General features: G+C 32.5%; 3 protein-coding genes across 4 annotated transcripts; 2 read left to right on the forward strand and 1 right to left on the reverse strand.

The window, feature by feature from the left end:
• The first annotated feature begins 8,959 nt into the window (after positions 1-8,959).
• Positions 8,960-11,758, forward strand: LOC107899922 (UV-stimulated scaffold protein A homolog). The gene is made up of 2 exons (XM_016825658.2): positions 8,960-9,341; positions 9,610-11,758. Exons 1-2 carry the CDS (start codon positions 9,144-9,146, stop codon positions 11,410-11,412), a joined length of 2,001 nt encoding a protein of 666 aa, XP_016681147.2. The 5' UTR covers positions 8,960-9,143; the 3' UTR covers positions 11,413-11,758.
• A 20,873-nt stretch (positions 11,759-32,631) lies between these two features.
• LOC107900949 (protein PRY1) lies at positions 32,632-33,608 on the forward strand. The gene has a single exon (XM_016826753.2). The coding sequence runs from the start codon at positions 32,632-32,634 to the stop codon at positions 33,535-33,537; it is 906 nt and encodes a 301-aa protein (XP_016682242.2). The 3' UTR covers positions 33,538-33,608.
• On the reverse strand, positions 33,355-53,888 carry LOC107900948 (protein TSS). Of its 2 annotated transcripts, XM_041098246.1 has the most exons (26): positions 53,329-53,888; positions 52,957-53,100; positions 52,787-52,848; positions 52,156-52,248; positions 51,582-51,654; positions 51,088-51,405; positions 50,910-50,977; positions 50,685-50,816; positions 48,573-48,614; positions 47,908-48,432; positions 47,647-47,801; positions 42,758-43,265; positions 42,617-42,679; positions 42,423-42,524; positions 41,750-42,067; positions 41,259-41,351; positions 41,050-41,151; positions 40,849-40,953; positions 40,579-40,712; positions 40,085-40,268; positions 39,568-39,699; positions 39,160-39,272; positions 38,145-38,235; positions 35,148-37,511; positions 34,978-35,051; positions 33,355-33,490 (listed from the first exon to the last, which is right to left on the reverse strand). In XM_041098246.1, the coding sequence occupies exons 2-24, from the start codon at positions 53,015-53,017 to the stop codon at positions 35,361-35,363; spliced, it is 5,625 nt and encodes a 1,874-aa protein (XP_040954180.1). In that variant the 5' UTR covers positions 53,018-53,100; positions 53,329-53,888; the 3' UTR covers positions 33,355-33,490; positions 34,978-35,051; positions 35,148-35,360. The 2 variants fall into 2 exon arrangements, with proteins under 2 accessions (XP_040954180.1, XP_016682241.2); XM_016826752.2 differs by lacking the exon at positions 33,355-33,490 and having other exon boundaries at positions 34,653-35,051.
• Positions 53,889-72,089: the final 18,201 nt, after the last annotated feature.

Below are 72,089 nucleotides of genomic sequence, written 5' to 3' on the forward strand. Positions count from 1 at the left end.
TGTAATATAGGAATTAACTATTACTGTTTAGACTTAGTATTGTAAAAAGTATTTTCATTATTTGTTCCATCCTCTTTTGGTTAAGATCCTTGGAATACTTCTGGCATTTTATTGTACAACTATATTACAATTTGACTCATGCACTTACAGACACTGTCGTTCTCAATTATTATATTTTTGGTGTTATATTTGCTTTATAAATGATAACTCGTTTATATGCGGTCAGATGCTGACAAAATCACGAACACACCAAGAGCCTAAGTCAAGCCTACGAATGGAAACAAACAAAACCATACATTATGTAACGAATACGTAGTGGTATTAACATAATTTGAATTTAAACATAAGAATCATGAAAATACTAAGCATTTACTAGTACATTGAATCAAATCAATGATAATCTCAGGAATATAATTTCATTTTATCACTTGCAGTATCCAGAATATTCAAATTCATTTTCAGAATTATCATTATCAATATCATTTTGAAAATAACATTTCATTATTAGAGTCAAAATAACTTATCAATATCAAAATCAGAGTAACTTATCTTAATTCACTTATAGAACCTAATTACTAGATGCAAACACGAGTATGAATATGCGGATTAATCCCTCAACACTCTACAATAAGCATTGAAGTGTTGATCAGGCATAAATGCGCTGATCCCCCTAACACTCCATAGAATGAATTGCACTGAAGTGCTAGAATGAGTTGCACAGTAGTGGCAAAATGAATTGCACCGTAATGCCAAAATGCTTCCACCAGTAACATATGTCTAACATTGTTTGTAACACCACTAACCCGTGACCATCACCGAATTGGGGTTACGAGGCATTACCGAACTAAAAGCTTAATTCTAATTTTAATTAATAAATGGTAAAACCAAAAAAAAAACGAGTCATGCACTATGTCTTTATATATATATTTAGCTTAGCAAAATCAAATATAACAATTCAAATAAACCAAATTTGCATGCTTAACAATCAAATTGAATACATAGACTAACCATTCAAATATAATAAAGGTGTACATTTTATCAATTTGAATAAATTAAAATTTCACTATTCTTATTCAAATATATAATCTTACCATTTCCAAGAAACATTATATATATTCATTAATATAATATAACACTCAATCAAATTTCATAGTCAACCACACTTTTTGAATTAAACATGAAACAAACATAATCTATTTGAAAATACAATATTTCCTTATACCTATTTATTAAATCTCAAAATTCTTTTTCAACCTATACATAAATTAATCAAATATAAATACAACTTGAATAAAAAATTATATTCTTATACTAATAAATATAATAACTAACATGAATTTAACCTATGACCTAATATGCATAAGCTAAAACACCATTTTAATCAAATTTAGCAAAAGCTTCAAAACTAAGCATAACTATTAATGAATAAATCATTGTTAAATAAACCGAATGCAAACCCGGGCATAGAAATTTTCTTTACTAAATAATCAAATTGAAGTGGCTAAACTAATACCAATTCGTCTATTGCATTATATGCCTAAAATAAATCTAACATCAAACTAACCAAATTGATCATCCAATAATAATGCATATACGACATATCATTTACCTGTTTAAATACATATAATCGAACTATCTATTTAAATGCATGCGCACAAACGCTCATATTTAAACCACTTCCAAAGTCTATATTTCATTACATTACCATACAAACTAAGCATTTCATTTCCGGTTTTATATATATATATCACATAATCCATACCATATTATTACATACTATAAAATAATTATCAAATTTATAACCATCGGCAATCACATTAATTTATCAAACATATACACATATACTATCATTTAAAATCAACCCCACGAATTAAACATACCATTTGAAATTTCATATCCAAACCACAAATCCAAATCAATACACAATTGAATATGCAAACATTCATTTACTTTATCAATAATACTAAAGTAATTCACCTCTGACATCTACAAGTACACTTCCATTTATAAATCATATCATATATTCACTTTACTACTAATTCAAACAAGTCACACATAACATTCACATATATAATACCATCCATAAAATGCTTAATCATAATCAAAATATGCTTAAACCATAATTCACCCAAAATCGAACACAACAAGCTAATTAAGCCATTTTCGCATGGCTTTAGTATATACACATTCGAATTAAGCAAACTTTAAATCTAGTCTATACATGCCATAGCCCCAAAATAAATTTCAGCTTATAAGATACCGTAATTAGTCGATAGTGTGATAGGCTTTACTGACGATCCCTGAGCTCATAACAAATTCAAAATCTATAAATCAAAGATAAACAAACACAAACACATACAGTAAGCTATTTAAAACTTAGTAAGTTGTAAGCATAAATAATATTTAACTAGTAAGAACTAAAGGCACATAGTTTATTATACAAAAATATTATATATTACATATCACACTTTAACCACATATATATAATTTAATAACTGATTATGTCCTTGTATAAATGCATATAAAACTTTTACATTTAACAGTATAGTTATCAACCAAAATCTGAATTATACATATATATACAACCATAATAATTAGAAACTTGTACAAACATACTATATATAATTCCAAATGATTAACTTACCTTATTTCCATATATTTATTTAACTAATACATACCTGCACATATATTTCAATTATATAACAGTCTTCATTTAACATTTCCTGTTGAACCGATTGAAATTAAATAGGATACGAGAATAGTCGTAAGATTCGTACAACGCCAACGTCCCAGACGTGGTCTTACATGTAATCACGGATCGACGCCGCTGTCCCTGACAAGGTCTTACACGAAAACACAAGTCGATGACAACGTCCCAGACATGGTCTTACAGGAAAACACTTATCAGAAAATCCCATGCATTTCTAGAGTTCGTACGGGCTTACAGACATTAATTATCAATTGAATCGAACTCAAATAACTTACCTATTTTAATAAATAAAATCAGCCAGGACGTCTAATACATTCAATAATTCCATTTATCACCTATCTACTATATACCAATGAATTTAACAAAATTTAAATGCTCATCGACTTACCTCGAATTTCGACGAACACAGTCGACTACTCGATTACTTTCAACTTCCCTCGATCCAATTCCGTTTTCTTCGGTTCTTGATCTAAACATATTCAAATTTAACCCTTTTATTCATCAAAGCATTCAATTTAATCCAAAAACACATAAATAGGCAAATTACCAATTTGCCCTTAACATTTTACACTTTTTGCAATTTAGTCTCTATAGCATAAAACACAAAATACACAAAATTTACACATACTATGCTTAGGCCAAATATCACCCTAGTCCATACAAATCCATATATTTCATTTATTTTGCATTTTAGACCCTTAAAATTTTATTTTCACAATTTAGCCCTAACTACTCAAATTCACCAAAAATTCAAAGACAAAACATGTTAATCTTTCACATATCTTTAATATTTCATCAACTAACATCATAAAGCTCAAACATTCATCAATGGTACATTTAAAAATCATCAAAAATTCACAAAATTAAAACATGGGTTTTGAAGTATTCGAAGCAACGATCTCAAAAACGTAAAAATTATCAAAAATCGAAACAAAACTAACCTTGAATCAAGCTTTTACAATGGCCGAACCTTGCTTGAGTTTTTATTTATTTTTTCTTTTCTTTAGTTTCGGCCTTAGGAAGATGATGACTAATGAATTATAATTTGATATTAGTTAACATATATTAACATATTATTAATTTACCTTATTAACCTTTATTTCTAAATATTTATACTTTATAATACAAGGTCATTCTTGACCATTATCACCCACTCACTTAATAGTGGACTTATTACCTATTAAGGACTCCATATTAAAAAGACATTAGCAATTTAACACTTTACACATTAACTAGTCAATTTTTCATTTTACGCGATTAAGCCCTTTTTCTTTAATCAGTCACTCAAACGATAAAATTAGAACACGAAAATTTCACACAATCAAATTCACACATAATAAACACACAAAATAATATTAAAATATTTTTCTGACTCGGACTTGTGGTCCCAAAACTACTATGTCCGATTAGGGTCGAAATTGGGCTGTTACATTGTTTAATAAGGCAATTTCATAATTTTACGATATCAGCCCATGAAGTAATCATAGTTACCAACTTATAATATCAAAGCTTGCATATAGCACATTCATAAATCATTATCTATTATATACTCATCAAGCACATATATTATACTACACGTACTATTCATCACATTAACATAACGAATTTCGTATATATGTACCTAACAACTTACCAACTACACCAAAATTTAATATGATATAATCAAACACGAATTAGAATTATCTATCACTAATTAATCAACAATCTTAGTTGCTTAATTAAGTTCACAAAAAGGTAAACAAATTATAAAAGTACAAATCAATATCATTAATCCTCAAGGGCTTTCGTCTTCCCTTTATCTTTCGATGGGTCCGTTTAGTCTTTAGCTACGTTCAATAAATTAAATACGAGTACAACATCAAAACTTCATATTCAAATAAGTAAACATTCAAATTAAACATGTTAAACATTTATTCAATTTAGTCCCATAAACAGTAATATTTGAAATGCTAGTATTTAACAATCTACCTGATCAATTCATGACCAACTTTGTAATTATACTACAAAAGCTACCAACTATCATTCCATACCATAATATTCAAAATGCTCATCCTTTCTTTCTACTTAATGTTGGGGATTGACCCGATTAAGTAATGAACAAGTAAAAAATAGCGGAAGAAATTGAGAAGTTAAACACACAAATTTAACGTGGAAAAAACCCTCCGAAAAGGATAAAAAAATCACGAGTAAAGATAATTTTACTATAATGGCAAAAGAACGAAGAGTACAAAAGATGGAGATAAAAACTAAATCCCAAAACTTGAAAAAAAGAACCCTCAAAACGTAAACACAAAATTCTCCAAAAGTGTTATGAGTTCTAATATTTTTAATGTGTGTATTTTCTAAGGTTGTAAAATAGCCTATTTATAGGCTAAATTCGTAGGTCAAATAATAAAATATTCTAGACTAATCAGAGTTTGATTGAAATAAATAAACAAAGTTTAACTGGGAGATTATCTCTCAAATTTTACTGAAATATGAGGCATACTTAACACTTAATATTCAACATAGTTCTCACTTAAAACTTCAACAATTCAACAATTTAATCTCCCAACACTTGGCTTTAGTAATCTAATATAAAAGGTTAAAATTAAATAAAAATAAGTGAAAAATCTCACCTTTCTCCTTGTGAAAGCTATGACAATAGAGAAGTAAAAGACCAAACTTTCCTTTTGATAAGCTATAAAAGTAACATATTTTAATCTCATTCTTAATGCATTTTTGGATGATTAATTATGAAAATTAGTGAATTTAATGCTCGTAATCCTTTAAATTCATGTTTCTATACTTAAGAGAGCATTTGGGAGCGAAAGGAGCAAAAAACGAGCCAAAATCGGGCAAATAGAGTTGTTTTCAAGATCCACACGACTTGGGCATTTCCACACGGGCTAGACACATTCCTATGTGCTAGCTCGTGTCAATTTTGTACCCTACTTCCCAAATACACGGAAAAATCCAATTTTTAGGCTTTCTAAGCATTCTAAAGTCTATAAATACCCATTAGAAGAAGACATAATGGGGCAATCAGAGAAGATCAAGGAAAACACTCGAAGAACGCCATCGGAACCAACTCGAAAGCGGATCCCCATCAAGATTGAAGATCTCCCTTTTAATTTCTTTCAAAGTTTTATTGAGTTTCTTTATATCTTGTGGTTATTCTGACTTTGAGATGTTTCTATTCAGCATTATGAACTAAATTCCCTAGATACTTAAGGAAGATGAAAACTATATTGAATCTTATTATTTGATTTCTAATTTACATGATAAATACTTGATTCTTGCTCTCAATTATGTGTGCTAATTTCTTGTTTTAATATTTTTGATATATTAATTCATGTTTAATGTGCTTAATTCAGTGGAGCAAAATTTCATATTTAAGAGTAGATCTAGCATAATTGAGTGGAGTTGCATGTAATCCTAGAAATAGGACAACATAAATCTACCGGATTAGTGTCAAATCTAATAGGGGAATCCATATATCGAGTTAATGCGACAATAGGGGTTTTAATTAGAAAGAGATTTCAATTAATCAACATAGAGTCAGTTGTTCTTACTCTCAAAAGATATATTAACATAATTTAGGGATTTCTATGGATCAAGACACAAGTGAATAAATTGTTTAATTTAGATTCATAATAATAGGTGAAGTCTAGGTGGATTCTGTCCTGGGTATTGTCTATCTCATTGGTTATTATTCGATTATTTGTTTGATTTATTCTCTGTTGCGTTCTTAGATAAATTAGTTTAGTAATTTTAGATTAAAACACATCACCCCAATTTTTCGGCTAGATAATAAGAAGACGGTAATTACTAGTACTTTTAGTCCTCATGGATACGATATTCTCTACTCACCATAGTTATACTATTGTTCGATAAATGCGCTTGCCTTTGTCGTATTTATAGTTAGTTTAGTGATTATCACCTTTAATGGCTCAATTACTATTTAAGGTCCGGTTCAATGTTTTATTAAATCCTATTAGTTTGTGACCTTGCAATTTGATTACTATACTATGTTGGTTAATTATTCACTTAATTCCTTTTCTTTATACAACTATCTAACTTCGTATTCATCCCACCAATTCCTCAATTTAAAGTTTTAAATGGCTAGTCTTAGAAAGTTCAACTTTAAATCGAGTGTTTAGGCACCAATAAAAATCGGGTCCTTACATGGACTAACTTGCTCTTTAACTGATTTAATTATTTGGTTAATAGGTTCATATTTTGTACTAAGGACAATATAGTAAAATTTGCTTTTGGGTAATCTTATATTCCGTCAACCAAATACTTAAAACTTACATTTCAGCCAAATGAACCAAATAAGGTAATCTCACATTATATCTATAACCTTACATTCCCATAATCTTATTACAAAACGTAATCTAATATTTAATGAACCAAACACCTGCTAAAAGCAAATTGCGATTAAGATTAAAAATGATGGATAAAAGAAGTTTCAAATTATTTATTTTTATGAAATTATTAAAAATATGTAAAATTATAATTTTATTTAATTAAATAATAAGCATCATTTATTTTTAATAATTGGGGAGAGGAATAAGGATCCTTGATATCGAATCTAAGCTCTCATACCTATAATATAATACTCGTATCATTAGATTAAAAGGTTGTTGACATTTTAATTAATTGTTTTATAACTATTTTAAATTATTTATTGCAATAAATGATAATATTTTTATTTTTTTATAATAATGCCAAATGTTATTATTTTCACGAATAATAACACTATACCTATCCATTTTAAAGTTTCTAATAGAATATTTTTCTTTTACATTCCTGGAACTTTTTTTTTTTTTGGTGAAAGACTTTGAAAGATTTTAACAAAATTTCCCAATGAATACAAATTTCACACAAAGTATAAACAGAAACATCAATTAGATGGAAAGTCTAGTGTCGACACAATAAAAGAAATATAAAATCTATATGTATATTAAAAGAAAAGAAACTGTAATGTGTACATTCATGGCATGAGGAGTAATAAGGGTGAGCATTCGATTGAATTAAATCAAATCAAATGAAAAAATTTCGAGTTAATCATATTGACGAATCTTATTTTATCAATTTAATTCGATTTAAAATTTTCTCAAATCGAGTTGAGTGAGATAGAATTCGAATCAAATTAAATCAAATATATTTGTTCGAGTTAAATTTAAAAAAATACTTTGGGTCTTTGTAGCCACTATCACCCACTGTAATCAAATTTGTTTTTAACATCCATCCCCTCATAATTAATTTATTAATCTTTTATATACAAATTAGCTTATTTGTTTGCTTAGTTACATTAATTATCTTCTGATTCTTCTCACCATAGATTTTGAAATTAAAAAATATATTAAATGTAAAATATATGTTTTTTTTAATAAAAGATATTTTAAAGATAAAAGTAAAATTGATACCAATAGAAAACTTTAACAAGAATATTTTATAGCATTATCAATAGTTTAATTTTAACAAAAATTGATAAAGATTCATTAAAGAATTTGATAATATAAATAATACAAAATCTGAAATTTAATTTAATAATATAAATAGTAAACATAAATTTGAAAAAAAATTGAGGTTTAAGAGGAAGTAAATTTGAAAAAAAAAATTTGAGGAGAGAGTAAAAGAAAAAAAAATAGAGGTTTTAGGGAAAGTAAATTTTTATTGCGGAAAGTAAAAGGGTTTGAGTGGAGGGGATTGATGAAATGAAAGTAAAAAGATTTAATATTTAATTTATTTGAATTTAAAAATTTAACTCGATTTGAACTCGATTAAAAAGAAATCGAGTTGATTGAATTAATTCGATTCAAATAATTCAAAATTCAATTTTTTATTCAATTTTTTATAATCGAATTGAATTTTACGAGCAGCAACACATTTACTATTCTTCCTCCAAATGCCATGCAGATGCAAAGAAAACAAGTATGATTAACTTTGTCCTTTTTTATATCAATGCGGTGCAACAAGTGAAGGCAAAAATTCTTGTCAGTTGCTTAAACCCAACTCATTGAATTGACTGAAATAATGGTCCAAACGGAGCTCAATCAACAATTTATTTCAACTCACAGATTTAGCTGATTTAATGTAAATATTTTCAAAGTTGAAAATAATATAATTCGTTTGTAAAATGAAAAGAGAAATAATAATGATTTAAAAAAAAGAAAAAAAATAGGGCTAACGCTTAGTGTTTGGGCTAGATTTTGACAGCACACAAAACCTCCAAAAAGGGCCATGCTGAAGGCCTGTAAACCAAATTTTAACCATTCCCTCAGCCTTAGGCCTTAGCTCAGTCCAGTATCCGCCTCTATCCGTGTTGATTGTTGACTTTGCTCGCAACGGAATTTCACGGAGAGGTTATTATAATATGATGTTATATAAATTAGGGATTTTGAAAAATAAATAACAAGAATTGGAAAACTCATAACATCGGGGCATGGCGATGCCGGTGGAGATGGAGATGGAGGAGAGAGGAAAAGTCGGGGCTTTGATAGAAAAAGCCACGAATTCGACCGCTGCCGAGGTTGATCCACGTCTTCTCAAAGCAATCAAATCAGTGGTGCGGTTCTCCGATTCGGAGCTACGACTCGCCGCCCATACCCTCATGGACCTCATGAAACGCGATCATTCCCAGGTCTTCTATCTATCCTTCTCTAACGAGTTAGTAAATAAGTGGATTTTGATTTCGGTTAAATTTCCCATTCTTTCTTCAATTTTAGTTTCCTTGCTTAATGCACGTTCTGCAATTGGATTTCTAGGGCATCCAGTCTTTATTGTTGTAATGAAATTCAGGATCCTTTTAACTATTAATAATTTATTTTCTTTTCTAAATTGAAAAAGGAAAATGCGAAGAGATTGGTGTTTGAAGGAATTTGAGTTTTTGAGACTTGCTATTATTGCAGGTTCGTTATCTCACGCTTCTTATAATTGATGAACTTTTCATGCGGTCTAAGCTTTTTAGAGCCCTTTTGGTTGAGAACTTAGATCAGTTATTGGCCTTAAGTGTTGGGTTTAGAAGAAATATGCCGCTCCCAGCTCCTCCGGCTATTGCATCAACTTTGCGTTCCAAGGCAATTGAGTTCTTAGAGAAGTGGAATGCATCTTTTGGGATTCATTACAGGCAGCTTAGGTTAGGTTTTGATTATCTTAAGAATACTCTCAGGTTTCAGTTTCCTAACCTTCAGGAGACCGCAGCAAGGATAGAACGAGAGAGGAGGGAAAGAGAGAGAAGGACTAGGGAGATTTTACAGAACAAGTTTGAAACGATGAAAACGAATTTTAGTTCTGTTAAGGAAGAAATACAGGCTACAGTTGATGAGATTGGAGAATGTTTAGATATTGTTCGCACTAAAGAGGAAGGCGTGCCACACGTCTTATTGGATGACGAAGATTTTGTAGAGTTTCGATCTTCTGAGTTGAGGCAGATCCGTCTTGATTCATTAAAGGAAGGAGAAAAGGTTCATGAGAACAGCGATAATAAAGTGGTTTTCGATGCATTAAGAGAGCTGTTTAAGCTTTTAGTAACCAAGCATCTGGTTTCAGTACAAGAATGGATATCTCTTCTTGTAAGAGTTGAAGTGGCTGACAACAGGTCACGAGATTCCATGTTGAAGGAGTTGATTGATATCCGAAACAGTCTCATGTCTGTGAAGAAGGATTGTGAAGAATCTGGTTGTACTTTACCCAAAACTGTGAATAAAAATGAAGAAGAGGAGGAAGACTTCTGGGAGGAAGGTAATTTTGGATTGACTGAGAATGGTAGTACTACTGAACCTGAGAAGCGAAGGGAGGTTCACAGTTCCAACATTGAAAAGAAAAGTAAATCTGTTGAGGATAGGAATTCTAAGAAGTCTAATAAACAGAGTGGAAATCTTGCTAAAGTGTCAGCTTCTTGCAAGGTGAAAGGCAAAGATAAAGAATGCAGTAGTTCTAAGGGCAAAGAGTGTTCGGGTAGTGAAAAGTCTGCTAGGAGTGAGCTTTTGGCTGAAGCTCCAGTTCTCAGGTGGGGTTCATTCATGGATAATTGGGGCTTAGTCTCTAACAAGGATACATTATTAAATCAGAAAGGCTTGGAGTTTGACAATCACTGGGGAAGAGTAGATTATGATGCCGTGATTCCAGCCGAGAAAATTGCAGAATTGAATCTTCAGGCGATTGTTTACGAGGAAAACTTAGGAGAGATCCAACCATGTCATGCGCCTTTGAAAAAAGGTGGACTTTGTCAGAGAAGAGACTTGAAGATTTGCCCATTTCATGGGCCCATTATACCTCGTGATGATGCAGGAAACCAAATCAATCAGAGTTCTTCAACAGATGATACAGATCCTGGTTTAGGCTCTGATTTGGCAGAGCAGTTAGCAAAACAAGCTGTGAAGAATGTTAGGGAGCGAGATAAAGAGGATGCAAGGAAGAGAAAACTTGATAAACAGTCATTACAGCGGGAAAAGCTAGCAAGAGTTCGGGAACACAATGATGCTGTTCTTCGTGATGCTGCAATAGCTTCAACGTCAAGATCAACAGTGTTTGGAGAAAACATGGGGGAAACTGTTGGTGAGAATCCAGTGGGGAGAAACAAACAAACTCTAGCATCCATGCTGCGGAAGAAAGTTACAACAAAAGATAGGTTAGCTCAGAGACTTTTGAACACCCGGGCAACAGAGGCAACGCTAAGACAGATGACCCAGGGTGAGGATGCAACTTATTAAGAAACATTTCCCAATCAATGGTAGATGGTTTCCTTATTAAGTTATCGGGCATTTCTCAGAGTGTTACGCCGATAAATCCATAGGGAAGTACTGGGCAAACAAATTCCAGTGGTGTTCCTGTGGCTGTGCTTATATAATGCACAAACCGATCAAATATTAATTGCATTAATCAAGCTATTTCGATCAAATTCCTCTATGAGCTTGAGGAGTCTAGTTGTGTCATTTTCAATCGGTCATGATAGCATTTAAGCAATAGACCTCATATTGTAAGTTTTGTGACATTCACGTGTTTGTTTTGTTAATTCTTGGAATATAAATAAAGAGCTAGAATGTTAGATCGGTTTTCTATGCAATAAAGCAATAGACTTCGTGCTGGTTGATTGGCTATGTTGTACAGTTAAAATTAACAAAATGAAATTGCCTATTAAATTTTCAACTTGTATGCAAGGAATTATATATATCCATGATTTACGTGGTCTATGCCATAGCATGTAGCGCCCTTTAAAAAAAAGTTTAGATAATTTATTTAGGTACAAAGTTCTTCCAAGAGACAATTGCTATAATATCCCACACAACTGGCAAAACCAGGAGGAATCCAGCAAACCAGGTCAGACATGGGACATAGAAGGAAGGTTGGAACTGAATTTTTGCTTTGCTTATATGTTAGATTGGTTGGCAATCAATGTTATTAGTTAATGCAGTAGGGCCATTAGGTGACCCTCTTTAAACCAGTAAACAGAGAATCACTAACTACAGTTTAATTTAAATGATCAAAATTTGAACCCAATTGGTTCATGTATTTACTCTTAAAAGATTGTCGAATCTCAGCATTTGTTATATCCTCGGCCTACAGGATTACAATTTGTCTCTACTAGTAATTAGCCTAATTTCCCTTTCAAGTTGAAGTAACGTTGAACCCAAGTCACCTTCTTTTGCTATTATTATCCCATTATTTCTCTCAATATGTATATTTATACGATGATTACGTATGGGGATGTAGTCCTGATAAGCACATCCTATTTTGTACAATCAGTTGCCAAAAATAGAAACATTTTCAAACAAAAATCTTGGAGTAAAATGTAGGGTTTAATTATAAAATCGAAACTATATTTTCTCTTATCTAAAACAAATTATTCAGTAATGATACTTTTATCACTTATTAATTTGAACCATTTATAAAAAGAACAATATGAATTTTTTTTATCAAATAATCACATTGGACTTGATTAAATTTAAAATCAAACCTTTAAACAAAATTAAAACTCTCTAACTATTATTTTCTTCATTCACAAAACTTAAATTCAAAATCTTATTTGAAAACATGATTCCATCTTATATCCCACTAATTTTCTTAAATCCAACATGGTGGCATTGGCTCCAGCTGAACCATTTCAAGTTTTCTTAAAGTACTTCAAAAGAAAAAAGAAGATAAATATTAAAGAGGTTAAAAAAATCCAATGAACCAACCAAATTCAATCCATAAAATTGGTTAACATTTTGGATAATATATAATTTTTTCTATATATTATTTTTTATAATAAAATAATAATTAAATATTTGGCATTATTTTACGCCCGTTAATTACTCAAATGTTTTTAGTAAAATAAATTTATCAAGAAAAAAACATAAAAGTATTAATTAATTTATTTAAAATTTTATTAATAAGAAAAGCGTTTACCAACCAACCTCATTTAATAAACTTAAGACTTGATCCAAGTCTTGGTAGACATGGTTGAGATAGAAAGAAATTGAATAGTAGCCCTAGGAGTGAATAATATCAAGAAAAGCCAAGAACATGAACATGAACATGGTAATGGAGACAACTCACCGCAAAATCATATTCCAACTTAATAATTTCTCTTATATACATAATGACTTTTTTTTAGTATAGAAAGTCAAAAACTTGAATTCTTTAAGACTACGTAAGTACTAAGTAGGGAGTGGTAGCCTAGTAATCCATCCCTTACAATTATGTGAATCCATCACTCATCTTTCAACTATAAAGTGGAAAAGTAACTTAGATCATTTTCAGCCTTGAGATCAAGACCTTGTTCATTATGTCACGGGACTAGAACTTTAATCTCGCAATCCATGCGTTCTTAGGCAATTTCTTGGTCGTACACTTGATTTAGTGGAGTTGGTTTCAATCAGAAATGTATTTAAGCAGCATTTGACAAAATCTAAGTCCCAATGGTTACAATCCATTTTTTCCTCCACTTAAAGAATTGATCCATCCGTGTTGTCAGCCTTCAAAGCTTGGCCCTATAACTTAGACAGTGAACTGGCACACGTTTTACTAGGGCGTATCAAAGAGCCTCTATTGTACTTTTATACTATCTGTAATCTACGCCCAAGAAATGGGAAAATTATATCTTCAGATCAAGCTAACTCGCCTATTAATGGTGCAGGGTCCTCGTCACATTCCCACCATCAAGAAATTGATATTTCCTCAATTCTTAAGGGAGATCGTGGCAAGGAGAAGACTACTACTGCTCCACCATGTAAAACAACAGCAAAGAACACAAAGAAAAGGGTCAGATCAAATAAGGGTACTTACAATTTTGGGAGCAGCGAATGCCCTCCATTAGCGAGGCATAAATCAAACAAGGAGCCTGTTGCTACAACCATTCACTCATCCTCGGTTCCTGTTTCTCCCGAGATACCTTCAACTCTCGAAGGCTCTGTTCCACAAATAAACTCTCCCAAGCGTATTTTTGATCCTTCATTATCAGAGAACCCCTCAGAGGCAATCCCTTTTGTCTAGTCAACTGCCCTTCTTTCTCAAGCACAAGTTGCAACCTCACTAAATCAGGTAGCAACTTTCCTTGTAGCGATCTGATAGAGCCAGTGCCATCTCCCATGTCTCTTAGTTATATCTTTCAGCAACAACTAAGCTAGTTGCCTCAATAATTAAGAGAACCTTTCTCCTCCTACCTTACGTCCAATTCCTCAGAGGATCCTCTATCTCTTATGGCTTAAGTCTTCGAGATCACATCCCTCGAACACGGTCTTTGGAGTGGGGCTCTCAAAAAAGCTAGTAGGTGTTACCACAACAAGGTAGCAAATTTAGAAAAGTTTGTAAAATCTGATGCTTTGGTTGGGCTTTGCCAGAAATATCAATATTCAAGCAATTTGATCGCAAGGTTGTTTACACAGATCACAACTCTGAAGAGCAAGCATGAGTATGTCCAAACAGAAAATAATCAGTTGAAAGATGAGATCAACCACTTGAAGGATGAAAAATCGGTCTTATAGGAGAAGTTCAAAGACCAAAACGAAAGTCACAATGCGGAGCTGGACAGGCTACGCCAATCCTATGACGAAACCTTTAGAAAGTAACGAGAGGATACTTAAAAGAATCTCATTGAGGCGCTGCCAGAATGGAGATCAAATCTGATTCTACACGCCCAAGTGGCCTCTGGTCCTATTGAGCTTAGCAAGGTAGACTTTGATCACCTAAAGGACATCTCTACGGAGTCACTTAACTTTGACGTTTACCATCTTGAGGGCGAGGAGTGGTATGCCTTTCAAAGAGAGTGGAAATAATTAGTTGTCTTTTCCATTTCCACTACGCTAGGAGCTGAAGATAACGAAGCGAGCTTAGTAGATATAGAGAAAAATTCTAAAGGTCATCCTCAAACATATAAGGTTCCTAATGAGCCCACTGATTAGTCCGCCAAATAAGGAAATTAAAAATTTCTTTTTGTTTTGCCTTGTATTTCCTTTTTACATCACTTCTATAATAATTTCCCAAATCTTTTACTACTGAAGTTATTATTTTTGTTTGTCCATTTTCCTTCTTATCACAATATTACTAACATAACAGAGTATTCTTCACGCTTATTAATGTATTAAGATACCTGAAGAATCTTTACCAGGCTCGGTGTATTATGCCTATAGGGCTTCTTCAACTTCATAATCTGAGAACTGGCTGAATCGGGCTCTGATACCAAACTTGTAACGCCCTTAAACCGATTCGACTAACTAGATCCAAATTTTGGGTATTACCACACGAATGTATACACTAGCTTAATCTACTTATACAAATTACAAATAATTACATGTTTCAAACTAAAATACATAAGTACATAAAGTAAATATAGATACAACACGAGGTAATTAAACTAAAATTATACCCAAATTGAAGCCTTAATTTATAACAAATACCCTGAGTGAATTTCTAAGGAGTATCTTGGTTCTTAAACATACCACCAAACTTGCTCTATATGTATAACAGTCTGGTACGCCACTTATTAGGCGTAGCACTGGCATCATTCCTCCTGGCTCGAACTCATATCAATTCGCCTGTAACAAAACACACACTCATATAAGTTCGTAAGAACTTAGTGAGGAAAACATCATTTACCTGTATCATTTTTGCATGTCTCAATTGATGACTTAATTAGGTGATCATATCGTTCTAAACCTTCAACTTGGTCATTGGCGAATACTTCATCTATTTTTATTCTCATTTACACGTCAGATACCATACCTTGCTCAGAACTCATTTCTTACACATCAACATCTTTGGACGTCACTTGCCTCTTTCAAGAGTCTTTACCCATTTCCTTTATAGAGGTTCATTCGTCTGAGCCACCCTTACCCTTGTATACATTACCTTAGGTCGTCGCTCCACAATCTATGTTTGATCACCTATGCATAGCATGTACATTCCTTCTAATATGCAATGAGAAAGATCCTTATTCAGAATACGCTTTTTTTACGTTTACCCCGCCACTTCTTCTATATCTTATCACCTCATTATTCACAATTAAATCATTGTATTGTATAACACTTTATTGTATCCCATAGAAACATTGTGACTTACTAATCTTTCTAATCACACTTACAAGCCATGCTAAACGCACTAGACAGTTTAATACAAAGTCCGCCAAGAATCATTCTTTTATGTTATGCTATTGTGAGCCTTACTAGGATACATCACAATGGCACTACTTTTAGACTTCACCATATATGTCTTTCGTGCAGGTTTTCATCACAAAGGCTGTCACGTTAGAATTTTCTACACAAGCTATTGATTCATTGTTCGCCGCAATGGTGGTTTTTAAGAGTGCATTACGAGGGTACTTTTTACGGATTTTGCCACAAATACATTCCTTTCACATTTCGCCACAAAGGTTTTCTTTCCTAATACGCCACAAAGGTTATCATTGCAAGGTTCGTCAAAGAGGTTATCCTTTCATGATTCGCCACAAAGGCGTTTCTTTCATATTGTGCCACATATGTGTTCATTTCATATTACGCCACATAGGCATTTCTTTCCTAATGTGTTTACAATATGGATTTGCCTAAAGTCATGTTATGTGAGGTTTTCCCATTATCATACTGGGACACACAAGGAACCCCATTAGGTAATCACCATCCTTTAGTTCCTTTTGGAAGGTGCCATGGCCATGGGCTTTTCCTCTCAAAGATCGTGTTTAAAGTCCCGATGGACCTCTTTAGACTCTACCGCAGTAAACATACATAGATTTACTTTACAAACTCTTCATATACTGACATTGCTTAAGACTCAACACTTAGTCACTAATCATACACTTCATCACATGCATTTCAAGTGTTCCATACAACTAAACTCAAGCTTCACATACTTGTCAATCTCATACGAACTATACATGTAACCTCGGTAAACATTCGAACTATGCATTTCTGGTTTCTATTTCATAGTTCAATCAACTACTATAGAAGTATATTGTATGGATAGTATACATGCAATAGTCTGTACAAAGACTCACCTGACATCCACAATTAGTAGCTTGAACTCCAGATCCAACAAGAAATTGTAGCTACCACTATTTAAGAAACGGAATAGTACCATTAAAACTCATTTTTTAGCCTTTTTTCTATCAACACAAACCCAGATAATCCCTCATATAGAGCCTTACTTCCTCATCTTACTATTCAGACCCTTACGGCCCTAATTTTTCATAGCATAACATGAAAAACCATAAAACTTACCTTGACATGAAGTAACTACTAACAGAGACCTAGATCTACAACTCTAGCTTTAAGGAGAAAGAAACACTGTAAGTTCTTTAAGATTTAGGTAACAATACTTCTTGAGGAAGTAAGAAGAAAAACTCTCTTTTCCAATATAAGAATATTGTATAAAAATATTGTTCCATCCCTAGAGAAAATTGTCTACACCTCTCGCGGACCTCGTCCCCTCGAACTCTTTCGACTTGGGAACATCTATTTTGTGTTTCTTCGATCCAAAAGTCAACATCCCATTACCCAGAGTAATTTTACAGATAGTGAGCTCCTCTTTGAGCTCTAATACATGTTCCTTCAAAACCGTTACCATGGCTTCAAGAGCATCATTCTTGTCTATCAACTTCTCGGTCTGATCATCTATGGCAGCATTGAGGATCTCTCTTATCACATCTCGACTGAAACTGAAAGCCTTGGACACATAGTCCCTAAACTGCATTCACATCAAGTCTAACTCATCGATGCATCCCTTAAGTACCTTGAGTGTTTCCTTCACACCACTCATGGATTCCTCAATATTGATCACACGACCTTCCAGAGCAAACAACATATCATTCGATCTTCTATTTTACCTAGACCTCCCACAAGTCTCCATCAGGATATTCTGTTCGTCTCTTCCTTTCTTCATTTGAACTAGTACCTTTGAATACTAGTTTTGATACCAATTATCACGAGGCTAGAAATTTAATCTTGCAATCTGTGCAGCCTTAGGCAATTTTTCGTTTCAAATCTTCTTAAGTCAACCTAACTCTAGCAAAGTAAGAATTCTCGATAAAAATTCTCCAAGGCTCCAAAATTAAAACAGAAGTAAATTAAAATGAAATAGCAACGAAAGAACAGAAAATGTGACAAGAAAGTAAAACATGATAAATGTTTGAGTAAATGCTCTCAAAGTATTTTTTTACTCTAAAAAGAATACAAATAATGGAATGGTATGGGATAGGATAGGATGATAACAATTGAGGGAAAAGACATCTATTTATAGTTGAGCTCCCCTAAAACCAACGGTACATATTGAGTTACATCAACAGTCGAGATTAAAGTCTATCTACAATCCTTTAATATTACAAAATCAAATATTATCAAATTACATATCTTCTAAAATTACTTTCCATATTTACCAAGTAGTTCTAACTTTCCATAAGTGCTTCGTTGGGCCACCAAGGCTTCAAATAGAAGGGCTTCGTCACTTGTTCTTCGAATCGAGCCAGTTTAAGTGGGTCGAATGAACCCCATTTAATATAATATATATACAATAATTAATAAGTGGTTACAACAACGGTGAAGGGAAACTATTAATCGGGTTGTTTCTAATGTAATATGTTAGAACTTAATTCTCGTGAATCACATGATTTTAGGCAGAAATTTGCTGTAAGTCAATCTAACTCTCGAAAGATGAGAATTTTCAATAGAAATTCTCTAAGGCAACAAAATAAAGTGAAAGCAAACTCTCAAATGAAGAAGCAAAAAGCAATCAGAAAAGTCATAAGAAAACTAAGCACACTGAGTATTCGAGTAAATTCTCTCAAATATGTTATATTACTCAAGAATGGGATGAATACAAATGAGAGAAAGGCTTCTATTTATGGTTGAGCTCCTCCAAATCTAACAGTATAGTTTAAATTACATCAATGATTGAGATCAAAGTCTATCTACAAATTGAGATTCTTAAGGGATTTTCCAAGATCCTCTAATATTACAAAATCTTCTAAGATTACAAAATCTCCTAAGGTTACAAAATATTCACCTGGGTAAAATATAAGTTATTTCCAAATTCACTATGCTAAGTTGATGGGTCTTCTCCACATGTTTTACGTTCCGTGTACATTCGTCATGAGTTTTGATCCGCGGCCCGTAACACCAGTATTTCCTAATAATTAATATTTGATTATAAATTTATTTTCTTTTAACAAAGTTCTTTCTTTATCCCCAAACCTTTTTTATGTTATATAATTTGTCTCTTGAGAAAATTTAGACATTTACACCTACCAAAAAGGAAAATGGTAGTTCTTTTTTTCCCCTTGTATAAAGAAATTATAGATACAATTAATCTTTGCTTGTTCTTCATTTTAACTCAAAATTTGGCTACCCCATTTCATATCTAATGAAAAGACAAGTTTTTTCCTATCCAACCTTCTTTTTTTTTAGAAAAGAATAGTAACCATTGCGGAAAAGCCGATCAAATTTGTTTAGTTTTATCTCACTTACTATGGAATCAAATAGCATAGGTTGTATGACATTGTTAGATGTAGTCGGTGATGATGAGATCAATCATCATAATCAATTGACTTCATTTTTGAAGCCTAATAGCAACAATGGAAACAACAATAGCAACAATAGTACTATGTCAGTAGTGCTTCATCCAAGCACTACTAGTGTTCATGAACTCCTTGAATGTCTTGTTTGTACCAATTCTATGCACACTCTAATCCAGCAGGTGTCCAGATTCTTTGGAGGGTTTTCCTTTCCTTTTTGGAGAAAAATTACTTCTTTTTCGGTGTTTGAATAGTTTACTCTTTTTCTTTGTTTTTTTAACAGTCACATTTTGGCTTTGTGTGATTTCTTGAGGTTTAATCTCATGTGTTGGATATGTGTTTTTTGGAAGTTAAAATTAGTACTCTGATCGTACAAACTTGTTAGCTTGGATACTATTCTATGTTGAATTTGTTTAATAGATTTTTTTATGTGAGGATTCTATTAGAGATGCTAAACATGACAATGACAACAACTTTTAGGAATCTAATTTTTGAAATTTCTATAGTTCTATTTTGATGGTTGGAGTTCCAAGTTTGTTGTTTCTTGTTGTTTTAGGGGATTAAAGACTAAAGGTTGATAAAGTTGTGGTTTCAAGAGGATGAATTCTTTGTTATTTTTTTTCTCATCGGCCTTTTCTATGACTTGCTTACTACCTCAGTTTTAATTGACCAAAGAAGTAGACAAAAATTCTTTGAATATAATGCTTAAATTTAATAGCTTTTCTATGAGTAGTATCAAGAAGGAGCAAATGCAAGAGGACGATAGACCAGTCAAATTGTATTGTGATTAATCAACATTGTAGTTTTTTGTTTCCTCTCTTGCCCCATATTCATAAACATGCCTTTTCAGATCCAACGCAGAGAATTATAGATTGTAAACCAAAGTTATCATCATTTTCTCTCTTTCTAAAAAGGTAAGAAGGTTGAATTACAAAGGAAACTAAACATTACCCGGTTAGGAAACTATAAGAATCCATGTCTATCCCATGGGAGTTTACTAGGATGTTTTATGTAAAGGTACAATTTTCAGTGGTACCGGAGAATACAATTTTGGAACCCTATTTTCGTAAACCGAGTTCAAAAATATAAAATATAAATATTTATGGAGTTAATATAAAAATATATTGAAGAATGTTCAAGTAATTTAGCCGATAAAATAGTTAACTAAGGTTCAATGGCTAAATTATAAAAGTCCAATTGCTATTCAATTTTAAGAAAATACTTGAGGACCTAGATATCAATTAACTAGAGGGCCAAAATAGTTATTAAATCATTTTTAATTAAAGGATAGTCGATGATGATAACATTTTCTATTAAGTATAATTAATAGTTAGGTTATGTTAATAAAATCATTATTAGGTTAATTAAACTAGATTAATTAACAATTAATTAATTAAGGTATAAATATGAAATGTTAGTGGAATTTCATCATCTTCTTCATTATTCCGTTGTCCACTATAGATGAAAACCTAAGAAAAAGCTTTCAACTCCTTTAGCATTCAGCCATAAAATTGAATTGAAAACGGATAAAAATTGAGCTTGTAGAGGAAAAGGTAAAATTGCAGAATAGGTGACTGCCTCCAAATGTGTGAATGTTTGACTGAAAAATACTACACCAAAAATATCTAAAATAAAGAAGTGGTGTTCGCAAGTATATGGGTCAAATTGTAATATAGTAAAGTGTACAACGAAACACTGAGAAATATTCTAAGGACTGTACCCATGGGAGGATGAATTAAATGTATTGGAAACACTTTTACAATAACAGGTCTAAATAGTAATAATTAAATACTATATTACAACAACCAATAAACCTAGATAATATCATAAACTAAAATAAATAACTAAAAATAAAACACAAACAACTAAATCAATTAAACCAATCAAGAAGATTAAGTTGTTTCAGTGGTTGTAATTAACTTCGAATTTAGGTTTTAAGGTGAATTAGCTAACAACTAACCAATTATTACCTCATGGCCTCTATTGATTAATTAATTAGCGAATACTCACTTATCTCCCAACATCACTTTCTCAACCAGGATAAATTACGATTTACTCGAAAAATTTCTCTCCCGACCTCATTTATCCTTGATTACTTTCTCGGGTTGTCAAGCCTAGGGTTTAAAAACGCATAATTTATACCAACTAATTCTATAAGAAACCCTAACTGCTCCGTTAATCACTCCCACATCCACTCATTGATCTTCTCTAAGGGAAGTAGCTACTTATGATATTATTCATAATCTCAATCTCAATTGAAATAAACATGTAAATAAACATAATTAAATCGAAAAAGAAAAGAGATAAAGAAATAATCCTGTGGATGTCGGGTGAGTGTAGAATAGTAAATCTCTTAATTGGGAAAACGATATTGTTTCTTGCAAAGGAAAATAAATTGAAATACTTCGATATTATAAAAGAGATATTGGATCAAAACTAATTCCAAGACAAAAGAACAAAAGAGTTTAGAAAATAAAAGAGAAAACTAAACTAAAATAAATCCTAAACTACTAGGTTTTTTAGAAGTGTCCAAGACAACTTGGTTACATCAAACACTTACGGTTTTATTTATAGAAGTGTTAACAGCATAAATTAGGTCTTCATCATGTCCTAAGTCTTTGTATAAGTTTGTTTGTGTAGACGAAATTAACCTTGAAGGACTTGGGCTCCATGTTAAGCCTATGTCGCACCATAGACATTGCATGGTGTGACACGACACCAATTTCTTAGGATTCTAGGTATGTTTCATGCTTTAGCGGCTCAAGAAGCATGTGCAACACTCATCCCTTGATCCTATGTCTATTGGGCATGAAATTCAACATCCTGTATACTTAAATTAATAGATTACATCTATCTAAGGCCCGTGTAGGCCTAATAGGTCACTAACACTCAAAAATGTATTAAAAACACTTATTTTATTAATATTTACTAACTAACTACTAAGTATAAAAAATTTAATAATTAATATTAAAATGGCTAGAAAAAACTCTTTAAATGCCGAAATGCATCTAAAGTACAACTACAATTAGCGGCAGGTCAATAGGCTTTGAGAAATCTACTCGTTTGTGTTTTGAAAGGTAAGTTCTTGTATATCTTACTACCCTTCCTTGTTTGATAGTTTTGCTTGTGTTTCAATTTCATTTTTTACCTATGCTTGAACTTAAGTTAAGATTTAGGTGGAAATTTGCATACTTGGCTAGAAAATGTAATTGAAATTTGAAATGATTTAAGATAAGTGTTTGATGTTATGCCTCTTAACTATAACTAAAAAAATGACAAAAGATCTTAAAATGTATCATTAAATGTATGTGTGATTCATGTTCAGATTCAATCGATGAAATTCAAAAATTGATGTATGACATTTACAGATTATGTATATGTAAATATGAATTATTAATGCCCATATGAACTTAGTAAAAGGATAGGATACAGTTGGCATGTCGATAGGGTCATATGCACACTTATGTATGAGATAGTTGACGATGTGGAGATTATGATATGCTAATTCGAGATTCAACATTTGTTGCAGATCATCAAGTATTCACTATTTCTACGGAGATCTTTGTGTGGTGGAGGAATTTATTTGAATACATATATATTTGGTGTCTATGGGCTTTTCACTACTGTGCCTTGGTGTGGGTAGTTTACCCGCGTGCCCGAGTCTATTTTATAATGAGTCCATTAGGAAAACATTGAAATTGAATATTGAAATCAGAAAATAAAACGAATCAAATTTGGTAAGCAATTATGATATGTGATTTAAATTGAAATGATATGAACTTGTGTATTGATGATTGTATATGACATGGTGATGATCTTATATGAATTGGTATGAATTGGTGATGCTTTGGACATGTTATAATGCCTAACACATATTGATACCTATGTTTATTATGAAAACTTATTTGTGACATTATGTGTCATGTTCCAGCCAAATGTATGCCTAACCTTTCGGTAGTAACATGCTCACCTATAAGCAAGGTAAGTGTTGTAATATCCATTTGAGCTTACTAAGCATTAAATGCTTTCCTATTTTTGTTTTCCTTACATGTAGATCTCTATATTATGGAACTCAAAAATTCGAATCATTGCGGATATCACACTATCATCAATATGGTAGAAGTATGTTTATTTTGGTACCTAATATTATGGCATGTATGTAGGGTCTTTTATTAAGTAAATGGCCATCCTTAAATATGAATACCAATATTGTAATTGTTGCTAAGGTTAAGTTTGTATGTTAAACTTGATATATGGCCTACTTTATGTCTAATTTAGTCATGTTACTGTCATTTGAATTATTGATTACATAGTCTACATAAGCCATATGTGTTATACATGAAAATGTGGTAACTTGTGTGTTAAGGTTGGTACATGGCTTGGATATGTTTAGATTTTGATCATGAGTTTCATGCCATTTAAATGTTTGGTTTCAACAGTTTATATGCTTTATTTGGTACAGATTGGTATAAAATGATGTATTATTGAATTGAAAGAAACATAATATGTGTATAAATGTTTTTGATAGGAAGCATGAAATGTGTACCAAAGTGATTTTTGGCAAAATAGGAGTAACGCCATGACGACAAGTCATTACCTTATCTCTCCAAACTGTCACGGGCCTCAATGCCCCAAATCACAGCATAGAGGGTGAGTACTCATAAATCCAATGGCATGCCAACTATATCTAATGATCTTAAGAGGTCACAACGCTAAAGTATCCAAAATTATACACATATTTACTTACCTTTTTTGCACAATTTCACTACTCTTTTACATCATACACTCACAACAATGTCACTACCACATAGCATGCTTACCATGCTCTTTAATGTTGCACTTACAAGTGCTAACATATAGCTCAATGATCTATTACCACAACAATTCACATATACATGCATTAAACAGTAGTTCCATGTTACACATTAGCATAATCACATGACCACAATTTTGTAAAATACACAAAAAGAGTAAGAAAGCTTACACCCAGAACTTAGGATAGGTTTTAGACTACTCCTAAGCATTCATTTAACACTATGAATCATGTCTACAAGCAACGATTCCAAAACACTCATCGATCACATTTCCACTCAATAATTGCAAGCTCAAACTAGCTTTTTCTTACCTTTTGCCTTGCTCATAGAGGGTTCCAACGATTCTAAAACTTCACATATTAACCATACAAGACAGTCAAGCAATTAACAACCAATAACACACCTCAAATCAAACAAAAATGCAGGTGTAATAGTAGCTCCTCTTTGAACTAAAAGTTTTGACTAGATTAGTCAAAACTCAAATATCTTAATCCAAACTTATTCTTATCACATAAAATCAATTCTAAACATCCCATTACTCATCTAAGAACAATTTTCAACCTTCAAAACACCCTAAACTCCTCAAGCTTATGGTTCCAAAAATTTCGGCACCCATGGCTATTTTTAATGGAAATTCAACATAACCTTCAAATATTGTAACAAAAGTTTAAAACAATTTTAAAAACCTTCTAATCGCATCAAAGCAAGTTTAAAAACACTTAGAAACAATAATTTCATTTAGAATTCCAAATTTCGCCATTAATAACCCCAATTTCAACTACCATACAAAATCCTTGGCTTGACGAATTAAAACTTGATTTAAATGGCTAGAATTCATTAAAAGCTATTAGAAATACAAAACCTTGATTGAGGAGAAAAATGAAAGGTTGATGAAATCCAAGAAAACCCTAAATATGAATAACAATGACTTCAATGGTGTACTTGATATTTCTCTTTGACTTAAGAAAAGATTTGGTGTTTGGAAGATGGTAAAAATCAAATGGATTAGAGTTTTAAGAATCAAAATCACTGAATTGGATTTTGGAGATTTCAATTGACGACAGGAAGGGGAATGGAGTATTTCTATTCCTTTTTTTCACGTCAATAGTAGGGTGAAAGGGGGGAAAATGGGCTGATTTTTAAAACTTGGTATAATTGTTTTTAAGCTACTCTTAAATTAAACGTTTTTACAAAATAATCTACTTTTTAAAATTTAAAGCCTTTTTCACACTATTTCCATAAATTGGATTAATTTTCAAAAGACATAGAACGAAGATATTTTCAGGTTGCATATTTTGAATTCTTGAACCTAATTTTCATGCCATAATTCTAAAACTACCCTTGAGATTTCTAGACCCAATTTTGGGATGTGACAAGCAAAGAAAGAAAGAGAACATCCTAGGATTTCAAAATTCTGGCTACAAATTGGTCTGTTCAATTTAGTCATTTTCTTATAATTTTTATGTTTTTAAGGTCCTAGGAGCTTGATTTAGCTAACCTGTGTACCAGTTTGCAAAATTGTTAAAGTTTTTAAAAGTTACCATTGATGAGTTCTTAATGAAATTTGTGTTAAATGGTTAGATTTTAAGCTTAGAAATGAAAACAAAAAGGCTAATTTGTAAAGTGAAGATTTTTAATTTTGAATATAGTGACTAAAGTGTAAATATTTTTAAAATTGGCATGAAATTTCTATAATTATAGATGTTAGAGGGCTGTGGAAGGATGAAATTAAGATCGATTTTGAAACCAAAGCTCAAATTTGAAAGTTTTCCTAATTTTGATTTTAGAGACTAAATTGAACAAAATGAAAAACTTTAAGGGCATTTGAATAATGAAATTAAGTTGATAAATGCTTATAATATGATGAAATAAGAAGGCTGCAATTAATAAATTGAATTGAATTATTGAATATATTGGAAATTGAACTAAATCGAAGACAATCGGGGAAATGAAAAATTTTGTTGATTAGTCCTTAAAGAGTTGTTTGTTGATGTTTTGGCTAGGTAAGTTCATATGGTATGATTATACATAAATTGCTATATATATATATATATATTTAAGTTACAAAAGTGTGTATGTTTAATAGTAATTTAAATTGTTTGCAATTTGGTACAAAAGATGAGACATAGACTAAATCATAAAGAAAATGATAAATTAACTGATAAATTGAATATGATGAATTGTAATATGAAATATTAATGAATTAATAGTTGATGATGATTGATCAAATCATAATGGTATGGATTTGACTGATTATCGAGATAGAGTATTAAATTGAATAGAATTGAAAATAGTGTGATTTGATGAAATTATGGAATTGACCTTGAATTAGTTTGAATTAGGATATGCTATGTGATAAATTGATGATTTGATATATGAATTGAATTGTTTAAATGCAAATTGAATAATATGATGATTGAATAAAAGGTTACCCTATTAAATGTTCGGGTAGAGTCAAATATAGTTAGCATGTCATAGGATAGGTCGAGTACGAGTTACTTCAACTACAAGTCGATGAGTGCTAGGCACATTTATACTTCGATTATACTGATGAGGCACTGGGTTCTAAACACATTGGTGAGTGTTGGGCACAAACTATTTACTTCGGCATTATCCGGTGAGGCATTAGGTTCTAAACTAGTGTGATTGGTTGAATTCATGTATCTGTATAGGTCTAAATAAAGTTAATAGGGATATAAAATTTAAATTGGATAAATGATATTTGAATTGAGTTAAAAATGAGCCCCGAAGGCTAATTGAATACAAAGGATGTTTATAGACTCAAAAATTGTTGAAATAAGAATATGGATTTAAGTATATATGTATATAAAATGATATGGATGTGATATTGAATTGATTTAGTGTTGATTGATTAAATAAATGACTTTGAAATGTTGATAATAAATGAATAGGAATATTATATGTTTGACTTACTATATGATCTAATATATGCTTAACTCACCTTTTTTATATGTGGTAGTCATGTTTAGGCAAACCTGACAAGGTAGTAGCTTATCGTATTAGATTGTAAATTGAGGTAAGTTGTTTCTTAAATACTTGTGAACTTTCTAAGCATTTGATATGTTTACCCCGTTGTTTCCCTTTCTTTGTAGATCGCCAACTTGTGGAACGTGTCTAGCGGATCGTCGAGGAGGTCACACTATCCTGTTATTGATTCGATAGTCTTTCTATCATTTAAAGCTCATTTTTTGGCATGTACATAGGTTTTATATTATGTGATATCTTGTGAATGGATGGTTTTGGTCTAAACTTCGGTTAATATTGATTTAGGATGATAATGTCCACATATGCACAATTGTATGACTTTGCTATATGATAAGTCTTATATGTGAATCATTATGAATGGTTCATTTGATTATGTAAATGATATTTTTTGAACATGGAAATGACATAATGAATGATTATTTAAATGGATTGAAGACATGGGAGATTAGCTTGTATTTTAGCAAGTGGTTTGATGTGTTTTAGTGCTAGATTAAGGCATATTGAGTTGATTGAATTTAGTATTGAGTAATTAATGTTACGTATGCATTTTGGCATGATTTTATACAGGGAAATGTTGTGTAAATATGCACCAAAAGTGTATTTGAATTGGTTGGCTTGAAATAGGTACCAAATGGCCTAACTTTACCAACAAAAAAAGTCCTCGTCTCGACGACCACATTTCCTCGTCGCAACGCCGGCTAAACAGTATGTTACGTCATGAAATTGGGTGGCTTGATGTCGTGACGTCACAAAATATTTGGTGACATCACGATCTGGAGGAGGTGACTTCGTGACGTCGGCCCTAAATTCTCAAAAACTTTACAATTTAGTCCTTATTAATGCTCGGGTCTACAAAAGAGCTTTTGTAAGCTCAATTAAGGCTCAAATTTAATTGTGTATCTTAATATATAGGTATTTATTATATGATTGAATATTTGAATGACTTTTTATGGTATACTTGATCATAAATTTTAAAAATATTACAAAAAGGTCCTTATTTGATCTCGGGTTGACTCTAACGCATTTGTGTACTCGTATAAGACCCGAAAAGAATGTTCATGGTATTCAATGTTGTATTATTGATTGATTGCATGATTGATGAAGTGAAATAATGTTTTTACTATGAATTAGTTAGTATTTACTCTGACAACGAATGTGGCTCTCTGTTGTTCGGACCCGACGATCTAGTCGAGTAAGGGGTGTTACACAAAACATGAGCAAGCAATGATCGAGTTGGTCGAACAAAGCCTCGAAGAACCAGTAGAGTTATGTCGAAGGATATAGGAGGAACGTATATTCATATGAAGTCCTTATGATTCATATAAGTATGCAACCGGGAGAGAGCTACAACTGAGGATTGTCTAATAACTATCTAACTTATGATCCACAACCTCAGTATTGCTATCAGGATTGGGGTATGGATCCTAAAAAATATAAGGACTTGTCATTAGATGATCATATGACTACATTTGAGGATGATCTATCTGAGTGTAGGATGATGATGTCGTCCATGAAAAGCCATATGACTTCCTAGCTAAATCAGTTGTCCTCCTTGGAAAGCATGATGAATCAGATGATCGAATTTTTCTAAAAATACTCCAACAGAAAAGGTCGTGCATGATGTTCCCTACTCTTACAATAAAGGTCATTATACAATTGATGACTATGTTGAGTTAAATGGAGAAGTTTAATAAGAGCTTGGAATTGGAGATTACAATGATGATTTGAATAAGGAAGAAAGAGTCTCTAATCCAATTAATGTAATAGTATATGTAGGAGTAGGAGTAAAAGTAGGAGTAACGACTAACACTGAGCTTAAATTGGATCTAAATGAAGGTGTAATAAAGCCTGTACACTTTCTGGTCATAGTTAGAGAGATGCCAACTGAAGAAGTCGATGAGTTTGTTCTATTCTCGTTTGAAAGTGGAGGCAAAGCTTGAGCAACCAAAGCCTCACGCAACATTAGGGTGAGGATGCACGATGTAATAATACCCCAGAACATAATATGAGGTTGGCTCAGATTTGACGTCAATTGGCTCGTAATGTGGATGTCGTGTTGGTCAAAGATAAGGTGGTGCTAATGGATTCAATCGAGGAGGCTGGTTTGCATTTATCAACGGAAGAACAAGCACCAAATCAAAGTGTCGAGTACTAGCTGCAAGTTTTTTTATGGTGGTGATATGAATCATCTCAGTATTTTAAAAAGGACTTTTATGATTTTCTTTACTTTCTGCTTTTTACTTTTTCTTATTTGTTTATTTTATTTTTAATATTAATCCTAGTTGTTTTTATTTGTTTTTCACAATAGGTGTTGATATAGTGGGTGACAGAAACAAAAAAAATTGAAGAAGCCATAAATTGGACTCAATGTCGCGACATGTAAGCATAAAAGTTTCAAATTTGCAACCCGATGCTACGACATTCAAGCCAGAATGCTTCGTCGCAACAAGCTACCTCAATGTCGTGACTACATTTAATGGTTTCATGACAATTACTGAAGTGTCATGTTTTTTTCCCAAAACTCATTATTTCGGCGTTCTTTTATCCATTGTCAACACCTCTTCTTCTATTTTTGTTATTTTACTTTTATAGTATTATGTTCCATGTTATGTGGTCTTAGTGTTTTGTTTTCTGTTAGGTACTTCTCTATCTACTTGGAGCACATAAGATCCCGATGTCGGTACGACAATAAGGATTCACCTTTATCAGGGAAACTTTCTTGTTTGCACTTTAATTTTTTTACATTGAGGACAATGTAGGTTCTAATTGTGAAGGGAGTACATGGATTTTAGTTTATATTTTATTTATCATATTTGTTATTTATTTATGTTATATACCGAAAAAAATTCTTTTTTTTGTTTGAATTGCATGATGCTTGGATGACATTAAATCTGAGAATATTTGTTGAGAATAATAAGTTATGTGTTGATTTTTGTCAAGCATACATTTTTTTTATTGATTGGAGATAATTTGTTTAGTTTTAAGGTAGTTTAATTAGTTTACTTAGTTAAATTGGATAATAGACTAAAGGTAATTATGTAAAAGTGTTTGATTTTGTTTCATAGGATAAATAAGTAATATAGATATTTGTAGATAAATGATGTTAGAATCAATAATTATTTATTAGTGTAATTAAAAGCATGAAAGAAATTGTGTGTGGTGAAATTCTTAGGATGAACTAAGTCATTGTTTGAATATTCGGTGCTTAAATGACACTACCCTTATGCTATGTACCCCTAATTTTTGTATTTTATTACACCGCTTCTGTGACATCATTCACGTTTTATCTCGACCACCGAATGGATTGCTTTATAACGGGGTAACTTTAGTGAAGATTTACGAACGAAATGAAGCAAAATAGTCATGCGAGGAGCCATGGAGTTAACCAACAACCTATTCGAAAAATGCAGCCACCAATGCTGCTCAATAGGATTTCATACTGACGATAGTTGAGCTTGTTCGAGCCATTACCAATGGCTACAGCCACTAAGCCAACCGGTTAATAGGTTTCTCTTCACTCTGTCATCTAGAAGAGCTTCGATCTTTTCTATGACATCTCAGGTGAGCTTGGTTTACTCTTAGATAGTATCTTTCATTTGCAGCATCAATCATTCATCAATGAGTTTCAATACTGTGGTCGGCAGTGACAACCAAGATAGTTCTTTTAAATTTAACATCGGTTTAATTATTTCCATGTCTCCATTTCCACTTTCGTTTTTCCCTCAACTTGCTCCAGTTCCTCTTTTCCTGTTACTTATCCTCACCTTGGCTCTAAATTGTATGATTTTACTATATGTTCATTAATATTCCTTGAAATTTTTGGTCCATTTCTTTATGTGATTAGTCGTTATTCAATTTGGTCAATGGTGTTCTCAATGAGTATAACTAATCTATAAATATTTTGAATTTGGTTCATGAATTAAAAAATAAAATTCATTACCATATCCTTTTTTTCCAAACAAATTCCAGTAAATTCTAATATTTTAGAAGTGTAATTCTCTTAGGTTTGGAATCATAAAAGTTAAAATTTAAATTTAGATGTCCTCTGTTATAAGAATTATGAAAATAATATGTATATAGTATGCATAATCTGCTTCTTAAAAGATGACAGTCAATAAATTTATAATTTTATGCTCTCATTTTCAATATTTTCTACATATAGTACTAATCAAATACAAATTGGATGGTTGGTAGGTTGCTATGAGGTAGATATTTTAGTCAATGTACTTATGTTCATACCATTCATTAATACAATATAACCTTTTTTTGATAAACTTTGAAATTTTAAAAAGACTTAAATTTTTTCGATAAATTTGGAGTGATTACTTAATTTTACTTTTTACATGAAAGGTAAGTAATTTAACCAATAGAATTAAGATTATATGTATATTTTATTAGCTTCTATAATAAAATAACCTGGGTTAATTATATGATTTAATCATTACGGAGACCCCAATGATGGGCGAAGAGGAAGGCCATGAAAGAAAAGAGATAAAATGGTAGCTAATACCGAAAGGATGATGCTTCCTTTTTGCTTATTTTACATCAGTTCATATTGATGAACATCACTATGATTGGGCTTATACAAGTAAGAAGTTGGACACCATTTTAATAATTATTTTCTTTTCTTTCCTCTTAAAGCTTTCCTTTTAGCATGAAACTAATAGACATATGGCTATTCATCATCATATAGAGGAGACAGAGCTATAACTTCACTCCATTTATCAAAGTTTTGATGTGGTCGGAAGCGTTGGTTGATGATAGCATCTTTTTGTGTTTCCGTACAAGTTTTGTTTTTGAAAATTAACTTAATGGGATGACGGTTGAATCATTTCTTTATTTGGTAATTTTCATTAGGGCAAGTAGTCAAAGTACAATTCAATTATGATAATGGTTTCTTTTTGATTTGTTTTAAATATATAGGAAATTCTCCCGGAGCGGAGCCATACTAGTAATAGTAATAGTAATAGTAATAGTATATTGTGAAAAGGCAAAGAAAAATGGATGGTAATCCTAAAATGCCGTTGAATCATACAATCCTTCCTTAACATCTCTTTTGTGTTTGTGTTGGGGTCCTCCCTCCCTCCCCAAACCAAAACCAAATCTGGTTTAGACGAAGACAATACAATTCAATGGGATCCCATATTTTCACACCCTTCTTCATCCTTACCTTTTTCTTTCAACTTTCTCCCCTTGTTTTAACTCTCCTAGATTTGCGCAACATACCTCCACATGAAAATCCAGTCTCTCAACAGCCTCAGTTTTCAAATCCAAATCCAGCTCGAAACCAACCTTTAAATCCCAAGCCTCTCCCCCATCCAAATCCATCCGAATCTATCGAAATCCAAATCCATCCCAAGTTACTAGTGAATCCCTCTAAAGATCCTCAGGGTACATACCAATTTTCAAGCCGTCAACCAATTCGAAAGCCATCTGAAATCCTAATCTCTCAACAATCTCAGAATTCATCTGATAACCCAAACCCTCAGCAACCTTCAAATACAAACCAAGATACAAACTCTCAACAGCTTCAAAACCCAACCCAACAACCTCAAAATCAAAGCACTCAACCATTTCAACCGAAGCCGCTAACCCCCAGTTCTCCTGATTCAGATGCGCAACAATTCCTCGACACCCACAACGCTGCTCGAATTCACGAGAATGAACCATTATACACCTGGGATCAAAAGTTGGCTGACTTTGCTCGATCATGGGGCAATAAGCGCATCAACGATTGCAGAATAGTCCACTCCAATGCGCCCTATGGCGAGAACATCTTCGTGGCGAACAACGACCACTGGACACCTCGAGAGGCTGTCCAAAGGTGGGTGGGTGAAGAGCAATATTATGATAAGAAAACCTTTGCTTGCCAACCGGGGAAACTCTGCGGCCATTATACACAGATTGTATGGAGGGATTCAATAAGAGTAGGATGTGCCCGAGTTAGGTGTGCTAACGGTGGCCTTTTTGTTATGTGCAACTATGAGCCTCCTGGAAATTACAAGAATGAAAATCCATTTGTTCCACACAATCAGTAGACATTCGAGGAATATAGCCCACGCTATATATGTTTTCAAGCTTCACTAATTAATTTATTCATTTTATATTTTATCCATAGTTTATTGTTTGTTTAATAACGTGCAAATTTTGCTACAATCATTATCCTATTCCTAGGTTTTTCTTTTTAAATTCATATCATTTTAAAAACACAAATCAATATCTTTTTAAAAGATAAGGCATCTTAATTTGAGTCATTTTGCACATTTTCATAATTTTTTATAAAATTTATTTTAACAATTCGATCGTCATATACCATACTTCATTCATGTAAATCATGCATCTCAAGTTTTATATAAATTAAAATTTTCTAAGTATTCATTTTATGTAAAAAAAATTCAACCATTTAATATATATTAATATAAACAATATTTTCGATCGATATAATAGAAATATCATAATGATTTAAAAAATTACATACATGACAATTATATTTATCTTGATAAATTTAACGCTGGACTATTAAAATATTAATCATATAAAAATTATAAAATGATGTAAACTACACCAATATAACTAAATCTCTTTCCTTTTTAATATTCCACTTTATTATTGTTTACAATTATACTTAGTTAAAAAATGAAGATACAAATTTAAACCAATTGAACATTAACTTACTATTATTGTTATTGTAATAATTAGGAGCTTCAAATTTAAACCAACTGAGCTTTAACTTAGTATTATTGGTATTGTAATAACTAAAAATCATAGAGATTCAAGCACGTTTAAGTACATCTTTAAAAGTTGAAAAAGAATTATAAATTGCAGGTATTGTTTAAGAAAACTCAAGCCTATAATATAAATATAAATACATGCCAAGTAATCCAATCATCAAACAAATTGTCTACCTTATTTACATTATGGGGGGAAAATCAAGCTATACACACTAAAATTCACAAACACCACACCACCTTATAAGGTCAAAAAGAGAAGCTTTAGCATGCAACATACCTAAATCAACATTAACGGGTATGGCAAATGGATCACTCTCCATAGACGCCTATGGGGAAGTCCACCAAGGGATGCAAATCATTTCTATAACTGACCATCTTGTTAATTTGAACAATATAACAATACCCAAAAAGGAAAACATAAATGGGGCAAAATTATAATGTCATACAATTGAAAGAAATGGATTATGAAATGTCAATTGCTATGAAAAAAAAATCAAAAAGGTGAAATCAGTCTTAACAACATTCTGTGATCCAAGATCTAATAAATTTCCTAACTGAAGTATACACCAAAATTGTCACTTCAATAGCGCCCTACTTAATCCCCGTTAGTTAGTTACCACTTGAATCTTCAGAATAAACCGTAACAGTCAGAGTTTTCAACATTCTCTTAACCCAGTTGGATAATTTCCTTCAATAACTTTCTAAGCAGCAAAAAGATGACATAAAGAAACTGTGAAATTACAATACCTGCTTCGAAAAGCCACTTCTTTCCTTGTTCATACTATCATCTAAAATCATGTAGAAATTCAGACGTACAGAATCTGCGGAAAAATTTAGGATTGTTAATATGATTGTTCAAAGTGAAACGGAAGAATCTTCTGCATGTGTATGATTTTAAGAGAGAAGGATGAGCTTACAAGGCATTACAGCAGGCCTCTGTTAAACAAAACCAACCTCAATTTAAGATTGCAAATCCAACGTGGATTTACATTTGTTACCATGAAGCTAGAAAGATGTCTTTGCCTTTTTGTAGGGTTGATCGAAGTTTATTTCTTCTACCCTTTTCCTGACAATCCTGCTATCCAAGAAATAAAGCTTTCAGCTATGTAGCACTGGGAGTACAACTTTCACTAACAAAAGCCAGTAGATTTTGGACATTCACTCTCCCTGATGACTCTGTTGTATATAACTTTAAAAGACTGTGAACCATATGGTCGACTTAGCAAACTGATTGGCATTCTCAACGTCTGTTTTCGGTTTCTTCTACCCCTTATTAGAATGCTGAAGGTTTTCTCACCATCACTCTTCCTTTCAGCATCGCCTTCAGTATTTTTGTTCAGGTTGTTGCGTTGGCTCAGTCCGTTCTCAGAATTGTCAATCATGTTTTCATTCAAGCAAACATTTTCCTGTATATTTTCCAAACCAACTCTAGCTTCTTCCTTAACACGAGTTATTGCCAGAGGTGCTGAAAGGTTGACTTCTTTCTTAGCTTCTCCAACAGTGTCAATATCTAGTGGGAGCATAGGAGCTGAACTTGGATTTGCATCACCTTGCACTTCAGGCTCCAGTATCTGATCAGCAATTGGCTCAATAGTCGGTGATGGTACAGAGAATTCCATTGGATGACCAGGCCAAACTGTCCCAGGAATAAACTCTGGCATACTGGGGTTCACATTGCACTGCCATGAGAATTGACTGGGATGAAAAGGAGTGCTAGTTACAGGAAAGGTCATTGTTGGTACAGGTTGGGATTGAGCATAGGGTGGATACATAAAGGGTAGAGACTGCATCATGTTTGGAGTTGGAGGAGGTGAGGGATATGGATGATGAGGAGAGGAGCAGATTGGATTTGGTAAGATGGTAGATGGTGCAGAGTGAAGAGGCATGTTAACTGCCCAAGGTGCAATGGCTGGAACAGGTCTAGGAGGAGGAGGAAGGGAGATGTTCATGGGGAGTGGAGCAGCACGTGAAATCGATGTTGATGGGTTGAAAGGAGCGGCAGATGCAGACAGCTTCTTATTGGCAAGCCCCTGACCGTTACCAGAGTTTAGGACCAAGGGCTTGCCTTTCAATTCTTCTACCCCTTGTAATGTGGAGTTTGAATTACTGTGCAGTTCAAAACTTCTAGATAGATCCTTCTCACAAAGTTCCTTTTTAGGAGAATCAATTGAAACACTTGTAGATAAATCCTTCTCACAGATTTCCGTTTTAGGAGAATCAATTGAATCAGGTACACCATTTACGAATATGCCATCCTGTACAACTTCATGAACCTCATTACCTCCAGCCTCAAGTTCTTGTCCCTCCAGTCTCTCGGACACCATCAAACAAGAGTTATCTTCCATCACAGCAGTTGGCCTAGTTTCTTCCTTTTTTTCATCCACACCAATTTCCCCTTTCGAGATTTCCTCTTTCAAGCTCTCTGTTGAATCCAGTATAGTGTTCTCACTCTTCTTTTCAAATATGTTCTCCATTCCCGTAGTCAACTGATCAGTATCGTCTTTTGTTTCATTCATTTCCTCTCGATGTTTTTCAATGGTGAAGTCTGGGTTATCAGGACAACTAGTTTCAAGCCTGAAATGTAGTTTGGAGATACTACCCGGAGGGGCCAATGCTACTTCCTTGTACGAAGGAGATTTCCCAAGACTGACTGTAGAATTTTTTGGATAGTGATCATTAGGTGTAAAGGCAGAGGCAGAGTCCCCAGGTCTAAACACCTCACCTCCATTTCTAGAGATCTCAGTTGTCCTTTTAGTAGATGAAGAAGTGGACTTAACCCTGTACGTAACGGTTTTAATTATTCTCCTTCCAAATCTTGAACCTTGGGAGGGATTAATAGTGTGCTGATCCACATGACCTCCATGAGATATTGTTCGTTTCTTCAAACGGTAATACCTATTATTTTGATGACTGGCCTTGACTAGAGGGAGTTCCATATCAGGATCAACATTCTTTTTCTGATAACTGAAAACCTTGCCTATACTTGCTCGTCTCTGCTTTAGTCTTCTCCCAAGTGATACAGATGTTCTTACCCTTTGAACGGGTTGCCACCCATCATCCCCTTCAGCATGTGTTTCAGATAGGATGCAATTACCAAGGTCTGGTCTTGCCTCTGTTGTCTCTTCTGTAACAGGAGCCTGAGACCGTGCTGGCAAAGAGCTCATCTCCTGGTTAGCATCCAGTTTATCTTCCGGTTGAGGTACATGTGTCTCCTCATCTGAAGCTTTGTTCACACCCACTTTAGAGGATTCCTCACAACTTGGATAAAGTTTTCCCTTCACCTGTAGAGGAGAATCGGGATTCATAAGAGGTGCATGTTGGATAAAAAGAAAAAGAAAATAATGCATCTGATGGTCCATGCTAGCAGCCATGTTGCTCTTTCCTGATTTACATACTTGCAACCATCCAGGTTTTAACTGAAGTTGGAATGAAAAATTTTCCCCTTCTTTGGAGAAGAATGTGCCATCATATATGTTTTACTGTATCAGGCACAATTATTTTTTTTCCTATTGGACATGGATGACATCCCTTTCTAGAGACAACATTTCTACCAGATTCTATAGATACCATGCTAGCTCCACAGCCCCGCATCTAAAGGTCCTACTTTAACTGTTCTCCATCCACAATAAGCCTTCTCAACATTATATGGACAAGCTTGGAATAGGTTTAATGAAGCACAAAATCTGGTTATGGTAATTTGGCTAGCTCAGTAGTTGAGGAGCTGAAACTACATATTTCTTTCTATAGTTCTTAGCCATTAGTACAATCTGCAAAAAACTTGGTCACCAGCCCCTAGATAATGCGCTAGTATTAACTCATTTCAATCAATGTCATTATTAAAGAGAATCAGATTTGGGTCTGGTTCCTATCATCAACAATAAGTTTGACCAACCACAAATTAAACTCTATCCTACCTTCATAATACAGCTTCTTTTCCTTCCTGCTGCAGCATCTTTCCCTTTGGCATCATGATTTGGATTAATATAGTCAAGCAAATCAGATACACTGCAGAGTAGCATAAACATAAGAAACAGCGTAAATATGTCTGTAAACGTTTCCAGCTTTGCTGGCTTTTTCAATAAATTGCTTAACATTGGTGAGCTAATATATATATATAAGGATGTCTGAATTTTCCCATAGCAGACACACAAATGGAGAATATATATGAACACACAAATGCTGGTAATCCAACCATGTGCTAACCAAAATAATTTTTTATAGGCCAAGCACCTAAAGAATTCTTAGAAAACCAAACTAACTACTACTATATTAATTTGTTAAAACCATTACAACGGCATTTTCAGGAATTGTATAGCTCAGTAAGCTAAGTTAAACTAATACAAAGATAGTAATAATCCACGAGAAATGAATGGGGTATCAAAGAACGAACTCAAAACAAGTACATGGAGGGGACAAATAAGTCATGTAGTTTGGTCCCACCAGCCGCCATGACGGGCAGGTCTTGTTTTGTTTCTTTTGCGTGGGGAACAAGGATCTGAGTAGGGGGAGCCAACATGAAGAGTGATGATAGAGGTACTTCGCCACCAGTGGCATTTGAAAGGGTAAATATAAATGTACACCACAGAAAAAGAGGCTGAAGCAGGCTTTTAAGAGACTCTCCAATTAGAACTCATAAATGAAAAGGTTTTTTTTTTTTAATATTATTTTAAACTTTTTAAAGCATACCCTTCCATAAGGAAGTTGAAGATGGTTCCACAAGTCAAATCTCAAGAATTCTCGAGAAAAACCCTATCAAAGGCATGGATTACTTTTTTCTATTCTGAGCTGGGAAATGCAGGAGCATGTGACATGATAGCTGGACAATTATGTGAATAGCACATAAATTGGCAAAAAGGAAACTTAATACATTCAACAACAATCAACTATTTCCTAATCCCCTTCTTCGGAGAATATGCTAAGATATTTTACCTTAAATGGCCCTTGCTAGCTATGGATGCATCTGGCTTTTTAGTACCATTTCGTGCAGCTTCTTGCTGTTCAAATGCCTTGGACTCAAAATACTCGAGCCATGCAGCAGCATCCTGAAAGATTTCATCAAAAAGTTTAATCGTTGATAATGAATTAAAGAAAACAACCCTAAAAAACTATCATATCTATCATCTGCTGGCAGAAATTATTCACTCAAGTCAAGCATTTGATGCGCTTCTGTCAAAAATTATCAAGCTGCTATTGATGCCAACTTTCACTTTAGCACTGTAAACTAAGAGCTTGAAGCAGCTGTGCTTATCTCTAGGTCACTGGTTGCTCAAAATTTTGAGTGGCATGAATCATATACCGAAGAGATTACATGTTCAATCTATGGACTGCAAAAGATACCTGGGTACGTAAATCATCTGGGCCCAGCTTTGCTCGGAGAATGTGCAAGGTTGTTTGTTCATGTTGGACGCTCAAAGGGTATGCTTCCATCAATGAGAGTGCAATTGCTATAGCATGATAACTTGCTGCTGTCTGAAGACATTAACGGACAAAAGGATTATTCCTTCAAAGATTTTCTCTTTTCTTTGTCACGAAAAAAGTATGAAGAAACAAAGGAAGTCAAAAGTACACAATAGGATAAAATCTTAATAATGTTTCCTGACAGTTGATTTGGGACATGCATAAACATGAAATTAAGATTTCACGCACTAACTACATTTTTCTGGAAAGCCTTTATTTCATCAAAAACATCTAAGACAGCATTGTCTTAGCACCCACAATATGAAGTAAAAAAAAATTCAAAAACCTCGGCAGTGACTTTTTAGTTTATCCATTTAAGAAAGGTTTTATAATGATTCAATTTCTCTGGAACATGAAATAGAACCATAGATGCATATGACAAAAAGATGACTCAAACCTGAATATGATCAGGACCAAGTAACCTTTGGTTACACTTCAAAGCTTTGTGAAGATATCTAAGGGCAACATGCACATTGCCCAGTCCTTCTTCCATCATGGCTACATTTATGTATGTTGCAGCGGTATTTGGATGAGATGGCCCACAAGTAAGATGTAAAAGATACAGAGCACGCTTTACATATCTGATCCAACAATAACTTATAGATGTTATGATCAAGAGGCTAACCGGAAAGATTTCAAATATGACTTGAAATTGCCACTACCATCTTACAAGATATTTCTTCAGGAACTTACAATGTCCAAAAGCAAACAATAATATCAGGTTCAAAAAGTAAGATTTGAAAAGGAAAATACATCTAGCTAAGCAGATTAAATTAGAATTTTTGACACTGAAATCCATTTAAAGGCCCACCAGAATGTGTGAAGATCACTGCTTCAACATCTATAATTAAAACAGTAAAATGTCCATATATAAAATGCAGACAAACGTACTTAAGAGCAAGTTCTGTATGCTGAAGCCTGTAATAGAAGACAGCAAGATCTCCATAACTCTTCATTGTGTCAGGATGATCTAATCCCAGTTCTCTCTCATTGATATCCAAGGCTTTTTGCTGGTATATTGTGGCCTGCAGTTGGGGTAGATTATTGATTTAAATTCAACTTGAAACCCTCAACACACAGAAAACTTTTATAGAATTGTTTAGGGTATTCTAGTATGATATGGATTTCCACACTGCAGGTAGAAATGGTTAACAAGAAGACCTGATTGAAATCTCCAGTGTGATATAAAACCACAGCAAGAAGGCTGTAAGCTCCAGCTGTCATTCGATGATATGGACCACAAACTGCTACTAGCTTAGAAAGAGCCTGCCGGAAACGGAGAAGTTTAACAGATTAGAGACTAGATTTACGAAAATAAAGTTTGATGAAGCACATGATAGGCATATCATCTGGAATGTATACCTTGGTTCCATAAGTTACGGCATCTTCGAGTTTTCCCTTATCTAAGGCTGTTTTAGATGATTCTAAAAGTTGTCTTCCATCAGCAGATGAGCATGCTGCTTGCTGAAGAGAAATAGAACGCAAGCAAATACAAAACCATGATAAAATCAACAAATTCTGAAACAGAGTTGAGGAAGGAGAAAGGACAATGTTCAAGAATTATTTATAACCTTATTTACGGGAACCAGACTGACAATATCTGATGGTTGGAATGGGCTAGGAGAATCCATGTCAAAATCCCTTGGAACCAACTCAATTCCTACCTAAAAGAAGCAAAGGAGAGAAAAGGAAACTGATGCTTATTTTTCATGCTCCATCAACAGCCACATCCTATTTTTGGTAACACGCAACTAGACTATGATTTATAACCTCTCTTGGCATGCAAAGTACCCTACATAGCCATAGAGAATGTTCCCTTATTCTGAATTTTTATCAGAAAAATTTACATTTTAACCAATTTGATAGCAAAATCCATCATTAAAACTCTATTTAGAGAAGGAAGCTGGCCCAGGTATATGCATCCCTCTTTCCATAAAAAAGCACTAATGAAACTATCCATTGTAATTTCAAAAAAAAGTGGCAAAGGGAAAAAATAGCTTCTTATAACTACTTCATCTCCAAAACCCTTCAAATTTGAACAGAAAGTGATAGCCTTTTATACCTTCTGGCATAATCCGCGTAGAATTGCAAATTTCCTAATGTCCTTGAAGTCTAAGTTGCTAATATCCCATTCATATCGCTTCATCAAGAAGACCTGCAACCACTTCCACACCAGGGAATGGATTTTGCAAGACTTGTGTAGTTCTCCATTCTTAGGAACTCCAAACATCAGGTTCAGTGCAGAAGCTATTGACACAGCCAGTTTATCAATTTTAACAACAGTGGCAATCACTGCCTGCAGAATATGCTTGAATGCCCGAACAATCATTTCATGAATACAAAGTGACTGCACATGTGATAGCTTTTCTGAAAGCTTGACCTGAGCAGGAAAGAAATACCAATCAATAACTTATCGTGGGAAATAATAAAGTCATTGTTCCATTTTTCTATACCTCATAGGCTCACACACCAATTTTGGGACAGGGGGTTAGGTAGCAAAAAATGGACTGTACACAGAATCTTAACAAGCTATGATGCAATGTCGGTGGATATGTGTTATGCTAAAAAATCTAATAAAAGTTGTGCACTCATAAAAATAGAAAGAAATTGGCAGGGCTTGACAGCTTCGGCAACAAAGAGGAAAAGTATTAAAGAATTCCTTTTCAAGCTGGATAAAGATGTTGTACAGGGCAAGCATTTATAAATCAGAAAATATATCAGAGTATGGCACTTACAACATGTCCAAGGGAACGCATCTGAAGACCTCTAGTATGCATAAAATCAGTCAGAGTTCGTCCATCAACCGGTGAGAGTTCCAAAGAACCAAAATCTGCAACCTGTTATTGCATAATAAGTACTAGAGCCAGAACTACTACAAACCTAACTACAGACAAAATCAGGAAAGTGACGAAATAACTCTCAGGATTACCAATTTTGGAAGAGCAACTTCAGTGTAATATTTCTGCGACAATTCAATTAATTCCTGTAAAGTCTTTCAAACAAAATGAACATGTTAGACATATGCTTCCAGTATACAAAATTCTATGCTACAGTAATCAAGAATATCTACCTTGTGATGAAGTCCAGTCTTCGACTCTTCTAGTCGAGCAAAGGCCTCTTCGGATAACTTCCTCTTCAGCACAAGTTCATCATCTTTTGAACTGGTTTCAAGCTGAGATTCTATAGAAGCTGCTGTAACATTTTCAACAGCATCCGGATGAGAGTTTGAGCTTCCTGACCCCATATTCCCATCTGATTTTTTCTTGTTCTTGAGGGACCTAAGAGGTGTCCCAAGTCCTCCAAGCTTCATCTCATTCTTAGACTTCTCCCTAGATGGTTTTTTATCTTTTTGTGTACTATTTTGGTCCTGCAAGTGTTGTATCCAGCAGGCTCCTAGTTCCCATCTCACAAAAGGTTTCCGTTCGAGTTCCTCCTCCTCAAGCTTAGCAAGACTTTCTTCCAGCAATCTCTCTATCAAAACTTGGGAAGAACTAAGTCCTTCATGTTCCAAAACTTGTGAAGGCGAAGCTGCCTTATTAAGTTCTGAAGGTATCGTTTTATGAAGAAGTAATCTCAAACTGAGAGAAAAACGGAAGGGAACTCTTTAAGAATTCTGCTTTTGAAGCTGAAGGAGCAAAAAAACAGCCACAAACTAAAGAGCAATAACCGCGTCGTAGTAAATGAATTATTATGTTGAAATATGGGAAACCCATATTTTTTTGGGATATATTTTAAAGTTATTTAAGTAGATAAATTTTTTTTAGGTACTCTTTTTTCTATTTAAATTCAGTTGTTTAGTTAATAAAATATAGAACAGTTTTATTAAATACTCTCTTGAAAACTTTTATGGCATCTGAGGTAGATTATCTCTAATAGCATCATGGTTAAAACCGCATTCATTGGAGATAAGATATCCAGCAATCAAACTGAGGAAGAAAATTTTACCGTTGAAACAACTAATGAAAATTATGAGGGCCAAAGTTCTCTAGAAGGGTCTCCATTCACTAAGGAACAACTAGAGTATCTACACAAGCTTTTTCAAACACCACAATTTCAGATGAATTCTTATCTTCCTAATTCATCCAATAATCCTTCTTCCTCCTTTGCTCAATTAGGTATTGATTTTTCTGTTTTTTCAAAGCCAAACCTTGTAAAACAAACACGTGGATCGTTGATTCTGAAGCTAGTGATCACATGACTAGTAGTCATTTTCTTTTTTCAACTTACACACCTTGTGTAGGAAACAAAAAAATCAAAGTAGCAGATGGGTCGTTCTCGGCAATAGCCGAGAAAGGCACTGTTAAAATTTCGCATTACTTGGTTTTACATGATGTTTTACATGTGCCAAAATCTAGCTTGTAATCTCATATCAGTCAGTAAATTATCCCAGTCCTCGAATTGTTATGTTATATTTGACTCTTTTATGTGTAAAATTTAGGACATAGTCTCGGGTAGGATGATTGGCAATACTAAAGAATTTTGTGGAATTTACTTTCTTGACGACGACCATCTAAGTCAACCAACAACTACTTTATGTTTAAATTCTGCTTCTAGTTTTGATAGAGTTATGATTTGACATTATAAGCTTGGACATCCTAATTTTTACTATTTAAGATATTTGTTACCTAAGCTATTTAAAAATAAAAGTCCTTCTTATCACTGTGAATTTTGTGAATTGGCTAAACATAATCGGTCATTCTTCCCACCTCAAAAATATAAAGCTTCCAAACCTTTTTCGTTAATTCATAATGATGTTTAGGGACATTCAAGAGTCAACTTTTTCAGGAAAACGTTGGTTTGTCACATTTATTGATGATTATACTCGCATTTGTTAGGTGTTTTTATTAAAAGATAAGTTTGAAGTTAAAAATGTGTTTCAGTCTTTTTATGCTATGGTGAAAACATAATTTGGTGTGAGAATAGAAGTACTTCGGAGTGACAATGGTGGGGAAGTTTTTAGTGACCAATTAGGTGTTTTCTTAACCAAACATGGTATAGTCCACCAAAGCTCTTGTACAAATACACCACAACAAAATGGAGTTGCAGAAAGAAAAAACTGACATCTTTTGGAAGTAATTAGAGCATTGATGTTCCCTAGTCAGGTACTACATTATCTTTGGGGTGAAGCCTTGTTAATAGCTACATATCTTAATAATAGAATGCCTAGTAAAACTTTAAACTATAGAACTCCTTTCAGTCTCTTTAAAAATAACTTTCCTAACTCTAAATTGATCACAGATTTATCCCTCCGAGTTTTTAGGTGTAGTGTTTTTGTTCATCTTCACAACCAAGGTAAACTAGATCTTAGAACAAAAAAATGCGTCTTTGTTGGCTATGCTTCTAATAAAAAGGATCATGAGAATAAAGAACAAACAAAGGAGTTAATTTTTTACTCAAAAAGAAATCGAAATCAAGAAAGTGAAATCCACCAAATTCATCTCCAAGAATCCGACCTGCAAGATCTTGTCAAAGGTCCAAGTAAAGCTCATAATCCAACCAATGAATTTTCTGATTTAGACATTCCAATTCCTAAAAGAAAAGGTGTTAGAAATGTTGTCAAATATCTCATGTCTAACTTTGTGTCCTATAAAGCCTTGTCTTCAACATTCTCAACATTTGTTTCCTGTCTTGATTTAGAGAAGATATGCGCTCTTGAAAAAATAGGTACACGGGAAACAGTGGAATTACTTGTAGGGAAGAAAACTGTGGGCTGTAAATAGGTGTTCACAACCAAATTCGAACCAGATGGATCTTTAGATAGATACAAAGCTCGACTGGTGGCTAAAAGGTACACTCAAACATACGGGATAGATTATCTTGAAACATTTGCTCTAGTAGCCAAATTAAATTATGTTAGAGTTCTTTTATCAATTGTTGTTAATATTGATTGGTCCTTACAGCAACTAGATGTGAAGAATGCTTTCCTAAATGGGAAACTTGAAGAAGAAGTTTACATGGATCCTCCTCCAAGTTTTGAAGAAAAATTTGGAACTCGAGTATGTAAGCTCAGGAAATCTTTGTATGGTCTAAAGCAGTCTCCTCGAGCTTGGTTTGAACTGTTCACTCAAGTTGTTAAAAAACAAGGATACTCACAAGGGCAAGCTGATCACACAATGTTCTATCGACACTCACAAAGAGGTAGAATAGCAGTTATTAAAGTTTATGTCGATGATATCATTCTTACAGGAGATGATGTGGATGAAATAAGGCGTTTCAAGGAGCATCTAGCATTGGAGTTTGAGATCAAAGACTTGGGTCTTTTGAAATACTTTCTTAGAATGGAAGTTGCTCAATCAAAGAAGGGTCTTGTGGTCTCTCAGAAAAAATATGTGATTGATCTTTTAAAAGAGGCTAAGATGAGTGGTTGCCACCCAGCTGACACACCGATTGATCCAAATGTAAAATTCGAAAATAACGAAGGTCGATTAGTTGATAAAGGGCAGTACCAAAGATTAGTTGGTAAGTTATTTTACTTATCACATACAAGGTCAGACATAGCTTTTGCAGTGAGCTTAGTGAGTCAATTTATGCACTCTCCAATGGAGAAACATGAAGAAGCAGTGTTTTGGATTCTGAGATACTTGAAGAGTTCACCTGGAAAGGACTTATTCTTCAAGAAATACGAACAAAGAGGAATTGAAGCTTATACAGATGCAGACTGAGCAGACTCAATAACAGATAGAAGATCTATATCAGGATATTGTACATTTGTTTGGGGAAACCTTGTGACTTGGCAAAGCAAAAAAAAATGTTGTAGCAAGAAGTAATGCAGAGGCTGAGTTTAGATCAATGGCTCAAGAAATTTGTAAAATGATGTGATTAAAAAGAATTATGAAAGAGCTGAGGAAACCAATAACTTCAGCAATGAAGTTGTACTGTGATAGCAAAGCTGCCATTAGTATTGCTCACAACCTAGTCCAGCATGACAGAACTAAACATGTTGAGATTGATAGACACTTTATCAATGAGAAGATTGAAGAAGGTCAAGTGTGCATGTCGTTTGTTCCTACAAAACAACGGATTGCTAACATACTCACCAAAGGGCTCTTTAAGACAAGCTTTGATTTTCTTGTACGCAAGTTGGGCATGATTGATATATATGCAACAACTTGAAGGAGAGTTGAAATATGTGAAACTCTTATATTTTGGGATATATTTTAAAGTTATTTAGGTAAATAAATCTTATTTAGGTAGATAAATCTTAGAATAAATCATTTGAGATATTCTAAGAATATTTTATTCTATCTTTTAGTAGTTTATTAGAATAAGGGAATTATTTTTCTTATCTTTTAGTAGTTTATTAGAATAAGGGAATTGTTTTCCCAATTAGGTTATACGTTTTTCTCTATTTAAATTTAGTTGTTTAGTTAATAAAATATAGAACAGTTTTATTAAATGCTCTCTTGAAAACTTTCATATTATACCTTTCCATTTCAAAATTAACTCTCTATCTTTCTTATTCGAAAAATAAAAAAAGGAAAATTGCATTAAAGGACATAAAAATGTTAAAATTCCATTAAAACCAACAACTATATGCAAGCCATGTCATCTAGATGCAAATCAAGAGAACATCAATCCAAAGATCCGCAAAATTGAGTTTCGAGTTTTCCTTCCAGGATAGATAAACACAGACCAATAGGAAAGATTTAGCTTGAAATTTAATAAGATATGTAGCCACTCCATCTAAATGCAAGTTAAGCGAACGCCAATCCAATTATTTTCATCTGTGAGGTTTAAGTTTTCCCACCGAGATAGATGAATATTGAACTTTAAAAAAATTTTAGCTGAAACATAAAATATTATGTTATTTTCAAATCCCCCTTTAAATACACTCAAGAAGAGTATCATTTATCAAACTCTTTAAAATTTATCAAATCAACAGTTTGTTCCCTCTACTATAAAATATAAAATATAATACAGCTCAAGCAAATATATATTTGACACAGAAGAAATTGGTACCTGTTAATATTGAGGGCATTGGCCCCGCCTTCTGGCTGTTCAAGTTCAATGCTTTGATATGGTGGACTGCTTTTCTCATTCTCTCTCCCCTCAACCTTCACAAAGGCAATATAGCCACAGTATCTCACATTTAAAACACCAAGAGTGGAAGTATCCTGCAGTCAAAATATAAAAATTGCCTCAATCTTACCAACTCCGAAAGTAGAATCTAGACCATAAAGAGATCCATTCATCATTAAAATTTTCCAGAAAATATCTTACATGCGCAACCGTATTTTCATCAGCTGTGATCCCTTTCAATAAGTTTCTTTCACGCAAATTTGTTTGATCTACTCCAGTTGCTTGAATTCCATCAATCTTAGTGTCCACCTTACAGCTTGCATTGGGGGCATCTTTCATTACCATAATATTCAAGCCCCCTATTCTCTCAGAATACAGAGTTTCACAATTCTTTATTGAACGGGTCGGATTCATCTTTCCCATTACATGCTTCACAGTCCTAATGGCTCTGAAAATTGCCGTGTCGGCAAATAGGCTGTGAAGAAGAAATGCTTTCCTGTCCCGTATTTGTCGCTCCTCTGCTGTCTTGCTGGGCATAGATGCAAGAACTGAAAACTCATAGGCCCAAGGTATCGAATCGTTTTTTCCGTCTCTTCCTAAGCCACCTCCATTACCCCCCCACGTTTCATCCTCCATGGGAAGAGGTGGGAAATTTGATGGTGATTGCGCTACAGTTGGAGGTACAAGCCAGGTATTCGCTCTGAAGCCATAAGGAAGATTCCCAAACTGACCAAAAAAAAAAAGAAAAGTGAAGTTGTGAAACAATACAAAAGCTAGGCTATCTTCATGAACAACTTCTTGATTCTTGAGCATTTTCAGTCAAAGCAACTAAATAAAGGGACAAGCACTGATAAATGGTCATATACCTTATTACGTTCCGTAAACGCTTTCATGAGATCGTTGTAGGCCTGTAATATTCTTATCAGGGTATTAACATGAGGAAATATTATCAAAAGAGGCAACATGAAAAAGGTACGAGTTAATATATGCTTTAAAGTTTAAATGAACATAAAATATGAATAAAAAAAGTGAGAGTTTCTGGATTTTATGGAATGGAAATCAGGAAGTAAATTTAACTGAATGGTATACATCATTCAAAGAGAAGCCATTACTTGACACAAATGAAGTTAAAACAAGTCATAAATATATTCCTGCCAAAACAGAAGGCCGAAAAACATTACAAAAAGAAAGGCAGCAGCTACTCAATATAATTAAAATTTCAAATAACTTAAATTCAAAATAATTCAAACCCATAAAATAATTAAAAAAAATTTCAAATCCATTCAACTCAATTTAATCCGATTTAAAATTACTAAATCCGTCCTATTCGCAAGTTTAACTGAAATCCATGTCGAGTAATTACAACAATGTAATATTTTAGTCAGAAAAACAATGCCAACAAATCATCTAGTTACCTCGAAAATCACATACTTAAGGTTTTCCTTTTCGCAGACTATTGAAATATCTCTCATCAATTTAAACCATAAAAGTCAAGCCAATGCAATAGCTTAGATCGACAAGATCCACACGACAGAAATTAAAACATAAAGCTTTGAGTACCGAGCACAACTCCAAATCCAAATATTACTGCTTTCGAATTTCAAAAATCAATTATCGCATACCAACAGTTGCACTAAAAGCTTAAAAACACCATAAATATCGCAAAAGTTTCTTTTAACCAAGCATATTATATCTCCAAGTCAAATACTTCTCATCAATATGATAAATGTCAAGTCAATACAAGTTTCACCCCTCACAATTTCAAACATAAAATTTTGATACCCAACTTAACTCCAAATCGAAATACTATAGCTTTCAAATTTAAAAGATCAATTATTACATAACAGTTGCACTTGAAGCCTATATACATCATAAATATCCCAAAATTTTCTTTTAACCAAATATATTATCATCTCCAAAGTCAAAGTCAAAATCTATGTACCATAAGGAAATCCAGTTAATGAGATCTCAACCAATAACTCCCCCTGCTAGAAATCATATTACATGTACAAGATGACGAAAACCAACCAAATGTAGGACTTGAGATCACACTTACCACCAAATGTGCATAACTATCATTAATAATTGATCTTGCCATCAAATTTATTTTAAGCAAAATAGATTTCTGTAACTCAAAATACCCAATAAAAAATGAACTTCCATATAAAATGTTTCGATAATCGTAACTTCAGCTTTTATACGAAGAAAGCAAAACATATGGCATGTACCAGAATAAGTGATATTCTCCATTAGTTAAACATACTCCACATGAACTGATTTATACCTCAATCAAAAACTGTAATCGCAAATAATCAACATGACTATTGAGTATGGAGATGTTCGTTGCACTCCAAAATAGATACTTAAATAATCACGGTTAGATACTTTTTCACCGAAACCAAACCACTTCAAATTAAGCAAATATCCTCTTATGCACCATTACACCGACTAACCATACATTGGTGCAATATTAAAACAAAATCCGCCAAGGCAATTACAAACATTACTACCAAATACCAATAATTAAACATCTCAAATTTTCAAAATCTTATTTCACCTCAACGCCATTTCCCTTACTTTAGTCCAAAAGAAGCAAATTTTATACCGGTTACCGAAGACTCAATAAACATCCACCACAGGTCTAAAATCTACATAGATCGGAAATCTAACCCACGTCTATAAGATCTCGAAGGATCGGAATCATTCTCCAGATTGTTCATTCAGTTTAAAACAAATGTATATTATGGAAACTCCCATCACATAACTCAACAGACTCTTATTAGCTGATAAACAAACTGCGCAACCAAATATTATCATGTTCAACGAGGGAAAAACATTAAAAAGAAGGCATGAAAGACTAATATCTCCAAAACTGGTAAACTCATTAAGAAGGGAATCAAAAGCTTATCACGTTTCAAAGCGTTTTAGATAAGCTGACATAAGTAATATCTTAAAAGGAGGGAAAATGAAAAACTGACCTTATCAAAAGCTTTACTAAGTTGGCGTAACAAATCAACAAGATTGTGACAGAGAATCCGCTGCTTCGCAACGCTATAAAAACCTTTCCGGCATGATTCCACGTGAACCAGCTTTCCATTGCAAAGCTTAATCTGGTCATTATCAAACAAATATATTACAGATACAGGAGAGACCGGAAGACACTTTATTGCCAAGAAGGAGAGGTTCAAGGACGAAGATCTCACGTCAAGGGAGAAGAGATGATCATCGGCTGAGATCTCCTCAACTTGCCGCGTATTTGCCCTCCTTATAACTGAAAAGGAAAAGGAATAGTCGCTAAGCTAAGTTCAAACCGTACGCGAGGGAAGCAAGAAAAAAATGCAAACAAATAAAGACGGAAACAATTATAGAGAGAAACAGTACATTGAAGAGGAGGAGCGAGATGAGAGAGGGAAAAGAAATCGTAGAAAGTGCCGAGGTTAGGGCAAGAATGGCTCATCTCTCCTTCTGCATCTACCGGCACGTCCTTCGTAGAAGATTTCGAAGCCGATTCCTTGTTCGCACCGGAGACGGTTTTCTTAGCTGCTGCACAGCCTTTCTCCTGCGCAACCGACGCATTCTTACTGGCGTCCGGCTTCAGCTGATCTTTGGCGGTGATAGATGAGCCGAAGCTCGTGGTGCAAGCCACAATATCCAGTACCCGTCTGACGTGCGCCGCCGCGCTCTCTTCATCGTAATCATCTGGGTTTTTTTTCAAATTTTAAAACACAGAGAACGTAGCAGTTAGGGGTTTTATTTTTTTGGAGGGAAATGCCGCGAGAAGCAAAAGTGTCTTTTCAACGTATATTTTTCGTCCACGTCGTAACTAATCGACGTTTATAAAAATACATTTACATTTTTGCCCTCCTTTAGCTTACCCTCCGTTAAGGTTAATACGCACGGTCTGAGCGCCAAAACGTCCACGGTGTCTTTTAACCGCAACCCTCTTACCTGTAACCGTTAAAACAGAAAAATGCTGAAGTTTGTTTCATTTTAACCGCGGTTATTACTTATTTTCGAGTTTATAATAATAACGATAATAATAAATGAAATTTTTAGTATATTAATTAATTTCATTATTATGAATATTTATCAAAACATAATTTAAATAAATTTTGTATATAGTGCAAAATGAGATGCACCTTTCTTTTCTTCTTCTTCTAAAGAAGACGTAAACAAAATTACAGTCCATTATTTCCGAGACGGAAAATGATGGCCATGATATTTCCAAGAGCTATTTTATCAACTTGAACATGATCTGTGTGTCGTTTCTGCTGTCATATTCTTTTGAAGCTGACATGATTTTTCTGATATTTGGTCGAAAATTTATTAATCTAAAAATAAATTATATAAAAGGGCCTAATGATTTTTCTAACTATAAAATAAAAAATTTGTAAATTAGTTTACCAAAAATTATTTGTACTAGAAATGCATGTACCCTCACGACCTTACCTCATGGGATAAGGAAAAGTTTGTGATGTTGCAGGCTTCTGTATTCACCGATAAAAGACGACGTACATCTAGTATCCTGTCTGTCGATATCCCCTGCCCATTTTTATTTACAAATTATTAAATTTACACCATTTGTTAAAAGAAAAATAAATAATAATGATAATTCTAAAAAAATTGTAGCGTATTGTTATATCCTGCACATATTTATATATTCAACATATTAGCAACCAACTTCATTTCAAGGTCGAAAAGATAAATATTATCTATTCTTAGAATATATTATGTCGCAATTAAATTTAAAATTAAAACGAATTGTATTTTTTTAAATAGAAGTTAAATTCTTCCAAATTCCAAACTTCATTTAAAGAAGCTCAACTCCAAATAAAAAATAAAAGCTCAACTGCTTTCCATTAAGGGGCCCAAAGAATTATTAATAAAATGGTTGCTGACGAAAAGACGATTGTGTAACGAAATCCAGCTCCAAAAGCATGAAAAACGAAAAGACGCCTCTTAAAATTTAAAAGAAAACGCGCACACATACCACACGCACATGGTGCCACGATGATAAACAAAATCGCTAAGGGAGGCTCAAGAACATGAAAATGAAAATATTAAAAACGCAGGGACCAACCTTGAGAACAACATGAGTTTCATCGGGGAGGTGTACGGTGATGTCCATCACCACCGGCAGAACTGCAAACAAAATGAAAAAAGGCCGGCGCCGGCAGGGCGGGGCGGGGCGCCGCGGTTAAATTTGAGTAATTTATCAAATACGATTGAGAAATACTAATAGAGTAATACCCTTCTCTTCTTTCTTCTTCTTCTCTCCTTTGGCCTTCCCTCGGCTGTTCCTTGGAGCCATTTTCAACCTTGGGGTAGATGGGGATGGGAACTGGGAATTTCTAACTTTAAGCTCTTTTAAATAAGATATTTATAGCTGCACGCCTGTACCAAGAAAATGAATCATGTTACGTATCGTCATCTTCATAAACAAAAAATTAATCAAACGATAAAACATATTTGTAAAAGGCAGGTTTTGGAGTATATCCCAATTCTTATTTTAATTCCAATATAACATATAAATGGCAGAAACCAATCGAAACTAGCTTTCTATGCAGAAATTTTTTCCCGACTTATATGAGCTTTGGAACTAATTAAGATTTCAATGGTTACCAAGCAGCAGCAGCAACAAAAAACAGATGATTTTTCCGAGACTTGAAGGTTGAAGAACAGAGATAGAAGAGTTTTTTTGTTAATAAAAAGCTGGAAAAAAGGAAGGTATTTCAGCTATGGGATAACGAAGAGGGCATAACCATTGAAGCTCTCATCCGCGGTGGGGGCAATAGAAAGAGATGATATAAGAGAGGGTTTTGAGGTATGATAAGGAAGGAAGGGCTTAGATTTAACAGTCAGATGAGTATATCCCATTTTATGGCAGTTTCTGGGCTTATACACTGATAATCACTTTCTGGGAATTTTTTAAAAAATTAATTATTATTAGTAGCAGTATATTTTAAAACAGTCTTTTAATGAAATAATATAAAATAATAAAATAAATACTGAAATAAGATAAACACCCTATTATTTATCAAAATAGGCAAAATGAACGGTATATCATCTGTGCCGCTAATTGCTCCGGCAGCCCCCATCTCCCATACCATCAATAATTGCTTGAATCATTAAAATTTTAAAAAATATTTAATTTTTTTTTGGGTGCCGCTGAGCAATCGGTGGCACCAGTATTTCAGACTTAGAAATACATTAAAAAATACCTAGAAAATATAATTTAAAATGGAGTATTTTTTTATCTGAAATATTAGTACCGTCGATTGTTCAGATGGCATCCAAAAAAATTATATATTTTTTTAAAATTTAATTATTCAAGCAATCATTGATGATAGGGAAGATGTGTGTCGCCAATTGTTTAGGCGACACCGATGATATGTTGTTCATTTTGCATAATTTGGTAAATAATAGGGTGTTTATCCTATTTTAGTATTTATTTTATTATTTTATATTATTTAGGTAAAAATCCTTTAAAATATAAAAAAGTAAATTTGCATGTGGTCATTTACGTATTAAGTATTTATATATGATGAGACTAGTTAAAAATATAATAAATATATTTATTTTTAATCAATTTTAAAATCTATACTATTCCTTTTGTTGTGATTATGTTCGTGTTTTTATTTTTTTATATTTTTATAATTAATAAAAATTTATACATGATGAGATTTGAACCAAAACATCATTTCTATCATTTTTTTTATTTGTCATTTGAACTGAATCAATTTTTAGTTTTTATTTAAAATTTTAATAAGTTATGTCTATGTTTTAAATTTTTATATATTTATGCATATGAATAATGTTGTTGATTAAGTTGGTGTCGTAAGTCAACTTTGCACTAATGCAAGATTATTGACAATACCATTATAAATAATTATAATGCATTTAGTATTCTTAATATGATGTATTTACATGTTTAATTTTCATTTTACTCATAATTTAATTTAATATTTTATTTTAAGATTGTATATATTTCATGTGTATTTTTATTAATCAATTTCAAATAACATATTTCATTATTTATTGTATTTATCTTTAAAAATAAATTTATATTTTAAATCGTTATTTTCATGCACATATACATATGATAAATTTTATAAATTAATAGGGTTGTATTTGAACACAGTTCATTAATAATATACATTAAATACAAACTTTAATTTTTATTTTATTGAAAATGCAAACCTTAATTTTAGAACTCCTAATGACAAATTCTCTCAACATTATACTTTTTATATCTAAAATATTTGACTCAAATTTTTATTTAAATATATTATCATAATAAGTTTTTCTTTTTCTTTTTCTTTTGAGAGACGCTACTTGATTCAATAAGTTGTTATAATTGTAATATGTTTTAATTCTTTGGGAAAATGATAAAAACTGAAAAGTACTGTAATATTGGGCCATAGCTGCCTACCTCATTGACAGTTTGCATTGCAGGGCACAGAGAGGATCCGTGCCTCGTTCGGGTCCACAGCCACCTCTACCAATATATTTACTATGAGTAGAAAGAAAATATTCCACTTACGGAAGAAAACTTCTAAATTTTTTTCAGATTTTTAAAATAAAATGTTTTTAGAGAGAATTTAGAGTAAATATTTGAAAATGATATTATTGAGATAAATAATTAATAAAAAATTTATTTTTCATATCATTAAATAAACATAAGATCATGTAAAAATATTTAATTTGAATAGATTTCTTTTCATATTCAAATCGAAATCATTTTCCTTAATTTTTTTTTATAAATTCCTTACCGACCAAATTATTTGATCACACTTCTTGCATTTGACGATCTAGAGTTAAGAGGAAGTAAATACAAAAATGGGGGATTATTGTACTATGTAACAGAGATAGTGCTACATACTTGGAATATTTTTAATACTGAAATGGGGAATTATTTTAACATTAAAAAATTATACAACCCACAGAAAGGGCGGAAAGATTAGTCCATGGCTACTAAATAAGTTTAATTTCCACGTCACTGCTATCACGATTACGAAAAAAGTGCATAGCTTTTATCGTATTTATTTTTATAAAAGCATTTGTTCTTCTCAATCTTGTATTATCAAGAAAAAAGCATAATTTTATTCACTAATCGTACATTAGTTTTGATTACACTATCAAATACTATAACTTTGAATTGAACCAAAGAGGGATTATCAATTAATTTAAAATAGATGGACGGTGAGAACATTTTTCATTATATTATTATTCATCTCCCCATTCTAAATTTTTTATTTTTTTAAAATATAACGATAAAATCAATACAACAAAAAATAAATAAAGAAAAAAATTGCAAATCTCAATACAACCATATCTAAGTTGAACTCTTTTATCATTTAAAATAAGTCACTTATATTTTAATTTGGTGTAATTATACACATAAAATTTTGATTATGGTTTAAATGTATATCTGAAACTTTAATTTTAATTCAATCATACACATATAAAAAATAAATACATCAACTTATTTTTATATTAAATAAATATAATTATTTGTGTATGTAATATATAAGCATAAGATGATATTATATCAAATCAAAATTTCATTCATAAAATTGCATAAAATCAAAATTCATGTAAAAAATTGTACATTAAACTTAAATTTATCTATAATTTTAAAATTTATATTTTAAAAACAATATTAAAAAGAATGATAAGATTTGAATTTATATTATTTAAGTGCCAACCAACACTCTAACCAATATTTCAAATCAGTTTTATAATGGGTAATTTATTTATTATTCTAGAAATAAAAATATTTAAAACGTGTATTATATTTATAATTTTAATTAAATATAAATACAAATATAAATATAAATAATATATTTTATTATTAATAAGTAATTTAAATCGAAGGAAACAATATTCTAAAATACTTTGTCCAGCCTAGTTTATACATGTGTCATGAGTATATACACTCAGTCACGAAAGTGGAGGAAACTATTATGCCTAAATTAAAATAAGGTCAAATCCCATTACATTGAGATGTTATTTTCAAATTTCAAACCAGTCAATTGCTGGTCTCGAAGAGAATGAAACATTTTCCATATCCTGTGGAATTTGTTAATATTATTAATTAATGGATTATAATATTAGAAATAAAAATATTTTACAAATAAGTCTAAAATGATATCATTTGTATTTAAAGGGCAGTAAAAGAATAATAAAATAAGTGTTAATTGTACCACACATCCTTCAATTTAAATTAGTTTCTAAATTTGAAATCATTCTATTTATATCCTTAAAATATTAATGTTATATCAATTAGGTCCTTTCGTTATTAAAAACGTTAATTTAGCCGTTAAATGATATTTCAATTCTTATGTAGCTAAATTTAAAATGAAAATTTTATAGAAATAGAACATTGTTATATAAATTTTAAAAGTAAAAGTTAAAAATAAAGTAAAATTGAGGGGAGGGGGGAGAGAGAGAGAGCGAAAGAGAGTGATAACTAGAGGCGATTCTAGGGGGGCTGGCATGGGCCCCGACCCCCCCTCAAATGAAAAATTATCATTTAGGCCCTCTAAATTTTTTTTAAAATTTTAAATTAATAAAAGTAAAATTGTACTTTGGCCTCCACTAAAATTATAAAAAATTTATTTAATACTTTAAAAATTATAAATATATAGACTATAAAAATTAAAATTTCATTCACCCCGTAAAAAATTGTTCTGGTTTCGCCCCTAACGATAATGCTTTTGTAAAAACTTCGGAAATCTCAAACCTAAGATTTTTTTTTGAAAACATCTATTTTTATAATATTTATTTTTTAATTTTTTTAAAATTATGTCACATAAGATCTTATTTATCATTTAATAGTTCAATTAACAATTTTAGTAACAAAAGGACCTAATTGATATAACCTCAATATTTTAAAGATGTAATTAAAATAACCTAAAATTTAGGGATCAATTTAAAATGAAAGTCTGAGGATCATCGATGCAATCGACTCATAAAATAAATAAAAATGGCACTTTGACAAATTATGTTTTAGCAAGTAGTATGTCATGCTAATTGACATGTCTTGATATCAATGCATGTTAACATATAAATCATATATATATCAAATTAATTAATACTAGAAATCCTATCACATGCGTATGCGTGTGAAACCACAAATTTAGAATATAAATATGTGTTTAAATAACACATAAAATATGTATGATATTAAAATAATATATATTAAATTCTAAGTAAAATAAAATTTAAATACATGACTACATCATATTAAGATTACTAAATGAATACAATTATTTATCATGATATTATCATCAATCCTAAGTTGGTGTCGAGTTAATTTGTTACACCATCTCAATCAACAACATTACTATTAATATATGCAATCAATGGAGGTGATAAAATGTGCATAATAGAATTAAAATATATAAAATGTCAAAATAAAATTCTAGTTAAGTGGTAAATTTGAGGTTTTGTTAACCCAATTGGCATAAGTTCAAATTCCATTATATGCATATTGTTAATTAGGGGTGTTCAAACGGTCGGTTCTGTTAATAACCGACCCGTATTAGCATTAACTGAATTGTAAAAATCTTTACCCGTTAATCGAATCAAAGTTTTTTTCAAGCACATTAATCAAATCGAAATATTTCGATTAATTCGGTCGGTTAACCGAATTAACCAAATTTTATATGTTTTTATCTTTTGGTTAAAATAAATACAAAACATGCCACATCCCAAAATTGGGCCTAGAAGTTTTTAGGGTAAATTAGGAATTTTGGCTCGGAATGGGTTCGAAAAATTCTGAATTGTGGTAACTCGAAATTATTTCCGATCATGACTTTTAAAAAACTAAATCAAAATTTGAAAATAATGCTGAAAAGACCTTCAATTGTAAAATAAGGACTGTTTTGTAAAAGGGTTCAATTTAGGAGTAACTTTAAAGCAATTTTACCAAAGTTTTAAAGATACCTTATTTTCCCCTTTATCTTCACAAAACCCACGTTAGTTCTTCCCATTCTTTGTGTTTGCCATCCCTTGTTTTCCCAAGCTCCTCTCATTCAATTTTGATTTCCAAATTTCAATTCCTTTGATTTCTTTCATCCCCATAACATTAAATCTCTTTAGAATTCCATAAAAACCATTAAAAACACCATAGATTTCTCTATTGCTTAACTTTTGGATTTTTCATATTTTCAATCAAACGCTTGATTCTTCATCAACTAAGGTAATTTTTCATTTTCCTATTGGTTTTTAATGATATCTAGCCTTTTAAATTGAGTTTTTACCCATTGAATCGAAATATCTGAATAAAACCCGAATATTGGGTCGTTAATGGTGAAATTCAGGATTTTGCATAAAAATGTTTCAAAGTATTTTTCAACTTGTTTTGACATGATTAGAAAGTTTATAATTTTTTCCTAAAGTTTCGTTAAGATATTTTAAGGTTTTATTGAGTTTTCATGAAAACTACCTATTTTACGTTGAAATTTTAGAACCACGAATTTGGGTAGTTTTATGTAGTTTGAAGGTTAAAAATCAGTCATAGGTGAATAATTAGATGAATGAAATCAATTTTAGGTAAAAAGAATAAGTATAGACCGAGATAATTGAGTTTCAAGTTTGCTATGTCAAAGATTTCGGTTCCAAGAGGAACTAACTTAGGCCTGCATTTTGGTTGTTTTAAGAGTGTCTACAGCTAAATTCTAATCATGGTTATTGTGTAATTAACTTTGGTGAAGATACGAAAGTGTTGGAGCCTTCGACAAGCAAAGCGAAAGGAAAGGAAAAATCTAGTTTGAGCTTTCAGCGACTAGGCGAAAGCGTGAACGGTGAGTGATTGGAATCACTACTTGTAGACATGATTCATAGTTTTTATTGAGAGCTTAGGAATAGCCTAAACCCCTATCCTAAGTTCTAAGTGTAAGCTTTCTATTTCCCTTATTTTATTTTGGCAAATTATGTGATTATATGAATAATTGTGGATTAATTATTATGATGCGATATTGTGATATGAGACATATGTGATAACTATTGTGAATTGTGTTGTGTTGTGGGCATGGTATACATGTCAAATAGCAGTGATAATGATGTGCTCAAATATGCAGTGGAAGTGAACGATATTTCAGTAAGTGCATATGTGTTGAATTGTGGAATGTAATATTATTATGACAAATAATATGTGAGAACACTTGTATGTGATATATGATGTACTAATTTTAATGCACACATAAGTGGTCGGATATGTGATGGCTCAATGAGCATCATTATGGCACTTAAAGTGCAATCAAATGTGAATTCGATAAGCATGCAATGTGTACAAGTTTGTGATGTAAATTGATGAATATGAACAAATATGATGTGTATTAAATCAGTAATTAAAAGTATGTAACTGTGGATATTTTGGCCTTGTGATCTCTTGAAACGTTAGATATAGTTGGCATGCCATAGGATTGTGAGTACTCACCATTTTGTTTTGTGATTTGGGCATTGAGGCCCCGGGTTAGTTTGGAAAGATAAGGGAATGTGAGCCAAGCTCCATTCATCAAGATATGTTGGTATGTGTTAGCTAAATGCTATACTTTTGGGATATGTTCGACTCTACGAGTCATTTGGTATGTTGGAGATCTGTGTATCCGATGTGTGGTGATAGAGCCCACTTTTATGCTTAATACCCTCAATGTCAAATTATCGTTTAAATGTGATATTATTTATTTGAGAATACGATGTGAGATGGATGCATAAACATGAAAATAATATGCTAAATGAGTCGATTTAAGTTTCATGAAAATGTTAGAATGTTCTCATAGTAAATTGCTTATGTAATTTTGGTTTTGGTCGTTTTCATTTAACCTGTGTATGGATGTGAATATATCAACTAGACTTGTGAGTTATTAAAGCATGTATACGTTGTTAGTCTTGATGAATTATTGTAAAATGAATTATTTGAATATGAGTTAAGTGTAGTTATACATGAGAGTATATGCTAGTTTTATGATTTAATGAAGCATGAATATGTAATTGTGACTTGTTTAGAATATGGTTGTGAATGTGTTGTAGTATGCTCTTATTAACCTTTGATATTGTGTATACATTGTAGTTGTTTCGACATTCACTAAGTTTGATTAAGCTCACCCACTCCTTTTAAAACCTTTGTAGACTGTTACCGTTGCGGTGTAAGTGGTGCGGAGATAACAAGGAAGTGATCCAAGTTAGGCTTTACTTTATGTGTAGGTGATATTATTATTATTCTTTGAGCAATGGGTATAAGGCAATGTGGTAGACCTCTAGCTGATTGATGTCATAATGTTTACATGACTTTATTGCTCTTAGGATTTATGGATATCAAGCTTGATATGTTGATTCTTGCTCAAACATATTTTCGATGTTTTGAACTATTATTATAGTCGTTTTGACAATTTTTGATGTGGTAAAAGTTACATGTTGAATGGATTTAAGTTAGGTTGGACTAATTGTTTTAATATGATGTATTTTTGCTATCTGAAGTAGAGGTATCGAAATTCAAGTTTCAAAAATGATACCTCCATAAATTTCAAAACTACGGGAAGTTAGTAATGTAATATGGTATCGATACCACATCACGAGTATCGATACTTGGGGGTAATAAAACTGTTGTACCAATAATTTCTTTGGTTTTGATTTTAGATGAGAAACAGAATGCTAATTTGGTACCAATTTTCTGGGTAGTATCGATACCATCTACGAGAATTATCGATACCTTTGATTTAGTATCGATACCTACGTGATGTTTTTAGAACTTTTGTTAAATGGTTTAAGAGCATGTTCAAATCTTGTTATAATGTTGTTTAATGTATGTTTACCACAATTTAATGTTGTTTAGGGTATTCATGACTTAGAATCTCGATTAGTAATTTAATAAAATTTTTATGATATTCGCATGTTAATGTGATGTTTTATGCTTTGCTGTTTATGAGATGGTGCTGTAACATTTTGTTCTTGGGCTCGGCGACTGGGTCGGGTATAAGGTGTTATAAAACATATATAAAAAAAGACATTGCTAATTTTCATTTGCTTTTTTAATAGTTTAAAAAATTTTAAGTGAATGTGAAAACAACAAATAAAACATTAAATCCACTACATAAGTCTTAAAAGTTAACACATAATTAAAATGCAACAATCTTTAATATTCTCCATTTACATCCATTTCATCAAACATTGACAATAAGTTTAAAATCCATCCTATTAAGTCTTCGATAAGTTTAAAGAGAACCTAAGAAGAGACTACATGTGAAAGAAATAAGAGAGAAGGGGGTGGGGGATGAAATTTCCATAAGAAGACCACTTTAAAATGGCCAGAAAAGGGTTTTTTCCATTTAACATAACTTGTATAGGAGACAGGTGCAAGGCATGAATGACTTAATCATATCATGATGTTCTAGGGAAATATTTTTGGCAAGTGAAAATAGTTCTAGAATTTTGCATAAGGTTTCTTCCCTAGATATTCCAAGGCAATCAATGAAATTCACATCAAAATAAAGTAATAGAAAGTAGTAAATTAATAGCAGTAGCAATGAGTGAGTGTAAAAAAAGTAATAGCCCTTCACCTTCCCTACTAAGTACAGCCTCAAGCACTAATTCATAAGATAAAATAAATAAAGCAAAGCAAAGCCCTTCACCTTCCCCACTAACTTGACCTGGTGGACATCGAATGGTGGTGAGTGTGTTGAATTGCTAGTCATCAGGCTGAAGAGAGCTAAAGCTTGAAGTAGAACTTGAAGGTGCATTGGGTTAGGGAGTTAAAGATAATGGCGAACGAACGATGATGGTGACTTGGTGGGCGCTGGACAGTGGTGACTGGTGAGCGTGTTGGGCTGTCGGTACTAGGAAGTTTGAGATTTTAGGAGATTTCATATTAAAGATCCACTGTGAGTTAATTTTAATTTTTAAGACTTTTAGGTTTTTCATTAAATTATTTATGTAATATAAATTAATTTTATAATTAAATTAACATTTGGTTTGGGTTGAGTTGAGTTTATAAATGTATATTTGGATTGGGTTTATAGTGAGGGCCTGTGCTGGGGGATGGCTGGGGCTTAGGTGGGAAATGGGCAAACAGATATTATAATAATATATATTATTTAATTCATTTAATTAATTGATTTTTAACCGAATTAATTGATAATCGAAATTTTAAAAATTCATTAATCGACCTCCGACCGAACTAAATTCGGCCACCGACTAGTTAACCGAATTAGATTGGTTCAGTAGGTTAATCTAATTTTAACCGAAGTTTGAAAACCTCTACTATTAATGGTTTTTTAAATAAAAAAAACTAAAGTACCATCAAATAATATAATTTCTTTTAAATGTGGAGGTGCATTAAAGTAATTTCTCTTACTAGGCTGGGATACGATTGATGAGTGGCACAACTCAGTAAAAGGCTTTATAAGTAGCATAGATATTTTACCATATCTATACTATTATTTAAATGAATGATTAAGTTGTCAGCCATCAATCGAGTCCTAACACAATTGAGAAACCATTGAAAACTCATTCCTTTTATAAAATAACAAACAATATCACAAGAATATTTTTATCATTCTATATTTTTTTTGTAAAATCTAGAAAAATAAATATAATACAATTTGAACCTAAAAACAACATAATATTTTAGCATATTAACTTTAACATTTCAACCTAAACCTCATTTATTTTTTAATAGCATTTTTTATAGATAAAAATTTTCCACCCACATCTTACGTGTGGCATAACCTATATGTTAACGTATATTTTACTATATATATCATGAGTTAAAATTCACTCATTACTTTTCCATCCATTAATATTCAATACAATAATCATCACCATTTAAATGTGTAAGACCCATGGAAATTCATATGCTAACGTATATTTTACCATATATATCATGGGTTAAAATTCAATCCATTACTTTTTCATCCATTAATATTTAATACAATGATCGTCATTATTCAAATGTGTAGGACCCATCTATTAAATGTGAAAATGAACTTGTGAATGATGATTAAACATACATTAAATATTAATGGATAAAAAAGTAATGAAGTGGAACCAAACCCATATATCACTATTTTTCTTAATTGACAAGGCACGAGTTTAGTTATATATATCAATTAAAATGTATTTAAATTATTTTATAATTGTTTATAAATTTAATTTTATGATTGATATTATAAATAAATTTAAATGAGCTTATTACATATATTTAAAGCAAAGATACATGATATCAAGTCCAAAGGCTAGGCCTAAGAGTTTCAAACCAACATAAACCTTAGCAACACATAACACCCCGTCATCATCCGTAATGGAGGAGAGGGAACAGGAGACTGTCAAGATGGAAGTTGCACGGCTGTGATAGAGAACTCACCTCAAGAATGAGGATGAAAGAAAGTGAAGCACAAGAAAACTCAAGCACCGGAGACCACCAGAACCAATTACAAGCTTGACGGTGAAGGGGCCAAGAATGGTAAAACCCTTCGATCAGTTGGCCATGAACAACCACCAGAGAAACACTAGTGCAAAGACACCAACAACCTTCGAAACTCACAAACGAAAATAACTCCAACAAACAACTGATGTCGAAAAAGGAAAACCCAACACTTCACATATTGGAGAGAAGAAAGCATTAAAAGGAAACATCTAAAGGATAAACACTAGCCACCATAGAGGTGATCGAGGACACAAAGGGACAAGGGCCAGTAGAGAACAAAGACATGACCAATCGTTACCAATCTGATAAGGACTAACTAGAAAGCCAGAATTTAGATAAGAAGAAGAGAAATCATAAAGAAGAAGAGAGGAGAGAAGAATTTCAAAGAGAAGAAATATATTGTGTATAGTACTGATTACTCTCTCCCACTTACAACCAAAACAATAAAATGAAAAAGTTAAACAAAAATAACAACCCAATAACTAAAATTTGGTTACAGGACTGTGCTATATACATCATTTTATTAAAACTTTAAACTCCCCGTTTTGCTTATTGAAAACGTGTCATTTTGATACTTCTGTTTTTCATTCCATAATAACTACTCCTCCCTCGAAAAAGATCATTGTCCTTAAGGATCAAATTGATGAAACTGGCTCTTGATCTATTCTAAATACTCCCATGTGGCATCTTCAGGGAATGAATTAGCCCACTCCACTGAAATTTTAGTAACTAGACTATTCCCTTTCTTAACTATCCTTCGATCCAACAATGAACTGGCTCATTGGCCCAAGCACCTATAGCATCAATCACAGGTAAAACTACTTTAGCTGGGGCTGACCCTACATATTTCTTAAGCTGAGAAACACGAAATGCACTCGAGATACAGAAGGCAAATTGACCATGTTCGCACGTGCGCATAAAACAAACAACTTCATAAAATAAATTTATAAGTGTGACTTTACTGCAAGCGTTCAAGTCAGTTGTAATATTTATAGTGTTATAATTGAACGCCGGAGTATTCCAAGGATTGAACCTAAATGAGATGGTGATTCAGCGATAAATCGCATACACGATAGATTCTAAGCAACTATTGATATGATTTTATAGTACGATAAACCGTAACAAGAAAATTTTGCAAGAAAATTAAATATGCTAATCTAGGGACTAAATTGCAAAGAGTATAAAACTAAGAAATTAACCAAATAAATGACTAATGGTGGTTGATCGATTTTGATGTAGTTTACCGATCCTCGAACAAGAGACTTAAATCGCTTAATTTACTAAGTGACTCCATTTTATCTTTCGGTCTCAATTTTACCGACTTAGACAACTTAATCCAATTTATCTCTCGATCTCACCAGTCAATACGAGACTAATGAACGTGTGAGCAACAAGATTACTTCTCTGTCTCACTTGCCTAGATATTCCCTTACGTCACTTCCTAAGTTTTTAGGTCTATTTGATTTAGTCCAATTTATTACGATTTAGTCATTTGTCCAAAAATCAACATACCCATATCTCCATCAACCTCTTTTTGATTTATCTATTCATGCTGAAAATAAATAGAATGAACATGGAAATGAAAAGCAAAGAAGCCATTAAAGTAAAACTTAAGAAAAATATTAAAGTTTGGATTTTTATCAAAGAAAACTTCAAGAACATGAAATTAAAAGCATTCAACAAAGAAATGTAAAACGATAAATATAAAAGGAACTAACTTTAATAGATTTAAAGTAAAATAAACTTAATTATACTAAACTAAAGCTAAAAATGTCTTGCAACCAAGGTACAAGGACTAAAAGTGTAAATAAACCTAAGCTACGGTGATAACTAACACTAAAAACATCAAGAATAAGAAGTAAATACAGAATAATAAACTCTAAAATTAAAAAAGAAGAAAAAATGAAAACCCTAGAAAAAGTGCAGAAAACCTAAGAGAAAACTAAGGCTCAAACTAAGCTAGTGTGTGTGTCTCTCCTCATCAGCAAATTTTGGTTGTTTGAGGCTTAAAGTTAATTAGTGGATTTTTGTTGCCAAAAGTGCCCCTACATGGGCCTTGGGTGATTGGTGGACAAGGTGGACAAAGACTATATTTTTTGTCCAATTTTGTCCCCTTGACGATATTAATGTCGCGATATCCAAAAGAGGATATCGCGATACCTCGGGCAGTGTTGAGCCTTGGGGTTTTCTTGGAAAGGTGAATACCGTGATACCATTGAAGGGTGTCTCCAATCTTTCATACTATTGGAAGTATTACGATTCCAAGGTGTGGATATTGTGATACCCTTTCCTTTGGTGCCACTTTCTCTTGTTTACAACCTTCAACATGTCCCTATACCACTCAATCATACATTAGGCCTCTCAATGACACTACTGGCCAAATTGGGTCATAAAATGAGCAAAAAAATACATTTTCACTTATTAATTTAAAATCTAAAAATTATGAAAAACTATGCAAAAGATGTTATTTTGATCGAGAATAAGCTCCTTAAATATACTGGGAAAGCCTAACTTGCCACATCAATTTGTGGTAGATCAAACTCCTCCATACTTAACTCTTTGCTTGTTCTTAAGTAAGCACGCCAAACACGCAAAAGAAAATATGACTTTACGGCTAAATAAGACAATGAAGTTATGTAGTGATTAAACATCAAACTCGTACGAGAATTACCTTACATGCAACTTAAGAGTAATATCTAGCTAACTTATTTATTCCTAATGCAAACATAATTAGTTAACTAAGTTAAAATGTTAATAGATGTAGAGGCAATGTAAATGAACATATGTACAAGGGTTATCCAACAAAATAAATTATGCGGACCACTCATAGATATTTAAAAAGAATTGGTCATGTTTGTTCAAACAATTGCAAGCTATTTACGAATTATTGTGTTGGTGACTTATTGGGGTCCCAAAGGTCTTCTAGGCTTGTAGCGTTTCGAGGCTTAGGACGGTTTGGAATTCAAACAATAGATATTCAAAATAGGTTCAAGCACTAGAAAAGTTTAAGTGCACGACATTGTTCCTTACTCGTCCCCAATTTATTTACAAGCTCACCTCGTTATTTCTCCTTCCCTTGCCTACCTTATTGCTCCGAAATGTTAGAAGGTATTATGTGGGATTAATATGTGCAAAATTTATAATTGTGAACCGAAATATTCTCATTTTTAGCTTAATTTTGATTTAGCTATCTTTTTCTTTATTTTTCAATCTTTCGTTCACTTTTTTTAATGTACTAATTCATATAGGTGAGCAAAACTCGATTCGACTCGAAAAAATCGAAAAAAATTCGAATTTCGAGCTAAACGAATTGAGTTATTCGAGTTAATCGAGTTATTCGAATCAACTCGATTTTTTTTTCGAATTTCGAGTTCGAATGGAGTTGCGTTTTCGAATTCGAATAACTTGAATAATTCAAATAATTCGAATATCAAACTATAATATTTTACATTTTTACCCCAAACTCCCAAACCTTTTTACTTTTCCCTCAAAACTTTTACTCATTCCCACTTTCCCCCCAAAACTTTTACTCCCTTCCCCTCCCAACCCCCCAATCTACCCAAAATCCATTTCCCACCAAAATTTTACTCTCCCATTTACTTTTTCTCAAAATTTTACTCCTCAAAACCCTCAAAACCTTTTATTTTCCCCCAAAATTTTTACTCCCTCCCACTTTTCCCCTAAAACTTTTATTCCCTTCCCATCCCACCTCCCATCTATCCCAAACCCTCCCCCCTCCAATTTTTTTTTAATATTTTCCCTCCAAAATTTTACTCCCCCTATTTACTTTCCCTCAAACTTTTATTCCCCAAAAATTTTTATTTTTCCCCTAAACTTTTACTTCTCACCCTTTACTCTCAAATAAAAAATCAAAATTATCCAAAAAAAAAATCACTAAACATAAATAGTAATAATTTTATTTATATCTACTATTTATATTATTAAATTAAATTTCACATTTTATATTATTTATATATTGAATTGTTTAGTCATATTGAATATTTATATTAAAATTGAATTATTAATTATGCCATAAAATATTCGTGTTAAAATTTTATATTGGTATCAATTTACATTTTATTTTTAAAATAAATTTTATTAAAAAAATCATATTTTTACATTTAATATATTTTTTAATCCAAAATACATAGTGACAAGAATCTGAAGATAATTGAAACAACTAAGCAAGCAAAGAAGTTAACCAGTAGATAAAAAATTAATAAATAAATTATGAGGTGATGAAAGTTAACAAAAAATTTGATTAAGGTGGACAAATTTTATTATGATGGGTGACAGTGGTTACAAGGACCCAAAATTATTTTTTAAAATTTAACTCGAACAAATATATTCTATTCGATTCGATTCGAATTCCATCTCACTCGACTCGATTCGAGAAAACTTCAAATAAAATTAGGATTATAAAATGAGATTCAAAAACTCGATTAACTCGAAAATTTTCGATTCGATTCGATCGAATGCTCACCCCTACTAATTCACATAATCCCTTCATTTTCTTTTTTATTTCACACACAAAGCCACCATAATGTTTCTACCTATCCCTCAATGTCTATGGCCTAACATTAATCACATAGTGCATTTAAAGAATGAGATAGAGAAAGATCAACTACTTATAACACCCTATACCCGGTTCGATCACCTGACTAGAGCTATAAGGTATTACAACCGTAAAACATTACCATCATAAAAAGATTTGGCACAAATAATCAACAAATCTATTAAACATCGTTAATACAAGTGTGATGTGACTTAAACTCATAATCAGGCATTAATTAAGCATACGAGACCTTTAAACCAACTCAGAATCAAGTTAGGACTAAACTAAAACTTTTACAAAAATTTAGGTAAAAAATACAAAAAGGGTCACACGGCTGTGTGACAAGGCTGAGACTATCTGGTCCCAAGACATGGCTGTGTTTTCTAACCGTGTGACAAATTGATGTAGGATAATCTAGGGTCACACAGTTGTGTCATCGGGCCATGTAACAAATTGATGTCGTGTGAACAAACTTGCACCAAAATCAAACATGCCACATGGTTGTGTCATGCAACTGTGTGTGGAACACAACTGTATGGCAGGCCATGTCATAGGTTGTATGCACCTAAAATGCCTTCTAAACCAAGCAAACTCACCTAAGTTCACCTGTGTTACAAGCCATGCAACACACCAACCATTTAAGCTATTCAAACGCATCAAAAAGCTGTCAAATTATACCAAATGACAGTCATCCTAAGTGTCTAACCAATATGCCACAACTGACACCACAAATTAAGCATATTGCTGTTAGCATTCAATACCATTCATACCATAACAATCAGTCACATTATATCTTTGATTCCATGGCTATCATAATACCAACCAAATTTCACTAAGTTACCTAAAACATATATACCAATTCAACAATCCACAATGCATTTAGGTACCAAAACACGTCTATGTCATCACACACCACAACCAACCAAAATAACCATTAAATAATTACATCTAATTACATAACTCATATCTCAAATGGCACAAAACATAACCGAAGTGCTTATAAACATACATAGCCAATACCCTATTTACATGCCACTTATAACAGGCCAAAATAAGTGAATAGCTACAAAAAGTATTGACGGATAGTGTGATTTCCAATGATGATCCAATTGATAGCTCAAATCTAACAATCTACAAGGAAATCAAACAAAACGAGGTAAACTTACTTAAAGCTTAGTAAGTTTGTAAAAATTAAACATCACATACATGTCATTTAAAGCATAAAATCTAATTTAACATATAACAACAATTCTTTCCATAATTCACATTACCTACCATACCAAAAAATTAGTAATATTCATAACATTGGCAAGATCACAAGCTATGTGTTCCACATACCATTTCACTTCTATATAAGTAAACAACCATTCATGACATGAGTTCCATTTCTGTATAATTCACTAATTATTTTGCCTGGAGAACTTTAGTAGCTAACTTTGGATACATAGGGAAATAAATGCTCACACGAGCTGATTATTGAGACGTTAACCAATACACAATGATGCTTACACAAGTTGACGAGAATACGCAACAAATGTCAAATTCCAGTCATCAGTATGGTATCTACCATTGGTACATAGTGTTAGAAAATCGGGTTTGAAAAATGCAACGGAAAATAAATTTAGGAAAAAACAGAGTTTTTAAATTTTATTTCCAAAACAAGAACTTAGTTGTGATATCTAAAGTAATAAACACTTAATCAAAATTGTACATTTTTTATTCGTCTAAGATGAATGCTTCGACTGAGTAGTTTTCTCTGCTATCCTCAAGCTCACGTCTACTAAGTGTGGGCTCGCTTTGGATAAGAAAATGGTCACAAAAATTACTAGTGGGGTAATTTTGTAATTTCTCTAAAATTTTGGGTCAAGTTGTAAATAAGAAAAATATCTCTAGAAATTTTCTGAAATAATTTCTTCAAAGAATTTTCTCTCTATAACTTTTTCTTGATTCAAGTGTTTGAAAAATAATGACCTAAGGCTCTTTTTATATAAGGATAATTTAGAGAGTTCAACTATGATTAAACTTAATCACTTTAATATTAATTAATATAATATTTATCAAGATAAATATTAGATTAAATTTAATATTAAATCTATTAAAACAATATTATTTTTGAAATACTTAATCTAAAATCAAATTCTCTGGTAGAGTCATAGTAGGAGTGTAATTCTTCTACTGCTTAATCACCGAAGACCCACCATCGCCAACCATTTTTCGACCATCGAAATGCCGTCATTGCAGCCCCCTGCACCTCGAGCTGGTTCAATTTTTGCTGTATCGGTCTGGGTCAGTGTTGGCCTGACCAGTCCGGTCCAATCGGTGGTTGGACTATCGGCTTGGTTTCACATACCAAGCCCAATTGGACCAATTTTTGGGTCTTGGTCTCGATTTTGGGCTTCCGGGCCCAATTTACGGTCTTAGATCCAATTTTCAAGTTCAATTACCAATTGGGCCAATTGTTTGACTTGAAAATTAATTTCCATAAATATCATATTAATTTTAATTTAATTTTACTTGATCAAAATTACTTTTCCTAAAAATCATTTAGATTTTCCAAATTAATTTTTCAAGAAAATTATTTAATAAAATTCTTTAGTTGAACAATTTTTACGACCGTCCAATTCAATTCCACATCGAATAAATCGACTCAATTAAATTATTTCCAAAGTCCTAGAATTTACTTCTAATTCAAATCCAGTTTGATTGAGCTTTTGTTGAGCTAGTGAATAGACTAATTGGACATATGCAATTAGGCTCTAGTAATTACAATTATGTTTAGAAGCATAGTTTCGATAATTCACAATTACTTAATCATGGAGTAAGTCCACAAGAAGTACCATGATTCAAAACTCCTTATTGTATACTCATTACGAAAATAATTCATCCCACTATTTTTTCCAATGACCTCGTCATGTGTGTGTTACCCTCATGATATCTTTGATTCCATTGAGTTATATCCGTTTACTCAATACAATCTTATTTTATCTCATTGTCATCATTGTGTCTTCTTAATGATTAATATGATCACTGTTAACAAATGATTGTGATAAATTGCTCGTTCGAGAACAAGCAACCCTTGGCCGCGTTCCATATTTATCAATCTACACAATGCCAATGAAAGGATATCATTAGCCCTTTAATTGTGCTATGAATTCCATTGTTGCTAGCAAAGTCATGCCATACACAAGTCATATACCAAACATACTGGTTATCGGCTCAATCATCTTTAGAGCATAAACCTCCACTTATATTAAAGCACATGAGTTACATATGCATGGTCAGTGACTAACTCAGAATTTAGGTAAATCACACTATGAATGTCACAAGTGAATTAATTCACAAATGGGTTCAAAATTAATTCATCTTGGGTCCAATCTAATGTATCATTATGCCAATGAA

The sequence above is a fragment of the Gossypium hirsutum genome, chromosome D08 (genome assembly GCF_007990345.1).
Source record: "Gossypium hirsutum isolate 1008001.06 chromosome D08, Gossypium_hirsutum_v2.1, whole genome shotgun sequence".
NCBI lineage: Eukaryota > Viridiplantae > Streptophyta > Magnoliopsida > Malvales > Malvaceae > Gossypium > Gossypium hirsutum.

What these genes read in the sequence shown, in the direction of transcription:
- LOC107899922 (XM_016825658.2), top strand. Translation starts at nt 9,144, where the DNA reads ATGGCGATGCCGGTGGAGATGGAGATGGAGGAGAGAGGAAAAGTCGGG. An exon ending in TGAAACGCGATCATTCCCAG is followed by an intron (nt 9,342 to 9,609) that starts GTCTTCTATCTA and finishes CTATTATTGCAG; the next exon opens with GTTCGTTATCTCACGCTTCT.
- LOC107900949 (XM_016826753.2), top strand. Translation starts at nt 32,632, where the DNA reads ATGGGATCCCATATTTTCACACCCTTCTTCATCCTTACCTTTTTCTTT.
- LOC107900948 (XM_041098246.1), bottom strand. Translation starts at nt 53,017, where the DNA reads ATGGCTCCAAGGAACAGCCGAGGGAAGGCCAAAGGAGAGAAGAAGAAG. An exon ending in GAAGAAGAAAGAAGAGAAGG is followed by an intron (nt 52,849 to 52,956) that starts GTATTACTCTAT and finishes TTTTGTTTGCAG; the next exon opens with TTCTGCCGGTGGTGATGGAC. An exon ending in AGACTGGACTTCATCACAAG is followed by an intron (nt 42,680 to 42,757) that starts GTAGATATTCTT and finishes TTTGTTTGAAAG; the next exon opens with ACTTTACAGGAATTAATTGA.